This window comes from Vidua chalybeata, chromosome 6, assembly GCF_026979565.1.
Source record: "Vidua chalybeata isolate OUT-0048 chromosome 6, bVidCha1 merged haplotype, whole genome shotgun sequence".
NCBI classification, from domain to species: domain Eukaryota; kingdom Metazoa; phylum Chordata; class Aves; order Passeriformes; family Viduidae; genus Vidua; species Vidua chalybeata.
This window is the reverse complement of record NC_071535.1, coordinates 13,346,632-13,418,720: the sequence shown is the minus strand read 5'-3', so window position 1 is coordinate 13,418,720 and position 72,089 is coordinate 13,346,632.

Genomic DNA, 72,089 nt, shown 5'->3' with positions numbered 1-72,089 from the left:
ATTGCTGCTTCTGTTGACAAAAGCATTATGGACAGTCTAGGTTTTGAGGTGATACAGTTTGGCACATGTACTTTCTCTAGAATATGTGACTGCTTAAAATCTCAGCCAAGAAATTTCGGTGTTGAATACAAAAAAAGAATAAGTAAATATTCTGACAAAACTAAATGAAAACAACACACAAACAGACTTTGAAGTGGAGAAGTAAATCTTGTTATTTATATGAAACATTACCAGCCCTTCAAACTATTAATAAAATGGCATTCTGATGAGTCAGACACAGCTCAAAATAAACTGAGAAAAGTATTGTGTAATAATTCTTGAAAACGTTCCTTCTATTTCCTGGCCTTGGTTAAATTATCATTGACACAAACAACTGTATAACTTATGGGTGAAATTGTCTTCTTTTGTAGCTAGTGTGCTCAGGAAAAAATAATGTATTTAATCTTTAGCTTCACAGGTGGCTAATACTGGGACAATATTTCTGTGATGAGACTGCCTTTAATAGTGTGTTCCCTTGTTTGTATTATATACTTGTGATATTATTAGTGTAGGTTTTGTATCTGTGTATCGAATATGTCAGAGTATATGCACAGCAAAATCAATGTAGATGGTGTTAATGAAGTCAGGCACAAGGTGCTTGCATATGTGACATACTTCAACATTCAATATTTCAACACTCGTGTTCCAAATTAGTGGCTGAGGCAAGAAACTCGACACAAATTTTGTTTGTTCTTTATATCTACTCACACTAATGATGTGTGAGTAGATATACACACTAAATACTGCTGTTAATAACTTTATTAATTTTCTGCTTGTTTTTATTTATGTGAAGTGAGGTTTAAGATATACTTAACTTATCCATCAGACAGGAAATGTTCTTTTCTGATTCTGGGCACTTCTAAAATTGAGATAAAGTTGATAAAGTCCAGAACCTGTCTTGCCATTGTAATATAGTAAACTAGATGTAAGTAGAATAAATGGCTGACACAGAAATACAAACAGTTTCTGCTAATCACATGCCTTGATATCCCTCCTGTATCCTGTACGAAATGATATTCTGATGCCTAGACATTTTAGAGATCCTTCTCCAAGAAGCATGCTAACAAGTATGCAGCTCAGATTAAACAGGGCAGTACTCAGACCTGTGTTCTGGCACTATTTATTTTATGTAGAGAGAAGCAAACATTGTAAGCTGGGCTGGGTTTTCCCAGGCCCAGTGGAGAAGTAGTTTCAGAAAGACTAGGAAGACTGCATTTCTCATGGGTCCAGGATGATTAACTAAAGGGGATAGCTGTAGGATGGATAAAGCTACATTTCAAGGAATGTGTAACCTTCCTTCCCACTTGATACACACTGGAGGTCTTGATGGTTCCTTCTGGTCAGCCTGTGCTTCCAAGGGCTTAGGAACAAGGAGAGATAGTGATGTTTGCAAGTGAATCTGATATATTTTCATGTGAAAAAATTTCTCAATTTAAAATAGCCTTAGAAAGGTTGAATGGCCCAGTGGGAGACCACCAGAAGTCCATATGACAATATTTACAAGTTAAGCTATTTTGGGGGGCTTTTGTGCAGTTAGGAAAATTTACCAAGGTCACTATCTCTCTTGCATGATGGGCAGTACCAGTTTATTTCCAGGAAAGTATATGAAGTCTATAGATAACATTTTGCTGCTTTAATTTTTTTATTAGTTCTTATTGCATTTTGTTTGGGGGTGGCATTAGCAGATGACTCAGGAGTGTGCTAAAGCCATATGGTTTCATGTTTGTTTTTGAGGACAGGTATCAAGGGATCCCCTGTCCTTCTTCTACTGAGAAAGAAGAATGTGCACTGTGAGCACTTAAGTGTTCTGGTCAGCTACATCAGCTCTTGCAGCACCTGTGAAAATCTAGGAAAGTTTCTATACTTTCCTTACAAGGTGAAATATCACAGAAAGGACTTACCAGAGACCTTTCCACTTTCCATACCATTTTCCTAACACTGAAATTCACATATTTTGAAATACCATTATATTGCTTTATCCACAGGAAAAAAATACAACGTAGATTAATATGAGGTGAAAAGCATGTATAACTGAGAATAACAGTTGGCTGCAATTAAATCATGACTTATGAATAGTCACTTCAGAGAACACTGTGGGATAAATGGCAGAGGATGTCCAAGGACTAATCTCATCTTCTTCTAAAGGTGCGACCTCCCACATTAAAGAATCTTTAACACCATGCTATGATATTATTAACTCAGGTGAGTGTCAGTGAATAACAGCAGTTTAGAGGGCTTTTCTTTGGCTTTCTCTAATAAAACAGCAGACCAGACTTATTCAATTAAGGAACCTCTGGCAAGAGATGAGCCTTGGTTAGATGAACCTTGGAGGAAAGTATGTCACAGAAAAGAATATAAAATACCTCATGTAGACCATTGTTAGAAACTCTATTCTATTTTTATTTTGCATTTCGTCTTATATTTAGTTACCTACATGCTGGTGTGTCCAACACACAAGGATCATTTCAAATTGTCTTTTTCCTGTTCGCATCAAAACCACGTGAAAAAAAAAACCCAGAAAGCCACAGACCACCACCAAAAAACAAAACCCTGGTTTTGTTGAGCCTCTATTTTACCTCAGTTGCAGAAATGAAGGTGCTAGACCCATAGAAGAAAATCCTCCTCCCACTGCAGACTCAAATTTGAACAAATATGACGAGTCTTCCCTAATTCTGAGTAATTGTCAAATGAGACCTACGGAATGAAAGTACAGGAATGAACTGTAAGAGGTCTAGACTGCTTTCAATATGTATGGAGTTTTCAAGTCCACAGCTTTCAATTCTCTTTTCTATCTGCAATCCACATCAGGTTTTAGCAGCCTTCCAGGAGGAGACAGAAAAGGAAAAAAAGAGGGAGGCAGTTTTCTGTATGAGTGGTTTCTGTTAGCACCTGTTTGCATTGCTATTCACTGGAAATGGTGGAGGGCAAATGTGAATTGAAGCCTCATCTGGATTTCTGCAGAAGAACTGGAGGAAAAGGCTATGAAGAAGTTGCAGTAGTTGCAATGTCTGACATGTAGAACACCAGAAAAGAAAATGAAAAATATTTGCTCTGTAGTATGAAATCTAGCTGCTGTGTGCTACAGTGCATAATACAAGTTTGCAAATCTTATTAGAAACAAATGAAGTCTAAAATATATATGGAAATGAAATATAAAATATATATGGCTGAAGAAATTTGGGCATTTGGAGAAGCAAACAGTATTCTAGTTCTTGATTTAGGTCGTATTCAGATTTGTCTGCCTATTTTGTGCAGATTTTTCCTTTTATTTTTCCCCCCAAATTTTCTTCCAGGGCTTTTCCTTTGTTAAAGCTTAGTGAATATGGACAGTTTGTTCTTTTTCCTGCTTACTTACAGAATGGAGGAACTGCTCCAGCAAAAATCTTTTATCTTTCATGATCTTAAATTACTGAGCAAATCATTCTCCCTCAACACAGAAATTTTACTCCACCTTTCAGTTTCAAGACATCTGGAAATCCTGCCCTGCTGGCAAGTTAGGAAGGGCAAGCATAGATGACATAAAAGTTTCCAGTAGGAACATTTATTAAAATTGTGTTTAACTCCTCGCCTCATGTCTGACACCAATCTCAGATTCTTGAAAAAGGACTTAGCAAGGGACAAAAAATCACAGCCAAAGTGATTCTGTTTGAATGAATTTTAGTTGCCAAAGCTTTTTCTCCCATCCCAAGATCCTGATCAGTCCAAGTACTTGTCTATATTGAAAGTACACAAGTGCATTCACACACTTACACATATCAAATGTGTTACTGGATAAAATTACCAGCCAGCAGAGACCAGAGCTATAAAGAAGATCAGGGCTGAGAAGCAACCTGGGAATTCGTGTACCTCCCCTCTACAGACTGAGCAGGGAGACCAGATGTTTTCAGCCTCAGTGGCCGACCCCCTTCAGCAAGGGTGAGGTCTCTGCAATAGGGCAGTGAGAGTGAAAAGGAAGAAAATGGAATAGTTAACTATGGGGGAATGGGTGGAAGAAGCTGCTTAATGCAGGGACAAGCAGGCCAATGTTGTTGGAAGTCTTTCAGTGTGAGCCACTTGTCTATGCCTGTCAATGAATAAATAAACTGCAACTTTTTAAAGGATGACTAACCTAGACTGAATATCTAAAAGCTACTTAAAATTTTAACTTTAATGAGCACTTTAAAAATGTATCTTTATGATACTAAAACTAATATACATGTTTTTTAAGGGGAAAAAATTATAAGATGATGTTCTTTATATTTATGCTGTCACTCATGCTTTGACTCTGATCACTTATCTGGATAATTAAGCAGTATCACTGAGGAACCAGATACCAGAAATCTGATATTAATCCATCCCTCCTAATAGTAACGCAAAGCCACTGGGGTGGAAAGCAGCCTAGTCTTCCTAATCCCCTTTTACCAACATTTCGGCATCAGCATATCTCATTTATTTTCAAAAGTGGTTCAAGACACACTATCGCTGGCTTAAGTCTAATTTAGGCTTTAAATCAAAATATATTAAGAAATGCAAAAATAGTCAAGATTACCAAGATTTCTTGAGGGAATGATTCACAACCAGCTCATGTCCCTCTGACAGGAACTGGGGACAGCTAAATGATTGTTGCATGTCTGCATTGCTTTAAGGTACATCACTTTCCTTTGAATTAAAAGAAGGCAGGATTATGGTGGAGACCTTGAGATCCCAGTGCCATACTTATCAGGTATATGTTAATGATAGTCTGAGCAACTTCTACAGACATAATTCACCTGCCAGTAGTGAGGAGTCCAAGGCTATTCTCTCCCTTGTGTGCATGTGTGAGTGTTTATGTGAGCCTTGCTGTCCCCTTCAGAGTATTCTTGGCTCGTCAGAGTATTTTTGGGTTCAGTTTCAAGACTGTCCTAAAGCCCTCGTTAGTCACTGTTACTCCCATTATCCCCTTATGCATTTTGGGGTGGTTTGACTTGAACCCAGCATGAATACACTTTGACATGTACCACAGCAGTAAAGGTGGTGGGTAAGTGTCGGAATAGGAAAGGTGCACACCTCTCCCTTCCCTGCCTCCTCCATGCAAACCAACCTGAAACAGATGAACAACACACACCCAGACTGAATATCATCCTCAGGCTGTACTCGTGGTACAATAGCACAACCCTAGCTTGATGACATGAGTTTGGGCTCTGCTCCTGGCTTGTGGTGTGAGGCAGGTCCAGCTGTCTCACTTTCTATGGCAAACTCATCCATCAGCCCTAGTCTCAATTGACTGGAGCTGGTGCTGGGCAGTTGCTTCTAAAGGCTGACAATCTACAGATATTGATGTGTTTGAATCATGAAGGGCAACTTTGATTTTGATAGTTATCTGACTACAGGTTGTGTACTGTCAAATCATTTTATTAGCTACTGCTGACATCCCCCTGTGCATATTGAAGCTGTAATACTTTGAACTCACAGCAGAAAAACTAAATATATTATGACAAAAACAATAGAAACCAAGCTTAGCCATCTACTTTAGCCCCAAGGTGATACCTTCCAGTTCCTGAGGGTCTTAAGGAGGAACTGAGAAGACGTATGAGTCCATTAACCTTGCCTACTAACAAAGTTTTCAAAGACAGTGTAATGGGGATAGAGTCCATATATCATCATAGTGAAAGTATGAGGCACTTTCACCTTGTTTTTGTGGCTCTACCATCAGAGACAGACACACTTCAGTGCAGGAGCCTTCAGGAAACTGCTGGTTTCCCATGTATATTTTATTAAGTGTTAGTGCCACCAAACACTGTACAGATGGGGGAATCTATCACTTTATAAAATAATTAGTCTGCTATTTCCATGACAAGAAGAAACAGCAGCATGTAGGCAGCAAACTGTGGTGCTGCTTTTACCTTCCTCGTCATTTTTGTAGTTTTACCAAAACAGGAAAATATTTTTACAGGATAGGCCAATAGTGCCACTGGAATTGAATTAGAGCATCCTTAATTAATATGTCAGAATATGAGAAATGATGAAAATATGTATAATTAAATTCTTGCACTAAAAACAGAATTATAATATGTGACTAAAATAGATCAGGGCATTTTTGTGTGTGTGCTTTTTATTTTTCCCCTTATATTTTAATTTTAATTAAAAAAAGAAAGAGTTCTGCTATCTTTACACTGCATCTTGATTAGCTATTACGTGCCTGGCTAAGAGATGGGTCACCCCAAAAATTACACACTATCTGTGAAAATGAAAAGAATTTTCCCAGTTCTGTGAGTATAGCGTTATTTGCAGGCTAATATGCAGTAGTAATAGCTTGGCACTGTGGCAACCTACGTTGTTGATAATAAGAAGCTGTTTGAGACAGGTGCTTGAAAGAGCAAACTTCTTACATAAATTAAATACCTATTTTCAACTACATAGCTCCAATTTTCAAAGGCAGTGAGTGATTCTGAGTATTCTAGTTTTCCAGGGCTCAAAATCAGAATGTCTGATTTTCTAATTTTCAGTGTTTATGGAAGATCCCACTTCATTAAAATGTCTGAGTGCCTCTTTTCTTCCCCTGTCACTCAGGAGTTCAATCAAATAGGTCAGTTTCAATGCTAGGTCACACCTATGCAGTGAGTAACTTCACAGACTATTTTACATGAGACATTTTTACTCTGTTAATCTCTTCTTGTTGTGCATGTGTTGTACTTTTTTTAGTTTAAGGGAAATATTTTAAACTGAAAATCTCTTTTTATCTCTACTTTATGGAAGATTTATAAACACTTATGTGAAAATTAATTGTAGACTAAAACTGATGTAAAAATATGTGGAAAAATATGCAACTGTGTAAAAATATGCAACTGATCTGTATGAAACAAACAAGACACCTTCCTTTAAAAATCCCATCTGGTACCAATAAAGCATTATTTATTCAATTATTAGATATATCAGTCATATAAATCTCCCACTTCTTTCGCATTTTGTTTTAGCAAAAGTTGCCATTTTACATCCCATTCAGATCCTCACAAGATTTCAAAACCCTGAACCCAGCCTGGATACCAGCATTATAAGGGGAAATGTCCAGATGCATCCAGTGGTAACAGAAAACCATAAAGTACATATAATGAAGAAGTAATTGCAGGAAATTGAGTTTTCTGTTCTTGTTCATTCTTAGCATTCAGCTCTTCAAAGAGATAGCAAATATTCTATTGGTTAACATTTAACCCAAACTAATAGGTCCAATCTCACACACTCAAATAAATAATAATGTCTTTTCAATTAGTTTGCGCTTTTGCTCGCTGCTGTCCTGAATAATTAGGAAAACAATTCACATTTCACTAGGAGATAATATGAAGTGTTATTCCTGTGATAATTACTAAGCTGCAGTTCAGTTTCCCTGACTCCCACCAGGTCACCAGGGCGCAAAAGAGGACACCATGAGAGCATTAATGAGCTCTCATTGAAGATGTTAAAAAGCTTGTATTGATCTGTTTGTCCAAGAAGGAGATATTTAAGCCTTTCTGCTGAGGGCAGGAGAGACAGAGATTCATATCACAAAGCCTTTTATCCAACCCCTTCTGTTTCTAGCTTCAATATTGCCCAGTCTCAGCATGTCTGGTTCTGGAGGTCATACTTTTAAACTTTCACTTTTTTTTTCTTTTTCTCTTTCTTCTTTTTTTTTTTTTTTTTTTTTTTTTTTTTTTTTTTTTTTGTTAAAAAAAAAGAAAGGAAAGAGAGATAATATACAGTGTACACTTAACCTTTACTACAGGGATCCCTTTACACAGCTAGCTATTTCTGAGAACAAGCTGCAGTGTAGTAAAATCTCCCTTCTCACTATATACCACTAACACACATCTCAATTAAGTTAAGGACACTCCAGACAATGCGAAGTCTGACTCAGTGCAAAATTTTGTGCATATTTTGAAAGTGGATCAAATCAAATCACTTTTGGTGGAGGTCAATCAGACTTTTTTCTCCAACATCACTATCTTTTTGTGAACTTCTGCACTTGCTATTTCTGGCTGGAAGCAGAAGTGGAAGGACTGTAAGGCTACAAAATCACCAGTTCTTGTGGTATCTTCAGAGGAGATTCCTTTCTGCAGGCAGGGGAGGCAAATCTTGTCCTGCTTTCAACTCTCAGCATTGTTATGATATATTGCAGCTGTAAACTAGTTCTGGGTACACTTTACTACTCATCAATTTTGTCTGCTTTCTTTTAAATGCCACAATGAGCTGTCAGTGAGCATTTGCAGCCTGTCTGGCATAGAGTATAGGAAAAAAGGTTAATGTAACTGTAAAAGCTGTATTTTCTTTGTTTATATTTGTCACCTGAACCAGCTGATGAGGTTATATCTCTCTTTTCACTACATCTGATTCACATTCATCTTGGTATGAGCAACTCAGTGAGATCACTTGTGTGGGTCTGTTGTAAATGATTACCGAAGAGACACATTGGGATCTTTCATGGACATTGTTAAGGAGGTGTTCAGTATGTGCTTCTTAACATACAGCTAAGGCCATTATAGCTGAAAATACCTCAGTGTTAGTTTTAAGCATCTAGATTAATGCAATGATAGGAGTCTGACAGAAGGACTGGTAAGAAATAACTTCCCAGGATATTAGACAAGGCCATGCCATCTTAAGGCTGTAATTAGGGTATAAGATCAGAGCTCCATCCTTCCCAACTTGCTATCCTCCTCAGTCTTAAGTAACTTGAATATTACGGCCTTATACTTATACTAAGACACTTATACTAGTATACTTATCTTATACTAAGATGTATTTTTTCTGAGAATAGATTTCATAGCCTACTACTTCAGAATGAATGAATATACAAATCACACTCCCAGTGGCATGATGCAGTAATTACCACTTCAGGGATGGAGCTGGCAAGAGACCCTGTGCAACTCTGCCACATGTGGTAACCACTTAATAAAGATATGAGGGAAAGATTCAGGAACAAATAAAATTGGACATGGATAGGAAGTAATGACCCTTGAGTGACAACTGAGGTGATGTGGATGAATATTAAATGTGAAGGATCTGAATTATTCATTGAAGGTTCAAGGTAAAAGGGTTAACCTGATAACATCCTCTTACTGACACCTCACTCAGGTAGAAATCCCAATTCTGTGATGCTTTTCAAACTTGGAGTCCCTCTGTGCACAGGGAGAGTTAAGCTGGTGGTCTTGATCCCTCCTAGTGTTGGTAATTCATAGTGGACAAAGGTCATCTTGTGAGTGCTGGTAAATTTGCCACAAGCTGTACAGCTGCAGTAATATTCAGCCTCTGGGCTGTCATGGAGGGAGGCTGGGGGCAGGTTGGAAAATGTATCAGCAGGATCAGGCAAAAGTTTGTGTCTTTGTACTCGGCACTGGTGAGGCCACACCTTGAATACTGCGTCCATTTTTGGGTCAATTGCTTGAAGAAAGGCATTGAGGTGCTGGAGTGTGTCTAGGGAATGGCAATGGAGCTGGTGAAGGATCTAGAGAGTGTCATATAAGGAGAATCTGAGGGAGTTGTGGGTGTTAAGCCTAGAGAAAAGGAGGCTCAGGGGGAACATTATCACTCTATACAACTGCCTGAAATGAAGCAAGGTGGGGATGGGTCTCTTCTCCCAGTCAGCCAGTGACAGGACAAGATGACATAGCCACAAGCTGCACTGAGGAGGTTCAGGTTGGACATTGGGATGAGCTTCTTCATGGAAAAGGTTGTTAAATATTGGAATTTACTGCCCAGGGAGATGACGGAGTCACCACCCCCAGAGACGTTCAAGTGATGAGTAGGCTTGGCACTTAGAGCCATGGTCTAGCTGACAAGGTGGTAATCAGTTGAAGGTTGGGCTTAATTTTAGGTGCCTTTTCCAGCCTCAATGAGTCTGTGATTTTGTGGAGCTAGTAGAGCCCTCCAGCTGTTATGACACATGTCCACATTGCCTGACACTATGCATGTCATGTGCTCACCTGCCTGGCATGGCAATCCCTAATTGTCCATCCTACTCCATTTACGATTACATGGCATCTGAAGGAGATGAAATAATTTCCAGCTCTTTCTGCCCTGTCTATGCTGCTTCTGGGCGGACTTCCTGCGCGGTAGGATAAATACCATGAAGTCCTGTATGGTCAGTTAACCTGATGTCCCCTGAAAACAAGCCAGGTAGGCATAAGGGTGAGGGAGTATTCAGGAGGATATCTGATCTGGGAAACAAACACAGAAATGCCAAGACTAGAACATTATGAATAAAAAGGTGCTCTGCAATGGTTTCACTGACAGCACTTAATCAAAAACCAGAGATTGCAAGGAATACAGATGTCATATAAGACTAGAGTTTGAGAGGTTACTAGAAAGTTCCTCCTCACCTTTCTGCTCCTGTTTTTTTTTTATAGTATTTCTTTCAAATAGGTATGGGCAAAGGAACTCAAGGAGAATGGTTTGGAAGGTCAGTTTCTGGCCATTTGGCCAGATATTGAACAAAGACTCTAATCACAGACACTTCACAGCTGAGTGAAACATAGAAATGGAGGTCATTTAGGCATGGGATTGCTAAAATCACACCTCTCACTTTTGCCTAATATTCGTTTTGGCTGCATCAAACAAAAAACTTCCGTCTGCATTCAGAGCATGGCTCCTGAACCTCATTGATCCCATTGTGCGTGAGCTGGAGTGAGTAAACCTTATTGCCAGTAAGCAAAAGTAATTGCAGTATTCAGTAATACATTCTGGACGTATAAAAAAAAATCAGACTGAAGCAGGAACCCACTTCTTATCATTATGTTAGAGTGTTAAGGTAAATATACCTTGACCAGGAAGTGCACACGGGAAAAAGAAAGAGTAGAGAAGAGGAGCAGAGGAGAACTGGAAGGAGTAGAAGGCAGAACAGGGAGGTAGCCAGCAGAAAAGGTTTAGTAGTACATATCACCTTCACAGAAAAGAAAGTTTAAGCCACTAAAAAGGCTGTTCCTCTAGAAAAATCTTTCCTTCAACACAAAAAAAAAATAAATATCAACATAGAAAAATGTCTTTTTTTGTAGTTTGCATCACCATCAGCACAAATGAGAGATCAGTTTCAGCATGAGCAAAGTTACTCTGTGAAGGTGAATAAATCCAGAGTGAACTAGATGTCCAGATTTTACACTGTCAAATTATTGTGATATGATTTAATGAGGTATAATTCTCCTCATTCCCTGATATTTTCTGTTTCTTCAAGAATATCTAGACAGCTGGTGCCTTGCTGCAAGGGCCTTTGGGTAAGGTACCATAGCTTCAGGATGAAGCTGAGGCAAACAGAGACTGCATCTGAATAAAATCATCCACACAGGAGTCTGGCACATATAACTAATGTGCTCCTTAAGCCTTTTAGAGATTTACTTTAACTTTCTTGGCAATCTCTTAACATGAAGGGAGTAGGATCCTCACCAACATGGAGAAGAATTTATGTGTACTTCTCCAGTTCTAGCTGCTGCAAACATTAAATTTAATCAGTTGTTTTTTAAATATAAACCTTTTTCTTTCACTGGCAGGTTCAGTTTCAATAACTCCTTTATTGCCTTTCCTCAAAAAATGCTCACCTTCATCATCACAGTTTTAAATTTCTGACTGAAACAAGGACGACTGATCAAAGGTACATTCCTGTTAAGTGGGGAAGGTCAGACCTCTCTGTTGGTTCAGTGGACATAGTAAGTGACTCTTACTAAGTTACTGCACTGAGATATTTCCTACAGCCTCCTATAGGCATCTTGAAGAGTAGTAATCTCAGAGCTATTAAGAGCTGGGAGAAAAGAAATCATGGAGATGGAAAAATAAATGTAAAATAAAAGAAATATGATCTGTGCTGGTTGAAGATAGCGAAAATATGCTTAGTTTCTGCATAATGAATGTGCTATACACTGGTATGTGCACAGAGAAGCACTGACCTTAGAGACCTGTACAGATAAACATGTACTGTGGGAAAGTTAATCAAATTAACTGATCTTTAACCCAGAAATGTCAAAGTTTTCTTCTGACTTCAGTTTTCAGCCTCCTGTTAACAGTTATTTATATATATATTAAAAAAAAAAAAAAAAAAAAAAGGAAAGGGTAAAGTCAACTGTGGAAAGAATTGCAGCAGTGGCAGAAAACCCTTAGTCCCCTCAGTTTTAATGTCTGTCTACCAGACTGGTTTTCACATGACACCTCTCTATAAATGAATCCTTCTGTACACTTAGATCATCAAACAGACCAAGAAGACTGCAAGGTGCCTGACACGCTTTTCTCAGGATTCAAATTAAAACACTGACTTGAGATTTTATTTTAAATAGTGCCCTACTTGCTTATTTTGCTGAAATCAGATGGTTGGGAATTTGCAATCTATACACACTCTTGCTTAATGCAAATTGTACGTTTTTGTCATAAAGGTTAACAGAGAGGCAGGCATTTCTGATTCTAAGTTCTCATTTAAGTTTGAAATTAAAAGACTACCCATTCTCGTCCACTTTGCAGGAACTACACACAGCGCCACCTCTACTCCTCAAGCTGAAAAATTAGTACATCAGGGAATTGGGCTCTCTGCCTGACACTAATCAGTGAGTGTTTGGGCTCAACCATCCTTTCAAAGGATGATTCTTGCAGTTGTAGCAGCCTAGGTTGTACTTGACAGCTCTCCTTCTGTAAAACAGCAGCAGACAAATCCACAAGCACTGTTTAGTATCCCTTATTAGTTGAATAAGAACAATTCTCTGTTTTGGCACAAGGAGCAAAAATATTAGTTTAAACCTGATTATGGTTTGCCTAGTGGAAGGTTGTTTGGGGCACTCCAAATAAGGTCTGTCCCATTACATGCTGCCTGCCAAAGCTGTAATTAGCCACTGTATATAGAAAAAAAAAGGAAAAAAAACCCAAAACCAGACTTTTTTTCCCCCTTTCTTTCAGTAACTTTCTTCCTATAAAAAAAGTACTATCTTTCCTAGTTATCAACTACAGGAAACTTCCTGCAATGGCAAAAAGCTTGGAGCTGCGTAAGTCAGAGGGACTGGGAAGAGAAAAAAAAAAACTATGGTGAATTCTTATCCAAATACCTATTATCACATTTCTATAATCAGTTACTAAAATCACAGCATGCAACATTTAACTTGCTCCTAACATTTGAAAATGTGAGAAAATGAGGAGAAGAAATATAAGAGCTCTGGGTATCCTGTTATTCTAAAGCTACCAACTCATATGCCTTGACCAAAACTAGCTCCTGCTAATCTCCCATTCACTGTAATCTGGAAAATAAGGCCATAAAGACATAATAATGAAAAGCATTAGGCCATGTCTTACTTGTATTGGAAATAGGAAAATGTTCAAATAAAAGCAGAAATTAATTAATTGAGACAAAATACAGTCAGAATCACAAAGTTGAACACCGATCATGGGTTACCTTAAATTTTCACATGTTCCTGTTCAGTGACTTTTAACAAAAAACAAAAGTGATGAGAACTATTTTAAAATACATGTATCTGGGCTTTAAATTCCTTCATCTCAGGATTCAACCAATTAACCTTTTTTTTTCTGTGACTTTGCATGATTTGCAGTGATTATCCTTCAACTGTTGAGTAAGAATGGTGCAATGGTGTTTGGAGGGGAATTTTAATCTTTTCAGCCTTTGAAAGTGGAGCTGGTAAGGATTTCTTCAATATTTTCCTCTCTGCTATCTTCCAAAATACTGGCTAGCCAAAAAAAGATTTATCCCCTCTGGGACACAATTTTTGTGAAGAAGGTTTCAGAGATTTGCCCTGCAATAATCTGTAACTTGGTGGTCATTCACTGAAGTGGAAGAGACACAGATTAAAATCAGAACACCATATCAGGTGCTAAGAAGATCTGAATGTGAATCTTCAATATCCCAAGTGAGTTCTGTAATAGAAGAATACGCTGGACTGTGGGGAGCATGTAAAGGAATGTGGTAGTCATAGTGTGCTCTTATTCCTCCTTTCTTTTGATGAACAATATCTTGAAGTTTTGGCTCAATCTGATGGAGATATTTTTCACAGATATTTTTTTCATAATTAAAATTCTTTCTACTCTTCCCTATCTTCCCTTGGCAGTTTGGGTGAGGTTTTCTGAGATTATTTATATTTGGCACACACATTTCATTTTATCCAGAAAAGTGTAAAGGGAAAAAGAAAGACCTTTGCTTCATCAGAGCCCAAGAGTCCCAAGTGCTAACATATTCACTAAAACAATAAACACTCCACTAAAATAATTGTGGCATAATGGAGATCAGAGGCCAGTCCTCTATATGCAAAAAAAAAGGAATAACATTGACTGTTCCAGGGTGTGTGGGGAACACAATTCCATGTGCAATTGTAAGGTTATCAGGAGATCCTCAATCAAAATATGTTGTAATGCATAAGTGAAAAATACACAAAGTCTTTCCACGGAACTGAACAGAACATGTTTAGATACTTGACGGCATGTTTTTCACCATAAAGGACCTAATTTGTGCATATGTTACTTTAAGACTACATTTCCTCTCTTATTAGGGCCAGTGATCTCAGGAATACCATTTCCTCTGTGCCACATGGTGCACAGATATTGCAGCTTCTAGTATTTGCTGTAATCTAGGTGTCTGATTCAATTGTTTGGCTATCTTTGGAGAGTGAATGTGATAAAGAGTGAGACCATAACCCAATCTTAAAAGCAATGGGAAATAAAGAACAGGCCCTGTTATAATACATTTTTGGACAGCTTTGGATGACTATTTCATAGAAAACTATCCTCCTAACCTCCATTCCTCCTCTATCAGAGCAGATGTGCTATGGGTGACACTTGGGGTGCCTGTGTCTACTGAGGTGTAAAAGAGCACAAGAACAAATGTAGAAACACTAACCCACCTCATCCTCTCCCATGGCTGTCTGCAGCCCAGCTCTACCTCTGAGTCAAACCATCTTGTCCCTACTGAGAAGAAACTCATGTCTAGCCAGGTTTCCTGACCTCATGGGTGAAATGTTATTGCCATCTGGATGCTGAGTGCTCCCCTTCCATATCAGTGTGTGACCTGTCTTGTGGATACCTCTGGTCTTAAGCACAGATTTCACCCAACACTCAGCAAGCAATGGCTGAGTCCAAGCTGTGAAGCAAGGAGAGATTCCCTGACATCCCCAGTGCACTCACTGATGTGCACCTGAACTGCTCGTGGCTGGAGGGTAGGGAACACAGTGAAGGGAAAGCTTGGGTGTATGCTGTATTGCATTTCTTTCTTGGAAATGTATGCATAATGATCATGATATACACTTGAGACCAACTATTATATATGCTGCAGAGAGAGTTTATATGCTGTGAGAGACTGAAATATTAATGATTAATCACTCAAAACAATCTCCCATTTCTGGAATTGGCAGGGTGCTTTGCTGAGACCAGGTTTGCACCCCCTGAAGGAGAAGAGGTGAATTTTTGTGTGTGTAGTGGTGAAGCCTCTTGTCTGCCTAAAACAGAGGGGGTGAACGCCTAACACCAAAAGCTACAAGAAGGGCTTTGAGCCAGATAAGAGGCAGATCTTGAGGTGTCAGTGCTTTGTATCAAGCCACTTGTCCTCCCTTATACCCATTCACCATCCCCAGGAAGGTCATATTCACATGGGACATTCACATTTACACCTAGGCCTGAAAGTATTCATCCCTTCTGATGGGGCATCAGTGTCATTTCACTCTAACCCACCCCAGATGATATTTTAACTAGAACCTGGGTTACCCTCACCTTCAGGGCCAGTTCCTAACACATGGACCCACTATGTTTAATGCGTCAAGAACATGATGCATTGAACACAGACCATCTGCACCATGCTTATGTTCAGCAGCCATCAGCAGGGAGTTTTCAAGGAGGAAAAAGAAAGACACCTAGCAAAAAAAGGACATTACATAGCCTAATGATGAACATTTCCTTGGTTACAAAACATAGCAGCATCACATTCCCTCTTTCTCCAGCATGGTCTTGGTAACCACTGATCAGTTTTCCTCTTTTTAAAGAGTAAAAAAAACACCAAGTAAGATATGGTAAATACCAAGGGACAATCTTCTGATACTATCCATGTAAAAGACAGACAAATAAAGCCATTTTTTGCTATCCTCAGTTAAAAATGGGAAGAAAGAGAGGTGACAGGCATGTTCCCGATGAGATATAAAAGGAGGCTTTAGGGCCAGTCAGAGGCTGGGTTCACACAATACTGTCAAGGTCCCAGATTTATTCTTGACAGCATTAGTGCCAAGACCACTATTTATGTTTCTTTAATCAGTCACACTTTTAAAATCACCTATGCTCAGCATTTATATCAATGAGGTGATAATATTGCTGTCAGGCACCAATATCGATAGTTGTGTCATAATCTAAACTCTTTTAATCTTCTCCTATGCTTGCATTAATGAATCTGCAAGCCAACAACTACTACTGCAACAACAACAAAAAATAAGGATGGTTCTGATTATGACAAGTGACCACGGAGGAGAAAAAAAAAAATCCAGCCTTTTTTTTTGCTCTTTGCAAACTATTTTAATTTGCCTTTAGCCTTCTCTTTTTCTGTCTGACTTTGAAGGCATTGTCAGCACATCCTACTGATTTTCTCACAGGCTACTTACATCTCTGAAAATATTTTTAGGGTCTATGAAAGTGTAAGGCAGGTAACCTCTCCCCTAAGTGGTTGGGGAGAGGGAGATAGGGAGGAAGAGAGAGGAAAAAAAGAAACCTTGGTCTAATTCTGGTATGGGGAGGCATCATTGTGCTTTTCCTTTGTCCTTTTTTCTTTTTTTTTCCTGAGCCCACACTTATAGCTGTCAGCCTCAGTTCTTTTTCTATTGTAAATAAAGTCTTTCTTGGGTTATAGCTTTAAGCAAATTTTTTAATTAAAATTCAATTCAAATATGAAAGTCAAAGAAACTTTCAAAGAAAAATCTACAAACTGATTCACTCAAAGGGTCTGTTTTCATTGCCATAGCTACAGATTACTATAAAGAAACTCGAAACAGACCTTTGACACCCAGGAAGGTCAAAAGTCCTTTCTGCCTATGCTAGGACCCTTTTGACAACTTCCTGTATAATTTGACTGTTATTTGCGTGTCTGGTCACCGTCTGACCCTGAAGTCTGGAAAAAATTGAGAGGCAGCATATATCTCTCTTTCGTGTGGACCTCAAAAAGGGCATTTTTAATTACATTTTGGTGAGAAACCTATTCATACAGGCTGACTCAGGCAGCAGCTGGTGAAGGCCCTGGACTTGTAGGTTAAGGATCGGCTTGCTTCATGCTACCATAGTTCAGTGCATATGAGCTGCTCTGTGCTGTTATCTCCACAGCAAAAATGGATGTGTTTCACAGGTTACACAGATTTCAAACTTTACAGCACTTGCCCCAGTGCTACAAGCTAAAATTGGAATTACACTGCTTTGCCTTGAAATCTGTGCATTTCATATGCTTCCAATTTAAAGCCCGTTGTGCTTATGGGTCCTTAGTGGGCCTGAGACATTTTAAAGTTCCAATCCTAGCTCTTCGTTGTAACTATCCATGATCTCACCCTGCAGAAAAACTAAACTGATAGACCAAAGGGATCCATGGCAATCTTGCCATGTTTCCACACTGGATATTTGGGGTTTGGGGCATGTTGCAAGGGAACACAGCTTAAAAGCAGACAGCAGTTTAATGCAGCAAGATCAGGTACTGTCAGGTTGTTCCTCCTTCCTCTTCTGCCCAGCACTGAGCACACCTGGTGAAAAAAATGCAAGACTCCAACACCTCAATCACAACATCCTGTAGCTTTTCCCAAAAGGGTGATGCCTGTCCTACACTCTGCATCCTGAGATGGGACTTGTCAAAAGGAATCCAACAGTGGTCTGTCATGCTCGACATGGTGTTTCCAAGGGCTGCTTGCTGCCTTGGAAGTTACAGTTACCTAAGCAGTGGAAGTTTATGGGCTGCTTCTTTGCATGGGCAGGCAGTGCTGTGTGAGCAGGAAGGAGAACTAGGTATCCAGAGACATGTGAGTGCTCTGAGGGTAACTATCCAAACAGCACAGACAACATGAGATGATACTTGCAGGGATGTGAAAAGTTCGGCAAAAATAACAACAGGTAAACACTCAAAATAGCTCCAAGTTTGGGAACGTGTTTATACCGCTTTGAGAAAAGTGATTTATTCTCTCATCCCGTGAAGACACAGTGCTGACCCTTGTCTTTTTACCTCGAGAGGGCTGTTTATCACTGTATTTGAAGTTTTGGATCCTAAAGCTGTGAAAGACAACATAACAGACAAACACATTTTCATGAATAATGGCCTTTCCCATGCAATCCTTTGACCCCTTCACTTTCCATAGGGAGAGCCACTTTTTGTGTCAGAAAGCTATGCAAATTGGATGCTGAGACTAGCTGTGCCAAGCCCCTAATGTGTCTCCTTATGGACAATATACGTATCCATAGAGAAGGGTGTTTAAATATGCAGCTACTGGACAAAAGGAACAGACTCATCTTCTGTTGCAGGCACTTACACATCAAGCACCCCTGAAAATGTTGTGAGGGGCATGATAGATCAGTGGTTTGATTTCTTGTGTCAAGTCCCATCTCAGGATGCAGAGTGAAGAGAGGCAACATAGTCAGCCTTCTGCTCAAAAAATTGCTAGGGATAGAAAAGATATGTATACATAAATTAAAGAGGGAGGGAAGTGGAGAAAAATTCCAAAATAGTGCTTCTGTTCACTAGTATTAACTACAAACCACTGTGTTTAAAACTGGCAAAATTAACCAGGAAAGCAGAAAAAAAAAAGAAAAAAAAACAACTGTGCTTTTATGTGTTATTTTTTCAACCAGTTAATGATGCACTTCAGTTCACTCAGAAATAGACATGCTTGAATCAATAAAAAAGAACTAACTGAACACAATCTATCTAAAAGGCACTGTGTGTGCATCAATCCTGATGCATGATGGCACAGAGAGCTCTACTTCTCAATGCTGCGCTGAGGAGTCTAGGACATTGCTGCTCTTTATTGATACCTGATCTCTCTGGATCAATGGGGCTGTAGGGGTTTTGCAAGGTGAGCTGCAGGAGCCAAGCCTTCAATTCCTCACAGCAGGGGTATGGCTGGACAAAACAGTGCCAGGGTGGGCATCAGGCCCTCCACTTTGTGGATTAACACCATGGCATAATATGGGGGACAAGGTGTTACAGCAGCTCCCAAAATCTGGATATGCTGTGAAGGGTGACATCAAGACAAGACAAAGAGGGGAGGACAAGACCTATATTGAGATACTACCTCTTGTCAGGTGGGCTGAGATCATGGGGGTGAGCTTGCTTTGGCAAAAGGTAGTGACATGTCTTTTGTGAAAGGTGAAAATGTTTTTTTGTTTGTTTGGGGTTTTTGTTTCTTTGTTTTGTTTTGTCTTTTTTTAACTTTTAATGGAATAAAACTATCAGAGCAATTTTTGAGTGCAACCCAGAGGGAGTGCCCCTCTATCCAGACAATGTATTAGTGGGGACATGAAGGTGTTTGTAGCTCTAATTCCCTGCCTGACCATTCCTTTGGGTGCAACTGGCCTCGAGCAAGAAGAAAAAGGAGAAAAATTAGAGAAATGTAAATAAGGAAGGTAACTTGCCATTTGTCACTTGAAAGTCCTTATTTCATGGCCTGTTCCCTGTACTCCTGGAATTTTGTGTCATTATCTCCTGTTAAAAGGATTCAAATGACATTATTTGCATGGAAACTTGCATACAAATGATGTCGTCTGTGCCACAAAGTTGCATTACAATGAAGGGAATGATGACTGTGTCACATGTACGTGACATTCTTTGTGTCATTAAATTTAAAGTCAATGCTGGCAGTTATAAACCACTCACGTCTCAAGCAAATACATCACTTCTGATCTGAAATGAATATTTTAAAATGCCAACTCCAACTGCATCAAACAGCAATAACCTGCAATGTCATCTTAAAAAAAAAGGAGGCAAAGACTCTAAACAAAGGTGGACTTATGGGATTGTATGATACACGACAAAGGAAAATATTTTAATAAGCTATAATAATTTCCAGGCAAACAATCCTTTGCTTGATGGTTAGGCACTAGAAATGTTTTTAAAGTCCATTCAATATCATGTGTGTTTTTAGGAACATTTATGCTCCTAGAAAGCTTCAGGAGTGTTAATTTTCAGTCAGGCTAGATGAATTGTGGAGCATGTTCCACAGCACAGTCCTCTCTGTATGTTGTTACCTTCCATTTCCTTGCCACAGTCTGACACTGACAACAGGCCAAGCCTTTGAAAGATCTCCAAACTCTTCCAAAGAGTCAAGGGCAAATGATGACAGGGAAGGCTCAAGCAGTTATCACTGTCAAAATGAATGAGAAAAGAGGAGGGACAGTAGGTGGATTAGGAAAGGTTTCATACTACTGCGATGATCAGAGGCACGCAGCAATGAGAGCCAGACAAGTAAGTACATAGACGGATCTGCTCTCTGATTGATGCATTGTTTGTGCAGGTCAGTGCAAGGTAAGGGATGGTCACCGTGTTTTCGCAGGAGCAGTGGTAATTGTGCCCGCAGTCACCTGCACTGACCCTGCTGGTTCAGAGCCAGCTACTACTATTTTTCACTGATACAAAGAAGGGCTGTGTAGCACTTCCTTTAGAAAGTTTTTGTTTTAACAATAAAACATGCTGTGCAGTGCTCAAAAGGTTTAAAAAACTCAGTTAAATAGAGAAGATCAGTCATCTAAATACCTCAGGGGTGCTCAGTGCCTGGCTAAGCTGCTATGCAGTTTAACCTCTCCCTGCTTGCCCCCCAGCCCCATGCACACTCACACATACATAGACCCTTCTGAAAGAAAAAAGTTTCTCTGAAGAGTGTGTCTACATAGGCCCAGCAAGGGAACAGGCAGAGAGGAAAATCTCTGTGCATGGGTCACTTTTTTTCTCATATTGATACCATTTCAAATCTAATTGAAACATTCCTTGGAGAAAGCTGTGCTATCCACCCCTTCAGCTTTGATATGGCCTTTTAATCAGAGAACGTTGTTATTTCATAATGAACATGGAAAGCATTTAAAACATTTTCTAAATGGAGTGCATTACTTCTGACCACAGCCAAAAGACCACATTAAAAGGAGTTCAGTGGAATTCACTCTTCACAATCTTCTTGGTTTGAAACATTGGTGCACATGTGGAATCTGCTAAGACGGGCCTACTGGTTGCAAGGGTTTAAGCAATGAGCTGATTTAAAAACAGAACAAGTCCAGCTGCACTCACTGGTGAATCCCTGTCATGCTCCAGGGAGGTTTGATGCCACTGCTAGGCCTGCCCCACAGGTGACAATGTGAGTGCTGCCGTCCCATCAGATTGAGATTGGGCAGAGCTCGCACAGCTCTCATGGAAGCCAGACCAGAGTGAACACAGCAATCTGATCACAGCAGGGAGCTAAAATGTGGCAACCAGATTAATGCTTCCTTGCCTGTCTCTTGGTTTAGGACCAGAGCAGTGGCTGGAAGGATGGGGGGGGGGGGGTGGACTCAGAGCTCTTCCACTCCCTGCCCTTTCCCTGTTCCTCCAAGGCAGTGACTGATTTCACTCCCCACTGCCATCCTGCAAGCTGTCATGGTGCAAGTAAACCACACACGGGAAGAAGAACAAGTATGCTTTTTTGTTGGTTGTGCACTGGGGATTGTAAATAAGCCCTTAATGTCTACCTCATTTTATATTTTAGGATGTATTTCTTTCTTGTAAGAGCACAGAATAAAAGATTAAAAGCAGGATGTGACTGAAATGATGCACTGGGTCAAAGTCCTTTCATCCTTTTGCCCTAGTCTGTCTAACATTTTCTTAAATCCTATTCTACCCCAGTACATTCAATTACAAAAGTGACCAGAAATAAATCATACTAAATTACTTATATATATATATATATATATATATATATATATATATATATATGAGTATATATACTTTTATACATTTTGTGTGTGTGTGTGTATGTGTGTGTGTGCATATATATATATATATATATATATATATATATATATAAAGAAAAACAGTAACATAAACCACAGAATTTATTAGATTAAGATGATTGGATCTAAGACAGCCTGAAGCCTAAAGTAGGTGTAACAGCGTTTTAGAGGAGTTCAATGCAATCTTAATTGCTTACTTTATAACAAGCAGACATTGGTGAGATACAGTGCCTGTGAAGTGACAGAAGAAATGTTTTGGCTGCTCTTTGATGTAGAGTTCAGCTGTTCTGGTTTGTAAATATAACAGAACCAAAGGATATTGTACTCAACCCACTTCAATCAAGCAAGACACTGTGGCGTCTAAACTGCCGTTCTTCCATTGCTGAGGCTGCTGCTCAGAACAAAGGCATAAAGAAAGTGAGAGAGACAGAGGGAGAAAGGGTTGTAGAGAGAAAGACGGTTCTGCATCTTTAATAATTAGCAAAGAACTGCAGTGTTTAGCCTGGAAATTATGGTACATATGCTGTCCACTTGTTCGGGACCCCTGTATCCTGAGAACACGAAAACATTCATCATCCACAGATGTCCGCCAGGCCCAGGTGACTGAAAATTCAATGCACAGGCTTCTCACAATGGGTTCGAATGCTAATTGGGTGGCTTGGGGAGATTAGAGTAGCCCTGGAGCTATTCTCTATCTGCAAAAGTCTCACAGACAATAGGGAAGTCAACATTGTCTTTCTAAAGCTCTGCTTAACTGATGCTTATCAGAAAAATTAGGACAAGTAAATACATTAAGAAAATACTGCCAGTTCCTCTCTGTTTTCCTTTCCCAGTTGTGAGCTAGCTGGTTACTGCCCTTCCCTTTCCCTTCCTGCATGACTACCTATAAATAGGAAATAGATAAAGGGAGGGGAGATTTGAGAGCAGGTGGGAGAAGAGAAATTGTACATGAACTATATCAGGAAATGAGAATGGGTGCTGAGAAGCATATTTAGCCTAGTGAATGCTTCAGAAATGGAAGTAGGTTTTCTCAGTGCACTGTCTAAAAAAAAAAAAAAAGGTGTTTATTTAAAGTTAAATGAGAATCAGGGCAGTTTCAGAGATGGGCTTGAAATCCATGAAAGTGGATTTTGCTCCTGTGTTTGCTTTTGTCTTCTGGGACCTTAGAAAATCTTTGTTTCTGCAAGTGTGAAACGGGTCAGACTTTCCCAATCCAAGCTCTGCAGTGGTCCCTGAGCTCTATGGATGTATTTTTCCTTCCAAAGAACAATGAGCTGCATCACTGGAGATCTGCTGCTCTGTGGTGGGGTGCCACAGACTTGGATTATTTCAAAAGATTGGTTAATTCTGACACATCTTCTCAAGTTTATTTCTTAATGTTCAATGCTTGACTTATAAAACTGCACTTGCCAGAGTTGTGCAGACATGGTCAGCATGTGGGACATAACATACACCTCAGCTAAGTCCTCTTTCTTTGACAGGGATTTGATAGGCAGAATCTACATTTCCATAAGTGGACTACCACGATGGTGAATCGGGCTTGATGAACTTAATATTAATTTCACTGTGAGGGTACTGGTGTGTAATTATGAGATGAGTAAGGGTGTGCTGACTTTAGCCTTTTTTCATTCATCTTCAGCATGTGGTTAGGGAGGTCTGTGTGTGCTAAGTGAGGCTGTGAAATACTACCTTGCTATCTTGTGTTTATGAGGAAACTTTCAGCACAATTGAATGTAGGGTAGCTTGTTCTACTTACAAAGAGAAGCATAAAGCACTTTTGCTCAAGCACCTTTGTCTTTCAGTGTAGAGCATACTAAAGAGTGAAATATATAGTGTGTCTACTCAGTCATGTAGGTTTTTTTCTTTAGGGAGACAAACTCTACACTTGTATGGGTTTCACCTCAGTATCACCCAAGCTGAAACTTTGAATCTTAGCAAAGATCTCTTGAAACACTGATGAGGTTAGCTGAAAAGTCTGCCAGCATCAGCTAATCTTTTGTGGAATCTGGACCAGTTTCTAGCAAGAAAAACAGAAAAAAACCCAAATGGGGTGAATTCCCCTTGCCTTCAGGCTTCATTATGAAAGAGCTGCAGAGCTTGAGGAACTATGTATTTTATTATTCTCTCAAATCTGCCCTTTCCAAATCACCTTATTCTGATTTAACTGCAAAAAGCATTACTATTTTGGGTTCTTCCTATGTTAAAACTGAAGCAGTAAGCTAGGGACTTTCATAAGAGACCGTTCTGAAATGTCAACAGATGGCTTGCTAATCATGTTAAAAAATACCCATTCCTTTTCTAAAATGGCATTTTTTTTTCAGTAAGTAAATCAGAAAGGAATGTTTATGATATAAAACATATTACTCACAACGTCTTTTAATTATCATACTTAATCATCAAGGTCAGGATGATAATTGTTTCTAAAAATTAACACCTCATTTTTCTGAGATGCTTACCAAAATATACGGTCAGAAATATGAATTACTAGTCTGGAACTCAGTTAGGAAAATGCATCTTCTGTTCACTAAACCAAATGTATACTTAAATACCATGAAGCTCTTTAAAACTAAATACCTATTTAAGGCACAGTCTAATTAGTCCACTCGCTGCCTAGTAAAAGCATACAGTACCATATGCCCTAGAATAGGGTGCCATGTGGGTGTTCAGCAATGACACATATTTGCAAGTACTTTATTATGAGATAACGCAGTGCCATTAATATATCTTAAACATGAATGTTTTTTTGTAACCTATTGGAGACAACTATGGTTGGCAGTTAACACAAACTACCATGATATCTTGGCAGCAACTGCACTCCATTTGTAGAGGGATGAGCAATTCATACAGACCACCACCTTATATCATTCATGCTACTCCACAGCAGCATTTTAAACATGTTCAGACTGTTCAAGCCATATCTTCTGCCTAGAGACATGTTCTTGCTTGCTTGCTTTCCTTTTTCTTCTTGGTCCCAGACCAGTCCTGTTCTGGAGGTTGCTTTGAAGTGATAACAGCCTATATTATAAATACCAGGGTTCAGTACAATTATTTATTTTCCTTAATGAAATCCTTTATTATTATCTCCAAACAGCAAATAACACACAGGCAAAGGCTCTGAGATCCATTGTTTTTAAATCCAGGAGGAAAATTATGACCATCTTGCTCTCTGGTCACCCAAATGTGGTTCTTTGGTCCTCTTAGTCAAATGCTTTAGTGTTAGTCAGTCCTGCAGGGAGCAGGGAGTTCAACTCCAAGAAAAGTTTATTCTCATTGATTTGTGAATCATTATTAACTTGTCTTAATTTTTTTTTTTCAGATGCTTGCAGCCCGTTCTGTGTGTTCTGATTAAGTTTTGAAAGTTCTGCTCCCACCTGTTCTCTAGACAACGTGCAACCTTACTGCAGATTCATTTGTGCACTGAGCCCACACTGAAAAGCAGTGTTCTATCATTTTTTTCCCACCATTTATAATATTTTCCAGTAGAGGCTATTCAATTAAAAAGATTCACTATCAGAAATAAAACCAAGCCAGCATACACATTTTTAGAGATAATCACACTGCACAGTATAAAGTGAAACAACACAAAAAAAAAGTCTTTATATGAAGCAGCTGCTTACAGGAAACACTATGTGTAATCTTTGGCCATATCAGAATTTCAGCTCAAGTTTGATTCACTCAAGGAGTAAGCGTGTGGGAGAGAGAGATGACAGAGAGACACCCTATACTTCCAGTTCTCATTTATCACAGAAATGAATGTCATGTAAAACCTTCTACAGTTCCAGAAAATATTAATGAAGAAGAGTAAGAACAGGGTTTTAAGGCCTGGTGCACATATTGTTTTCAATAGAAGAGAAATATTCTAGAAAAAAACACTAGAACCCACAAATGTACTAAAATACCATGTTTTTTTTTTTGGTGAATAAATAATGTTTTATTGGTGAAAAGTCTGATCCTACACAGGCAGTGGAGTAAGAACTGCTGTGGAGAATACTGATGTCAGTGGAAGCATTTGCATGTATTCCTATGGTTTTGTAATCCAGGTAAAATCACAGAGATATCACAGATTTAATCTTAATTCAGATTTCACATTTACTACTCTGACTATGGACTTCAGTGAAGTGATTGTATTTTTATATGCATGTATGTGGGAGCAATATATATGTATGCTGGAGCAATCACAATGGGGCAAATGTTTCCAGCTGAGGAAGATGGACGTCTCCAGGAGCAGCAAGTTTGCCAGTTTCTTGCCAGCTGGTCCTATTGCCAAAAATAACAGTGCAGACCAAACTCTCATTGTGACATTTGCTTCTAGATTTTTTCCTGCACCTCTTGGAAGAATGTCACTGAAGATGCAAACCTGTGGGGCTTGCTTCTAAAATGGAAACAGCAAGACTGGGTGATGGAAATACCTTACTGCTTTTAGTCATGGTAGCTTTTATCCTGTTGGGTATTGTACAGGCACTAGTATTTAGCATATACAAAAATAAACACCCAGTGACAGTGGCTTACTTGATAAGGCAGCTAGAATACTGGATTTTATTCCAAGCTCTATTGTCAACACACTGTGTGGACAAACCACTTATATTTATTCGACCCCAATAACAGTCTATAAGATAAGATATCCCATAATAAAGTTCTATCTTTCACAAAATACGAGGCTAGCACCTCTCACACCAGAGTTGTGATTTCAGTCATGGTCTCTGTGTGCTCTGCTGACTGAAAACTAATTAATAGTATTGAGCTTGATATTTTCACATAGTTTAAAGGTTAGAAACTTTTTACCCTACATACGCAGTTGAGCATTTTGGTGTCGTTTTTTAAAACAAGTTCAGCAGTGATCCTCAAGCTTTTCTCTTCCTATCTCTTAAAAAAAGATTTAAAAACTTATGTAGAAAATTATAACTTGATCTTAAATATATTCCATTGTGACAGGAGGACAGATATCAGTGTCTTTTTGTTATGTGAGTTATTGAAGTTTGACATCCTTTGAGGAATATTTTTCATAACCCACTGTTTGCTACCCTGTCTATCCAATTATTTAGAACAAGCAATCTGTCATTTTATTGTTTCCTTCCAATTATATAACTTTGGTGACAGTCATGGCAGAGTATCCTCTGCAAGTAAAATCAAATCTCACTGTGGATTCCAATTCCAAGGGCTGCAGAGTGTTTGTACGTGAGTACATGTGCGTGCATTGTGTGGAAATGGAGTGGAGGTGGAAATATTAAGACAACAGTTGGTGAGTGTCGTTTAAAAAATAACTGCTTGTACACACTGAAGAAGGTCCAAAAGGGAAACAAAATGTATTTTTCTCATTCTCAGTTCTCAAAAACAAAATAGTTATAAGGCAGTAGAGTTAGTGGATGCTCTACTGCAAACAGTGATGACCACACTCTCTCTCACAGAATTATACAGCAGTTCATGTATTTGGCCTAAAAAATACTATGAAAAGAAAATATTTATCTCTCAGGGTAACCATGCTGTCTATCTGTCCATCTGGGATATTAGTCTGTCAGTAAAGCCATAAAAAAGGCCAGTCCTTTGGAGCTTGTATCGGATCAGGCATTTTAAAAAAGTGAGGGACAAACAGGTTCCTCAGCTGCAGCATGTCGCTCCCTTCAACTTCAAAAGCAGTTGCACAAGGTGCCAGGGATGAAGCTCACTCTATCATTTTCATTTAGTCACTGATAGCGTCAGACTGGAAATTTTCAGATTTATCTACTAAATCTGAAACTAGAAGCAAGTCGCTAGGTTGTGCTGCCTTTGTTGGCGGCAGAGGGAAGGCAAAAGCATTCAAGTGGCAGTTGGGTCCAACACCAGTTAGCTAGTCAGAAAGTAGAGAACAGCAGTGAAGCTGAGAAGAAACAGCATGCAAACAGCTGCAGTGTGAGATAGAATAAGTGAGTGTCAGTGGTGTTAGATGGTAGAGCTGTATGAACACTTTCACACTCAAAGCAAAATTGTCAAGTTATCGTGTCCAATTGGGCATGTATTTCTTATTATATCACTGTGGTGCCACAAGCTGTACTGGTTGCAGAGTCACAGAACCATTAATTTAAAGAAAAAGGGGAGAAAAAAGGAAATTAATAAAATTGTTGGTTTTATTTGTAATGTTTGAAGAAAAATTGCACTCTGCTTTAAACCTATTTTGAACAAAATTATGTAAGCATATGCTTATGCCATAGTGAAGTCACACTATAGTGCTTTGTTGATTTTGGGCTTGTTTCAACCATTTAAGCTGAAGTTGCTTTCCTATACTACTTTTATTTCTTTTTTTTTTTCTTCTGTCTGAACATTCAATGTGTTTCAGAGTCAGCACTGGCCAAGCCAGTTCTTCTGTGTATCTTACTTACACTTATAATTTGTGAAGATGTTGAGGCTTTTGAGGGCACTTCAGCAGGAGCTGATAGAGTGATCAGAGAAAGTTTTAATGATTACAGGCCCTCTGAGGGAGCTGACCTTTTTCAACTTCACAGGGATTTTTCAGACCATTATGCAAACTTTATTAAGAATCAAAACCTTTTATTGATGATTTGGAGCTGATTTCCCTAATCTGAGAGTATAATGTACCAATATTCCTGCTAGATGTTGCTTTTGCCTGGCCTGTGTACATCACTTTTTAACAGAGTGAAAAAACTTATAAACTGTTTACAATTTCATTTTTATCATATTTCAAGAAGATTTTGATGTAGCTTTAAAAGTGGTCGAATTCTCCAGTGTAAGTATTTCAACATATTCAGTCTCCTCCTCCCTGCCCTGTTTTTTCTTGCAGCTATTTGAGGTGTCCAGCTGGGGTCTCAAAATTAGAATGCTGTTGTCCTGATATGTAGATGAGAGGTCTTTATATATGAAAAAATGTAGTGTTCAATTAACATGGACAACTAGGTCAACATGCCCACAACTTGTTAGATATTTATGTCATTTTCCAAAATAATTGAAGCTAGAAAATAAATCATAGCTGTCAAATCAAATAGAACCCAGGAGACCCCTGAACCATGATGGTGCCCCAGACCACCAAACATTACTTTGAATGAGATGTGAGGAACAAAAAAAATAGAAAGTTTTGGGAATATAACATTTAAAGAAACACCAAGGAGGGATTGTTAGTTGCAGTAACCTGTCAGAGGTACCAGCACAGTGGGTATTAGTATGCAAATGATCCTGTCATGAAGTCCAGTGGTTTCCCAAATTTCCAGGCATTCTGCTATTGCTCCTCCTTTCTCTTCCAGATTTTTATGCTGAAATAGAGCCCTGCATCACTAATTCTAAATAATAAAATGAGCTGAGATTATTTCTAAACCCAATCTATGTGCCTTGAAGCCTATGTAGTTATGACTTTTGGTGGCTATTTCTTTGTTTTTTGGGGAGACTGATCCTCCTTCTGAACATGGTAGTAGATATGAAAACAAATTTATAACCATGTGATAATGGCACTAATTTCTAACTAAGCCAACCTATAAGTAAGACCTGTTACAGAAAACCTTAACACTGGCTACATTGAATTTGGGCCAGGGATCACTAGGAACCAGGACATTTCTCAGATCTCCTATATACCCAAATCAAAACAAAATGCAAGCCTCACTCTAGTTAAAAGAAAGAACTCTGACTGGAAATTCTCCATACAGCATGGATTTGCATGCTGAATGTAAATTTTCTAGGTTGTTTTTCCAGAAATCTGCATTTAGATAGAAGTATTTTACAATATCTAAGCCCTAAGATTTTATATGTATTTTGATATTTATTTTCCATTTTCATTTGTCTGTGTGTGCTGCAAATACATAAAAATAAAAAAGGTGGGGTTTAGTTGACTGTTTTGGATACAATGAATCCAGAACAAATTCCAATATACTAAAAAAAAGTGGGAAAAAAATATCCTTCTTTAAATCCTGGGCCCATATGAACAAAATATTTGCGATCCTTCAGCCAAATAATTGACAGGGCTTCTTGAGGGCCTTCACTAACCTTAATTCACTAAACCTTAAACAATCTAAACTTGGCTTTTTCTTTCATCCACAAGAGAAATAAAACCAAAAACAATCTCAAAACAGAATAGCTTGGGAAATGCTTAGTTAATGCACTTGTCTTTTATATTCAAACTCCTACTATTTGTTTCTTACACTTTTACACACATTTGGAAAGCTACCTACCCCTCTGTAGCAACACATTTTTTAATGCAGCAACACATTTTTTAATTCAGAAAAAAAAAATTAACCTTGGCAGATTTTTTAAGGTACTAACTCTATTCCCTTGCAATTAGGTTTTCCATGATATTATAAATATTTATCTTGCATTTTTATTCCAGGCCATTCTTCTTCTCCAGACACTGTATGTCTCTTTAGCCTGCTCCACACAAATTTCCTGGTGCCAGAGAAGCCTCAGAATTTATTTTTAATTCTGGAACTCCTTCTGTCCTCTTCCATCTTTAGCTATCAGTCTTTGGAGGTGCTGTGTGGTTTATGATATGACAATGATTTTAAACCCATTGAGTGGCACAACTGATTCACATCACAGCTTGTATCTCTGCACAGTGCAATCAATAGGAGTGCATCAACTGTGGGGGCAGACACAGGCCTCCTCTCTAGTGCCACAAACAAGGAACAAAATTCATCATGCCTTTTGCAGAGAGAAAAGCCATGGGCTTTTCTATAGAACCAGTAGGTTACGTCTAGACTAGCAACCATGTTCCCTGACCTCTGCACAAAGGCAACATTCCCAGAGACTTGTACCACTTTCTTGCAAAGTAAAAGAAGTCTTTCATAAGGGAAGCAGATATAATATAGGTTCCCTCAGGGAAAACAAATCAACCTATTGAGTGATTTTGTAGGTAAAGAAAATATGGACTTTTTCTTTCAAAATTATTTGTATATTTCTTCTTGGAAATAAATATTCCCCTCTTGTCTTCTTATATTCATGACTTCATAGAACAGTCCATGGATATCTCTTAGCATATCACTAACTATCTGACCACTCAAACAACACTGTTTACATGCTAAAGGTGAGGGCTCAGAGTGGGAAGTTGAGTATAGAGATCTGTTCTCTTTTGCCATAATCTCTATCTCCAACCTCAGTCACTGACAGCAGTTTTGCCATGCAAGCTGAACAAGGTAATTTATTCATTATGAAGCACTGTAAATCTGTCCTGAATATATTCCTGGAAAGTCTAAGGCTAGTTAAAGCACACATATTCCTCTGTGTGTGGCAAGTGAAAACATTTTTAATAGCATTAGGTGCTCTAACCTGGAAGGTGCTAAGTAATTTTAGCAATGTGTTTTGAGCCCTTCAATCTGAGGATGATTGACAGTGCTTAGGATCAGGCCCTCATTTTTCACCTAATAAATGAAATAATACAACAGTTTAATTTGAAGTGACTTCGCCATAAACTTATTTCTCTTTCATTATTGGTTGGATATCAGTAGGATTAAATGTTCCCACTATAGAAAGAAATTCCCCCAAATGTAAGCTTTTAAATACCCCTTCAAACAATGATCAGATGTGGAAAGTTGAGATCTGTTTTCAGTGTGTGGCAGACTGGCAGCAACTGGACCTGGGCTTAGAATTTCTGCCTGCACTAACAGAATTTTGTTAGTAAGTCTGCCAAAACCAGGAAATTGCTGGCAGCTTTGGTGGAAAGTGGAGAATTCAGTGGGTTTTTGTCATCCCAAAAGGTTTGCACTTATGAAGCAGTCTCTTGTATAATAAAGCCCATTTGTCTGATGTAAGAGATTTCAACAGCTTGTCAGTGTTCCACAAGAAGCATGAGAAATTTTTCAGTTGTTGCTGTACGTAGAGGTGATAAAGATGTTGAAATGCCATGCTTTGTGTTCCCTTGTTTGTTTAGTGTATCAAGGATATGTAAGCAGAGTGAGAATGTAATTTAACTTGAGGTCAGCCACAGATGTTATATGAGGCCTCATAGAATGAACAAATGAGTAATAAACAAAATTAAAACTATCTATGATTATCTTTATAGTCTGCTTGTTTGTTTGGCATGGTGTATTGTGGAAAGTGCTATAAATTACAGTTTGATAGGTCAGGTTCTTTGCATGTCTTTTTGTTTATTGATTCTGTTTATTGGTAGTAGGGAGACAAGAGATGAACCAAAGGATAAGAAGGTTTAGAATTAGTATCAGAAAGTTGTTTTTTCTTGGCAGAAAAGTCTGTTCATCTCCCAAAGGAGGAGACAGAAATTTGGTTGTTTGACGTAAGTAAAACTAGAAGTGGACAAAGCATTCTAATATATAGATAGAACTTGGACATTCTGTGCTCTTGAATCTTTTCCAGCTCTACTTGCCATAGGTTATCATTTATGAGTCCTTACCACTCATGTTTGGGAGGGTAGAATTTAACCTGACAGTTGTATGCAAACATTCAAAAAAAAACCACATTGAATTATTTTACCAAGAATGAGACTGGTGTGTCCTAGAAAAAGAGAAACCTATCAAAGAATCCAGGTTATAAGACATTATTTATTTTTTTCATTTGGAACTAGTGTCAAATGGCTCACTAAAGTTTCTGAAGAGTTCTGTGGGCTGCTGTGCCTCCTGTACATAAATATTATCAGACAAAGCTCATGTGTATAAACATTCCCAGACTTGGACTCATTGCCAATTCAAATCCTTTTATATTGCTCTTTTCCTTTTGTAGATCTAATATTCCCAGTGCATTTCAGCAAAACAGCAATTTCTATTTATAGTTTCTCTAGTCTATATTTGTTATAATGAATATGGATAATATATGCTCACAGAAGTTATTAATACTACTGCTATTACATGCATAGCAATTGCATGGTCCTGTTCTCTCAGGCATTCAGATGGAAAGAATAGGAGAAAAATGTTTATGTTTCTCTACTTCATGAAAATATAACAACAGCAGGACACCCAAAGTGATGATGTCTGGATTGCTGTGAATTGTATGTAGAAAATATTTTTTTTTTCCACTGGAACACACTGTGTATCACTAGTGCTCCCAACATGTATCAGGGGCTTCTTGAACATTTCATGCTACACCTATGAATGAATATTGACTAACAGCACTATATCAACATTGTCAAACTCCAATCCAAATATTTGACAACATCAAAGGGAGATAGAATGCATTTGCTCTGATGGAGCTTGGACATGAGAGATGATGTGTAGAAAGGAGGAGTGGAAGAAAAGAAGCCCTTGATAGCAAAAGGCTAACATTCAATGTTCTTAAAATATCCAACATGCACTATTAGTGAAGTTGATTTAAGCAAAGCTGAAATGTTCAACATAACTAGCGCATTCCTAATGTGTCTGCTTAACTGAGCCAGTTTGTGTTATTGTTGGGCTACTGTATGCAAAGAACAAATAGGGCTATTTGTTTTGGGGTTTTTTCCCTTCTTCTTTTTTTTTTTTTTTTTTTTATTCCCCTGAAAGAGTTGCAGAAAGCTGGGCTGGATGGTCTTTCTTAATGTAAGTCACTGATTAATAAAATGTGTGTATAATAGGTGTGACATGCACTTTAAGACTTTCAAAGCTATGTAGTCTCCCATTAATTCAAGTGCAAATTGGAATATGGTTACATTCTGTTGAAATAAAGTGACTGAGACTTCAAGGGTCCCATTTCACTTACATTTATGAAGTTTGTGATAATTCACCACAGCAGCTAAAACTGGCAAGAACAGAGAGATTCAATTTGGTCTCTCTCTCTCTCTCTCAACCATTTCCTAATGCTTAATAAATTTTCCAAAAGAGAGATACACGTACTATCCTCTCAGGACTGTTAGTTTAAGAAATGTACTGTTTGCTTTTTTCTTTTATAAATTAATTACGGTTGAACTTTCTCTTAAATCCAGAGAAAATATTTCTGTTTGTAAAAAGGTTTTTCATATATTATGGCCTAATCCCATATGATTTAACTGTGGTCATGATCTTTTTCTCACACTATGGAAAAGACGATTTCACTACAAAACCTTTTTTTCCCCTCTGATATACAGTGTCTTTCCAGAATGATAAAAGTTGTTTTTCTTGGAAAGATAATGCTTGTGTGGGGAGAATAATGAGGAAGACTCCAGCTTAGTCCTATTCAACCTAGGAACCTTTTAATCCACCCATTCTAGGTAATGGGTTTGTGCCACTTGTTGGTTTTTTGTCTGTAGTTGTACACGTTTACTTAATACTTTTCTAAATGCAATCCAATCAATGTCTAATTTCTGGAACTGGCCCACTGAGAAGATTTATTTCATTATGTCTGTCCTGCAAACAATATTCATTCAGAAGTTTCAGGAAAGGTTATCAACATACCTCAGAAAAAAAAAATGAGCAAGAGAAGGGAAGAGGTTTCCTTGAGCACTCATTTGAATATGCATGTTAAGAACATCTTGAGGTCCTGGGACAGGCTGAGATTTCAAAGAGCAGAGGAGTGTTTACTGAGAGTGCTCATGAGATAGCTGCTATTTATGGAGTGGTTGTTTCACAAACAAGAAAGAAAAATACTTAGGTGGAGAAATGGGCACAAATCAATGACCAGCTGTGGCTGTCATGTATTTACTTGAAATCAGAAAGCAAGGTAAATCCATCCATATTTTAGAGGTAATATTTGTGCCTAAACTGAGTGAAAGTGTTAAAAATTGTGCAAGATGGACCTTCCTTAATCTTCTACATTTAATTTAATATGTTGATCTCATTACACTGCACCTGTCATACCTGGTATCTGTAGATCAGAGAAGTAAAGAATGGTCAAGGTATCCAATAAAAACAGCCTTAATGGTCTATTTTGCTTGTTATTAATGCCCTTGCTAAAAGTACTTGCTTAACACATTCCAGGGGGGAATCTCAGACACTGCACAGATTCCCAGAATGCTGGTGAAATAGCAAGTGATACTTTGCCCATCTCTTCCTTGAGAAAGCAAAGGAAGTTGCATGTTTTTTTTGACAACAGAAAGCTTGTGAAATGAACCTTGGAGAATGCCATTGCAAACGACTTACCTTACAATTTTGGTCGAAGTTCGGGATATTTAAAAAGTCCTCAGATTTTTAGAAATCAAAATATTTTAACCTATTACAATTGATAAAATTAATGGACAAACTGTGAGTCTGGGAGTAGCACTCCTGGCTCCTGCTTTCTTTCTCCAAAAGATCTGTAATCCTGCCTTTATATCAAATGTATGAGTGAAATGAGGAGAGTAAGGTGATCCTGCTGGGCTATATCATACTGCTTTGCAGCGTGTATGGAAGGCACAACAGAGGCAGAGGTTTTGCCACTGTTAGAGAAATCTGTTTTCAAAAAGGGCTATGTTTCATAATGAGACAGTAAATTGGAACAGAGAAATATGTCCATGCCTCCTTCATTTAGCAGGAAATACTTTGAACAGCCTGCAAGCAATTATTTTATTTGGTGAGTTAATATGTAATCGCACTATATAGTTTTTAAGTATGAAGGCGAAATAGCCCCACATGAAAAGGAAAAAGTCCTTTTTAGTGGTTATGAAAATAAACTGTAAATCACCCAGCAGTGAAAGGGTCAAAATGGTTGTATTAACTGAACTCTCCTGAGGACATATGTTGTTTACAGTATATGTTTAAAATAATATTCCTGGCTAGTCAGGCTTTCCCCCAGGATAATGCAATTACAACAGTAACAGAGGATTAATTAAAGACTCTCCCATAGGTGTTGCTAGAGATCTTGAATCGACCAAAGGGGGATACATTACCAACTCAGCACAGAGGTGAACAGACCAGAGCTGTTCAAAATAATTAGTTAGGCACAAGGGCAGGGTTGAGCTTTTTGCCTCATTTATCTGATTTTGATTAATACTGTAATTTCTTTTTTTTATGCAGAAGAGGCATATTGGTTCCCATTTGTGTATGAGAAATGAGTAAGGAAGATCAAGCTTCTGAATAAGGAAATCAATAGCAAATGAATTTATTCTGGTCCAGTGTCAAGTAGGATATAATTTTCTTTTCTTTTTTTCTTTGACACCTGGTTTAAATGCTTGGCACCAAGGGGTAATTTTTCTGCCATGAAGGGAACAACAGTCCTGTTCATGCACAGTGCAGGGAGTGATGCAGTTGCATGACAAGCAACAACAATGACATGAGAGAGTGTTAGAGCTGGAGACTCACTTCCCCTTTTTTTTTTTTTTTTTTACCTTCATAATCATCCATGCATGTACTTGCAAAGTACACGAAGATAGAAGCTGAATTATAGTACTTAATCTGGCAAGGACACTAATTTGGAATTATGCAGTAAAGTTGGAAAAAGTGAAGATAGTCCCTCTCTCCAAAGACCTTTTAAGACAGAAAAAAAATTACAGCAATCCACCATGTGTTATTTTTGAATAAATGATTATTTTTCATTCATTTCTGTCTTGAAGTTCCTGTATGAACATTCAACAGAAAAGATAGAGATCAAAGTTTAGATGAAGTGTACAGAAATCTGCATTAGAAACGAATGAACACCTCTCTCCAAGGACTGGGGAGATCTGGTCTAGATCCTTCATGAGTCATAATTTGTCAGCAGACCTACTTTAGGCTGTAAAGCTAATATTAAAATTCCTTGGGCTGTTCAGGACATATATATGCCCAGAGGTATGTCAAGCTATTCTCCCATTCTGATGTTACATATTTGTCACATTTTTTCCATACATAATCTGTACAACAATCTAAAAAGAGAATATTTAAATAAATCATTAATTTATTTAGAACCTACATGAAAAAAAAAATCTCATTAAGAAAGTGATGAGTTCTTTATAGTGAATGTTTTATTCTCAAATCTAGAGGTCAGATTCTCATATGGGGCATATTATGCCTATCTAAGAATCTGATCCATTTTAAATATGTGGGAAATCTTTTTTGTCTGGCTAGGCTCATTTTGTTATAAGCGAGTACTTTGTCTGAAAGGAGGTTGAGTAAGATGAAATGGAAATTCATTTATGCAATGTAAGTACTTGCTGTTTACCAAGTTTTCTTTCAGATAATGTCAATATGAAGATTAGAATAATATAATAGATTTCACTTATTTAGCCATAAATGTGGAGGAAACGATGTTCCAATTTTTCTTAATGGGTAGGGACACTGAGCCTTTTAGCTTCTGAAGTAACATGAGAGAACGAACAGGATTCTAAAATGGTATAAGGATATTTTTCAAATTTAACTCAAAATGGCGGAAGAATTGTAATCTAGAGGAGAAGTCAGGTTTATTTGTGAAGGAAATCTGAGGAAACTGTTGCCTAATTCACTGCATCATAAACATCCTCTTTATTGATACTAAGGCAGGTTTAGTAAAGAGTATTCAAGAGAATACTCCAAGGAGAAAATAAAGGAATTACCATGAAAAATATTATCTACTCTACCCATAATTTTCAAAGGCAACAATTAGCAACACAACCCTGGTGGATTTTTATGTGCCATCATGTGCAATTCCCCCTCGATAAAAGAGATACATTTCACTGAGAATCCAGAATCATGTGTGTTCAGATAATCACACTTTTTTAGTGATCTAAGAAAGTACAGTATCCTATAAGAACACAGTTGTGTCCCACAGATGGAGTAGGGTCTTGTTCACATTTCTGTAAGTGTGTGAATGGGAGATTTGCTTGCTTATGGCATCCATGCCTCAGAGGTTTTCTCCTGTCTCTCTTTCAGATCTTGTCTTTGTACTGCACATTTTCCCACACCTACCAGTGCCTCCAGGACTGATTGCACTGCTCAATCTGCAAGCAGTGTGTGTGGCAAGTTTGACCTGCCTGCTAATATTGGAAGCTGTGTGTTTGTGGAGAGGTTTGTAGATCACGTATGATCACAACCTTATGTCTCCAGAAGATGTACATGAAGCTGTGTATGTGGAACTTGTTTTGATAAAGGTAGGACAGTGCAGGCAGATTAAATGTTTTCTTTTTTGCAATCTTTTGCATTTCTGTTTGTTTCACAGGCACGTGGGTTCTCATGTTCTTGGCTACTGGAGGTCCCTTTGGCAGCTGTCACTAGATGGTGCTAGCTGTATAAAAGAGGTGTCCCCCTCTTTTCCTTCTCCAGTTCATACCTTGCTCTCTCAAGGACTCTGAGTGCTTTGGCTACAGAGCCAAAGAGATGTATTTCCACTGAGCCCTGGGAATCCAGAGTAGCTGCTTTCTCCCTAACAGCTAATAGGTCAATAGGGATTAATTAGGGAATTGCCAGAGATTTGGATTTACCTTCCATGTAGGTTTCTTATGAACACAAAGGAGATTTGTTGTTCTGCCAGCATTTTCAAAGGAGCTTAAGATAAGTAGAGGACCACTAGTTTTATTTTGGCATTGTCTCATCTTTGCCCAGAATGAGATTTGTCTTTTATCAAGTCTGCTAGAAACTAATTGTCTTTCTCAGAAAAATACAGGGATCTCCTGTAATTCAAAAACCAGCCTGGCAGAAAACTGGGAGGGCCTGAGAGTGACTGGCTTTTGGAGAGGTGGAAAGGGGAGCACTGCATCTCAGAGAAATGAGCTTTGCCCATATATTTTGCAGGGTATTAGAGGCTACATGAACAGTCCCTTTGAATCCTAGCAAATATAGAAGCAGACCTTAAAAAATTATCTTTTACTCAGAAAGTAAGTTTGGAGTAGGCCCTGGATTAAGCATGGTGGAAAGTGTATGGAGGATGGAAGTGGAAGGACTAGACAGACAACAGTGCAAATTGAGTTTTCCCTCCTATAGGTTTTTCTCACTGTTTTAATGGTATCTGGCTGAAAGACAAAACCTTCCTAAGACCAAACCTTCATGTCCTTGGCCTCAGGAAGAGCTTAGCTAAAGAAGGCACCAGTCAAAGACATCAGCTTTTTCACCCTTGGCAATAAAAGCCTTTTCCTTCTTGTAAAAGCAGGGCACATTGCTCTCAAATGGGGAGAGATGCTAAGTGCAGTGACAATTGTTTCCCGGGGAGAATGTTTCGGCAGGAAGCCAGTATTTAATCACATAGCCACATCACATCATTACAGAGCGTCACTCAGTGCAACCACTTGATGCAGTGCACCGCACCTCCACAGCATAATGCTGGCTCCCTGCCAACAATTTAGAGAAAACAGCTATCAGCTTTTATAATTGCTTTCCTTGATGAAACAACCTGGTGAAATGGCAGTGCTAGAATGGGGACGAAAGGGACTGTTATGAGACCACAAAGTTCCCAGACTTCCAAGTGGCACCTGTTAGCCACCAGTTAATTTACTGGCTAACTTCAAAAGTCCACCACAACTGGTACTAATTGTCAACCTTGCTGGCAGTCTCCTCACAGAAACCAAGGAGTAAACCTACGTAAAGATAGAGCAGCTTGCTTTACCTCAAAAATTATGCTGGTATTGGGCAATATTTGACCATTCTACATGCATCCTGTAGCTGAACTGGCTGCCTAGCATAGTACACCATATATACATGTTTGCATTATCATTGCAAAACATTATTGGCCTTAAATGGAAAGTAAAAACCCACTAGAATTATTATGACAATGTGTGCTCTATTACATGCTATCTACATCATTTTACACATGAACCAGCAATGTCACCTCTCTCCAAAGCAGGCTACAGGTATCCTGCACTGCATTAGACAAAATATTTCCAAAGAAGGGTGAACCTTCTCCTCTACTCATCACTGGTGAGGCCACTCCTGGAGCACTGTGTCCAGTGCTCAGCAAAAGAGAGACATGGAGGTTGGAGAAAGTCCAGTAAGTGGCATGAAGATGGTGAAGGGACTGGAGCATTTCTCATAAGGAAACACTGAGAGAGCTGGGACTGTTCAGCCTGGAGAAGAGAAGCTTCAAGGGGATCTTATCAATGTGTACTGATATCTGAAGAGAGTGTGTAAAGAAGATGGAGTCAGGCTCTTATCAGTGGTTTCCAGTGACAGGAGCAGAGACAGTGGGCAAACTGAAAGACAGGAGTTTCTGTCTGAACATCAGGATATGGGGTTTTTGCATGGTGAGAGTGACCAATCACTGACACAAGTTGTACAGAGAACTTGTGGAGTTTCCACCCTTGGAGATAGTGGAAAGCTGTCTGGACATAGTCCTGGGCAACTGGCTCTAGCTGGCTCTGTTTCAGCAGAAAAGGTGACCTCCAGAGGTCCTTCCCAACCTCAACTGTTCTGTTATACTGTAATTCTGTGACACTTGTTACAATAATCACAGGTGTGAAAAAAAATTACTGAGACCATGACTGAAATAGGCAAGTAATCCACTTTTTAAGGCCACAATACCCTTTCTTGGTATTCTGGCCAAATCTTGAGCACATGCAGTTAACTCTATAAGAACACCTATTGATTCAGGCTGAAGTCTGTTAGGACTACTCTTCTGTCTATATCTCTTCACTCTCATGACCAGTAACACAACTTGAGGAAATAACGTGGAGTAGGGGAGGTCTAGTTTACACATCAGGTAGTTTTTCATCCAGAGAGTGGCTGAGCACTGGAACAGATTCCCCAAGGAAGTGACCACAGCATCAAGCCTGTGTGAGTTCAAGAAGCATCTCTACAACACTCTCAGGCACACTGTGTGATTCTTGGGGTGTCCTGTGCAGAGTGAGGAGCTGGCCTCAAGGGTCCTCATGGGTCCTTTCCAACTCAGCACATTCTATGATTCAGTAACAGTGGTGAGTAGATACATACGAAGTGAAAAAGGACAGGGTTTATACAAAGGGATACTCCCAAGGTATTCCTGCACAGCTTCTCACTGACATAATCTGAGGAATTTAGTGAGCCTGGACTTGCATCTATCCCACTGGGCTTAATAGACACCAATGGTCCTATCATCCATAAATTTATCTAATCCATTCTTAACTGTCTTTTTACTTTTAGCTATCTTTACTTGACATGACAATGAGTTTCACAATTTAATTTTTTTGCTGTATGGAAACAAACTTTTTTTTTTTTTTTTTTGTGCATTTTAAGCCTGCAGGCTTAGCATTTCCTCTGTTCATTGTAGCATTTTCATTCAAACCAAGAGGAAGGAAAATGACTCAGCGCCACATGGTTTTGGATCTTTCTGTGTTTTAATTACCTGCATATAGTGTCACTGTCGTTAGCCTTGGTGTTAGCAAGAGATAACACTGTACTAGACACCCAGTGGGCCTAACACTGTACCCCACGGTCCGTATCCTAAGCAATGTGCACACATGGATCAGATTCTCTAACCCCACCTCTTCCCCCAAAGCTTGCAGTCCAAATATAAGACGCAGTAAAAGGGACTGATAGGAGAAAGTGTGGAAAAAAACAGCCCAGTGTGAGTCAGCATGACTGACAGTATGCCCACCTATTTTTCCTGGATGTTGCTGGTTGTTTCAGGACAAGCCCAGAACCATGAATGCAAATCCTCTGTGGTAAAATCATTTCCTCCCACCTTTCAATATTCCTCTCTAGAGAAAAAAATGAAAAAAATTCACCTTGCATTCCTGAAGTATTGCCTCTGGGCACTTCTCTGTTGCCAGATTTGGAAGGAATCGGCAGTTCCACTGCTGTTGTGGCCAAAAAGGAATAATAGTATAATCCTAAGGAATCCTGATTAAGATTCAAGCAAGCATCCACACGACCAAGAAGATGTGCCCCACTGCCTTCTGCTCTCTAAAGGCTGACATATTAGTTTGAAAAGTGGATACGTGCACAACAGAGTTTGAGCCAGACACAAAATAGATCATCTCCTTTGCCAATGCAATAAAATGACCTCTCTCAAGTCTGGACACTCACAACCACATCCTGTTTTAGATTACATAAGCAATTTGTATAAATAGGCACAAGTATCTAGAACTAAGATTTTTCCAGACTTCTGTTTATTGGCATATATTAATTGGGTTTTGGTTCAGTCCTGCTTTTACATATGATAACTTCTAGTTTTGGAGCACAGTGAATTGCACATACTGAATATGTCTAAAAGAATAATATAGGCAAAAAACTTTAGACAGCCCAATATCTTTTTTGTTCCTTTTCTTCCAAGTGTAAAAATGCAATTGCCTGCAGACAGCAGTCTTGACAAAAGAATGTATATGTCCTAATGTTAGTCTTGATTAAAACAAAGCTTGCAATATTGTTTTATGACTGTATTTGTATAACATATGACTTTGCATAGGAGACAACCCTAACCATTACCTGTTTATCTATTTAAAGCAGGGTAGTCTGTTATTCATTGCACTCAAACAATACATGAATACATGGGCATATTTATTGTTAAGGTCAATACGATGATAGGATTTGATCCCCTTTTCTTTGTTGCTTAGGAAAGAAAATAAAATTCTTATGAAGTCTGTGCTGTTTTTTCTTTGCACCTGACTCTAGTAGGCTATGCATTAAGTACATATTCTCTAGTGGGCAAGGCCATCAAATACATACATTACATTAGGGCAAGGAAGACAGTATCAAGGTCTGAATCCATACAGATCTCTACATGAGTCTCAATTTGTAAGGCTAATCAGCCACTTTTCTTAGATATCTTTACTACAGAAATGCTTGTCTAACCAGCAGCTTTCAAATGTAATTAGCCAATGTGCCCTTTCAGCTACCATTCAGGTATAACCTGTGAGATGGTTTTGGTGTCTTTAGAAATGTTTATATAATATAGACATTCTGTTCCAGGCTTATAGGCTATTTCCTAGGAAAACACCTGAGAATCATTCTAAAGTGAATGTTTTAATTTATGTAAATGTTTAGTTTTTAACATCAATGTGGATAATTGTAAGCTGATGTGTATGTGCTTTCCTGATACAGTCTGATGCTTTCATGTTTTGTATGACCTTTTTGAAGCAATGTATGCTGAGGACCCTATGCTACCACTTAAAACAAAAATTATATGTCCATTGGATAAATGTAATACTATAAATTATCAGGAAAGTCCAGCTGGTTTGATTCTCTTTTCTAATGGTTTGAAAAGATCATCTCTTGATTTGATCAGCCTCTGAAAGACCCTGCTAGACTACATCTCAGTCCAAGCCTCAGTAGTCCTTCTCTCCTACATTATGAGAATGTACAACTTCCCCCTAACATCAATGGAAATCTGGGCATTTGCCACCTGGCAGTGAGTGCAAACCACCACTATTGAATTAGATGGGATTAAAATATGTACCAGCCCTTATATTTCTGGAAAATTCTGACATGGTGCGCTGCTTCCACAGTTAGTGATGATGGGATGAGGGAAGAGAATGAGCTCACAAGAAGTAATTGCCTGTAGGAATCCTTTAGTAGCTTCTTGCGCAGATGTACATGGAACAACCTTATTGCCGTCAGGATGAAGAATTTGTGCCAATATACTTAGGGAGGCCGGAGTTACAGATTTTTCGGGGAAATCTGAAGTAATTTGATTCAATAAAATGTATTTGGCTGACCCAAACAGACTTTATGCATATTCTTTATTGCCTGCCATAAATATATGTCTTCCATTTTGCCCCAGGGGAGCTGTGAGTTAGCAGGAAACTGAAGCTTTCTGTCTGAAAAGGCTGTGTCTCTTACCAGCAGGTGCTGTTATGTGCTAAGCAGAGATAACAAACCTGGGAATGTAATGAAATCCCATCCCAGTGCCTTCTGCCTCTATCACAGTCTCCCCCATCTTCCATATTTTCTGTTATCATCAAGAAGGACAATTATATAAATCTCGAGAAGAAAGTCTTACATACCCGCCCTATAGTTACTTGGGATTTGGCCCAGCACACAGAAGGCACACATGAGGCCATGAGTCCGGTTCAACTTCATTTGAGTTTCTCTGTTCTCATGATTAGTCTTTGTAATTATTGTTAGTTTCTCTTAATGTCTTCCATCTGTATTCCTTTAGCACTTGCTTCTAAATTATTGCATTGTACTTACCACTAATAGATATCAGGTGGACCTTCATCCTTTGCATCGCTTCATATACTCGCTTCTGTATCTGAGACTTGGCTCTTTGTTGAGCTGCACTGATGTCAATTTAAAATCTGACTTTAAATTAATTTGTTTAAGTTAGTACAGAAAGTTCGGTGTGGACCCTCATATTTTGGGTTATTTGTAAGTCACTTAAAATAGGCTTAAACTAAACCAACTAAAACAGAAGGATGTCCAAATGGAGGTTGGCACCAGTTTAATTAAACTGCAGTAACTATGTATATAAACAAGGCTTAAATCTACAGACTGTAAATTACTTTTGACTGTAACATTACTCATTTTATTTTACAGCATCACAGAAAAAGTTCAGTTGCTCTTGTATTCAGCCAAAATGTGGATCAGTCACTCCATGCTAGATTTTGATGAGCCCCATATGGATGTACAGAGAACCTACCCTAAACAGAGGAAATACCAGAGCACTGTCATTAAATAACCTTGAATATGTGACAATACAGTTTCTTATGCAAAGCACTGGTGAAAATTCAATGCTTCTAGCCACTCAAGTACACTATTTTGTAGAATGAGTATGTACTGAATCTATCCTGTCATCTTTAATGTCAATTGATTATTCATGAAAACTTAGTGTTATTAAAAATATTGTAAATATGTTTTGGTAACCATATTTCATACTCTTCTGAATAAATATTTGTTTTATCTCTTGAATATGTGACTATTATATAAACTCATTTCCAGTTAAATATTCCCTGTAGCACTGGTCAGATATCATATGAAAGTTAAGAAAAAAAAGCCATAATTTTTATTCTTAACTTTAGTAATATGATATTCTATTAATTAAAGACACTGTGGCTTTGCCATGTGAGATTAATGACAGCCTGGTGTGCCAGGCAAACCTGAATTTCAATATTTTTCTTTCTTACAGTGCATCACAAATTGAAGTTTTGGAAATGAGCTGTCTTATTCAGCAGAGTGTATTGAATTTAATAGAAACACATATGCAGTGAAAGTTAAACAAGCGCTTAAGTTTTTCACTGAAGCAGTGCTTCTCGACTGGGGAACAGACTAATTTTCTTTCATTCTTTCTCCCTTCTCCTTTTCTTTCCTCCCTTTCTTTCATAACTTTTCCATGATGCTTGTCATGCAAATTTTAAGATCAGAAGTAGCAGTATTGATCCAATCTTCTCCACTACATGAAGCATAGAAATAAATTTGTGGAAAATAGAGCATATTGTTTAATTCAGATTTCAGTCACAGCCCTAAGCTCTAATGCCCTGGATTTTGTTTGGTACTGCTCTATACCACTTAACTGATAGAACTGGTACTTATTACCTGTTTTTATTAAGCTTGACCTTACCGTGCGTATTCAAAGAGGTGCCTTATACAAATTCTATCCTTCATGCATGGAAGCATTAGTGCACCTAAAAGTTCCCCTAAAAGGGGAAAGTAATTTAGCTCCGTAAGATTTTACCCATGATATTTCACTAAAGATTCCCAATTCCTTTAATTCTGTTTCACAAGAAAAATAATCTGAAGGATGAAAGAGGCCTGTAGTATTACTACTGCACCTTGACCACAGAATAATTTGATTTAGTTTCAAAGGAAAAGTATTCTTAATGAAAATTCATAGAATGAAAAAATCATAGAATATCGTGAATTGAAAGGAATCTTAAAGATTGTCTACTTCCAACCCCTCCAATGTGGGCAGGGTTGTCTTTTGCTGGACCAGTTTGCTCAAGCTCCATTCAACGTGGCCAGCTTTAAAGCTATGTATTAAAAACTAGTACATATTTTTCTGTTTGTTTCCTTGTTCTTCTTCTTTTCCCTGCTGATTGTTACTTGTTAATTTAGCATGATATTTAATAATTTAGCATTATATTTAGTTGGTGAGAACATTTGTTCAAGTACCTGCTGACGTAGTTGGTTCCAGCGGGGTTTGATCACCTTAGTCCCTTGTAGGGAAGCCAGGCACTTTATTAGGCAAAGTTAAAAATTAAAAAATTAGGGCTTCTGTAGTGGACAGCCCTCCTGTAAAATCTGTTGCTGGAAAATTATTAGGCTTCTTTGCATGCTTTTTTTTTTTTTTTTTTTTTTTTTTTTTCCCTGGGAATACCAATTTTATCAAGGATGTGTTGATTTGCTTCTTCTGGCACAATACTTAATTTTATATCTATATCTATATATACTTCTCTACTGGAATCCTACATCATTTTTTGCTAATGTTCTGCCCCTTAAGAAGGCCTCACCATAAGGTCATAAAACACTCTGGCAAACATTTGGCATGTGCTGCTCTTTCCTAAAAATATCTTGACATATTATAAATCCTGGAAAATGAACGCTGTCAGAAGAAAACTTAAGTCATTCCCTAAAGAAGGTTCATCTCTGTCTTGGATGGGGGGGACTCAGATTTGCTATATGCCTTCAAAACTGGATGGAACCTCAAAAACTCACAGAACTCCAGGAGAGGAAATAAAGTGCTCTGGAAGAGAAGGCAATGTAATATGTCATATGCCAGGTTATGTCTTGTTGAAGGAAGACTACTTGGTTCCTACTGACTCAGACACTTATTTAGAAATTTATCTGTACTTCATCAAAAGCAATAAACTACTTCTCATTGATCGCAGGGCGCCTGGCTGAATTCTTGGGCAGGGGCAGTTGTAGGTTACAGCTAGTCTTGGAGTCATCCTGTGGTTATGGAACTTGACCAGAATTCAGAAATTCTGGGCTCAGCTCCCAACAATGCCACAGCCTCCCTAGAGGTAAGCAACTAAAGGTCTTTGTCCAGAATTCTCACTCCATAATTAGCCTTTGACCTTGGAAGTTAGTACTTTCTTTCCTAAGTAATGGTGACCTGAAATTCTTTTCACAGGTCTCTCTAGTATTATGTTCCTGCATGAAGCTTTCAGTTTCTTCCCCACTACCATTTATAAAGGAAATTTTAGCTGAGGAAGAGACACCCAGAAACAGGTATCTGAACAACGTTACACTGCAACTGATGCATATAGAACTGTTTGAGTGAATAGTGTACTGCATGTTTGGAGTCAGTCCTGCATGTCTGTTTGGGACTGAGCCCAACCAGTAGAGAGTTCTTCAGTGGCCCCAGACAAGCACTTGATCTATTTCATTTTCACCATTTGCAAAATGGGGCTACTAATGCATTTAAGAGAGAAATGTTTACAGGATTAATTAGCTGGGGTCAATTATGGTGTTAACTCATAGTCCAGGTAACTGGGAACTGAAGAGAGATGAGGAAGGAAGAGAAGTGGTAGAGTAGTAGGATCTCCTGCAGCCTTGGTGTTTGCAGCAGGCAGGATGCACCAATGCTTTCCAAGGTCACAGCTGCCATGCCACCATTGCAAATAGCATTGTGTTTGTGCCAGCTCTGCTGAGCAGGGCCCACTCCTACTTCCAGAACGGGCTAGCATGGGCAGTCAGTCCAAAACAGCAGGTTGTCATGTCTATCAAACTGGTCTGTCTGGTCCTCATCTGTGCTTACAAGGTGAAAAGTACCTATGTTATCCCCTTGACCTACTATCTTTCAGACCGGCCTCTGCTCTTTAGAAAAGCAATGAAGAGGGAAAAGTTGTCATCACTGGCTTTATGTATTTTGTAGTTAGTGGTAGGAAGGAGAGTTGATCTCTGAGTTCTCTTCAACTTTGTTTATTTAGATTGGGTACAAGAGAAACCATTCTGCTCCTGTCAGGATGTTATTTTTCTCTATGGGGGCCATGCAGCCCTGCTTTGATAAGTCGCTTACATAATAACAGGTGATGAACTGGCAATGCAATGACGTTCACTAACCAAAGCTCTCTCATTTCAGTACTCCAAGGGGTAGCCAATTCTGGGGACAGCCCTGCCTGTCAAACATCAATTCCCTGCAATAGCTGTTTTTTTAAAAAACATTTGCCCTGAGTGAACAAAGTTAAATACAAACATATTGCAGGGGGTCCAATTTTGCTGTGGGAACACATCCTTGTTATAGCCTTATTTACATAGAATTTTCCATGCTAGCTACACATACTCCGGTGCAGCACTAAAAAACAAGGGGTTTTTAGTCATCCTAAAAAAGAGAAAAGCTTACACATTAAATAAACAGACTACAGTACTTTCATCTGGTTTGTAAAAATATTCTTCTATGGGCTGTTCATAAATCTCACTTGAGGATGCAGCATTTATCTATCAAACATGTATTTAATAAGCAGGGAATATAGATAATACTTATCCCTATTCCAATCTACACAACTACATTTTATTTGTGGCCTTGTCTGTCCTTTGATGCAAAAATATCTGATTACCTACATAAGAACTGTTTGAGCATTTTTTGAAAATATGTCCTTTATGTCTGAGTAGTCAATTACACATACTACACCTCAACACAACTACAAAATATAAGTGGATTCCCTTCTTTAAGGTAGTTTAATAATAAACCACACTATTTTTTTTTTATTTTGCTGCTCTCTGAGGTAATCATTTTCACAATTTTCTTGGCTATGTAAACATATATTACTATTACTACTACTACTACTACTATCAATAATATTAAATTTAAAAATTCCAGGTTTCCCTAGCATCAGAGATTTCTTCTGTGAGATTTCTGGTAGGCTTTTTTATTATATTGTGCGTGTGACACTACTGAATTTTAGGAGATTTGCTATGATACCTACTGTCATCAGCAATGAGCAGAATTCTCAGTGAACACATTTGTGTATGAATTGTATTGTACTCCATTAAGTTTCCTCTAGAAGTGTGATCCAGAGCCAATTACAGTTAATGGGAAGATTTCATCTTTCAACTATGACAGATTTAGGCATCCAATGGAAAAAAAAAAAAAAAGAATAGAACGTGACCAATCACACCCCAAAATTACTCAGTACAAAAAGTAATTATAGAACATCTTTTCCTAGTACAGTGGGAAGATAAGTTCATTCAAGATACTAGAAAAAACACACTGAGTAAATATCTCACTAGCAAAAATTAGGCATGTTTAGCGAGCAGTTGCAAAAGGTCTGTTTTATCAAAACTTTTAATTAATAATGCTACACAATATTTTTTGCTATGCTCTCACAGGAAATGTAGCTGTCTTTAATCAAGGGGAAGAAAATCCTACCTGTTAAACATTGAATGAATAAAGCAAAACAAAGCATAAATCATTTAGTAATTTTTAATTATTTAATAATAATACAACTACTCTGTGTCCCTTCAAAAGAATATTGATCTCCCTCTGCCATGTCATACTGACCTCAATAAATGTATTCATTCTTTGTGCTTGTAATTACTTTCAGGCCTGCTTAACTCCTTGAAGAATGAGAAGTTGTATTGAAGACAATCCACTGAGTGGACAAATCATACCCATCAAGTCAAGCATTAATCTAAGCTGTTCCAGGTTCAGAGTCTAAAACTGTGCTTAGTTCTGATCTGGCATTGGAAGAATGTGAGTGCAGAGACTATAATGCTGTCAGCTTTATTTAATTAAAAACAAAGACTACATGCTGACTGAATTATGAAAAAAAAGAAGCAGACCAGCAGTATTTACATGTTTGCTTTCCTTCTCAAAGCCTAATATATCTGGATACTTTAAAAGTGCAAGTGCATGATTTGTATTAACTCTTTCTTTAAAAGGAAAGACCAAATTTATTAAATTCTTGTTTTGCCCTTCATACACCAAGAATACAACTATAGAAAACCACCTCGAAATTCTAGTCCTGATTGTTAATTATAATAAGACATTTTATTCAACTCCTCTGGTACATAAAGAGATTTCTAGTGGATTTGAATGCATTTTTACCCTCTAAATACTATAATATTGATTTTCTGAAAGTAAGGCTTGAGAACATTTATTTTCATTTGGTCTCATTGGTACATTTTAACTGATGAACTTTCCTCACTTTGAACAAATTCTGTCCTCTGCATGTGGTCCAATTTACATTTTTCTTGGCTAGCTTACAAAGTGGTGGATTTATGACCTAGTGAAAATAATGAATGAAAAAAAGAATTTAAGTGGCCAGTATGAGCTGTATTCCTCTGCTGTCTGCTTCAGTAACCAAAGTATTTCAGCCTACAGATTTTAACACTAACTTTAATAATGAGATAACTCTAAAACCTGGAGATATATACTTCTGACATACAATTGATTTATAAATCAGGCACTATCACTGAAAGTTTTTGTTTGGGTTCTGATCCTTAATTTTGGTTATAATTTTCATTTTAATTCTCTATCTTGAAGGCATATTAAAACCTTTCCCAGGCTTGGGAGATTATTTTGAAATCAATTGGAAGAGTTACTTCCAATTTTCATATATGAAACTTTGATATATGAAACTACTGCGAACTCTAGGTGTTTTCTTTGCAAAAAGAAACTTTGAAAAATGGGCCCAGATCCACCCTACATAGAAGAGCCCAAAAGCACCAATTCAGACTTCATTTTCTTAGGGACAGGGAATACAGCATGGGGTTTGATCTGCATATGCTGTCTAATATATGAGAAATCTTGGAGTCCTGATAGCCTTAGTCCCTGCCACAGAAGTGTATAAAATTTCACAGCTAAGCTGCCAGAAAAGCCAAGACCACACCAGGAAAGCCGTCTGCTTACAAGAAGATACCTGCCAGGTCTTGTCTGCCAAAGCCTGGACTAATGAATGAATACACAATATCCCAATCAATCAAACTGGATTTGTCTTTGCCCCAGGTCTAGGTGAGGTCTGGTATGAGGTGACCATATCTGTCAAGCATGCAGTAGCTGTGGCCAAGAAACTGTCTGTACATTTATGCATTTTTCAAGGCAGATATGAATAGAAGTCTTTATTTTTTAACTAAATGTAGTATATACACACACTGGCTGCACATGTCTCAATGTATAGTCATACAAAGGGAGAAAAAAGTCATATCTGCAAACATACACTGCCCAATTTAGGCATGTCTGTATGCAGATACCTATACATACATAGTAATTTTATTTTCCTGATTATCTTTGTTCAAAAATATTTCAGTCTTGTATATATTTTTCAGCACAAACACTAGGAGTGTGATTACTTGAAACACTGAAAAATTCCAAACCATAGATTATGTAGTCCTTACAGCCATGTTAGAGACTGTAGGGACTATTTTAATGTGTAGAAGTTCAGACTGACAATGGTAGCAGACTTTGTGGTTGCTCTCCTGCACAGGTCTAAACCAGGCACTATGGGCATTTCACCCAAGGGTGTGAACAATGCCTTTGAACCTTGGTGTGCTGGAACTGATGACTAGTCCCCACTTCCTGGGAATGTGCTCCTAGGTACAGAACAGGGCAGGGTGAGTCAGAGTGGGGCCTGATAAAAGACGATACGGTCATAGAATAATCACAGATAAGTCATTGCCCAAGGCATGGGAAGATACTTAAATGAAGTGATAGCCAAATATGCTGGTGAGGTATAGAGAAGGTCTGACAGTAGAGTAACTTCCCATTCTGTCATCCTTCACTAATTCAGATCTATTCTCGTGCCTGTCCTAACTCCAAGGTGGTCTAATGACACAACACACAGGTTCACTGCCAGCATAGCTGTTTGCAGAAGAGATCTGTAGCATAAGGCCTTGAGGACTTTTTGACTCATTCTCATGATGACTTAAAAGTGCCTTGGTTGATGCATGCCTAGATAGAGCCCTCCTCTAGTCTCTTGGTTGGACATATCGTCCATATTTTCTTTCAAAATTCAGAGCAACTTTGATTGCTTTTATTGCACATACACAGTAAAATGTAACAGCATAAGCATTTTAGAAATTTAAGTTTCACATTTCCACTGTGAAGCAATGCTGCTAAGAACCTGAATTCATCACCCCACTCTTGCCTGGAGTTTGGCTCCCTGGACCCAAGACCAACCTAGATATGATGCAGGTGGTGGGAATCAGCCTGACTGGGACACAGGGTCAGCCAGACTTCGCCTCTAACAAACCAAGCCTTAGCATCAAGTCCTGGGAAACATTCATCTAAGTCAGGGCAAGCCTGAGATCTCCTCCAAAGAGCCTTTGGAGTAGCTATGTTAATTAGTCCAAGTCCTACTCCCCTATTGGTTACTTGTGTTTCATATATGGTATTGTTTCTAGAATGTTCCACCCCCAAGACTATATATTGTTACCTCTCCATTGTTTCTGGTCTTTGGATCTTGTCCATGTACTGCGTTTGGGGCATTGTCCCTATTGTTATTTCTCATTAAAAGTAATTTCCTTTTCAGCCACTCCATTGTTCCCACTCTTTTTTTTCTATTTTGTGCCACATCCACCCCAAAGTCAGGGGACCCAAAGATTTGTTGCAGCCACCCTCACTGCAACACAGATGTCTGACCTGCAGTTGTAGTGGAGGCCTGTTCCTCCTTGATTAAGAGCTGCCTTTAAGTTCATGTCATCACTTTTGGCCTCCTCCTGAGCTACACTGACTTGACTTTCTGGCTTGACTTTGGACCTGCCCCGCCTCTATGGACTCAAGGATGATCACTGGACATTGGTTGTAGCAGTAACCATCACTGGATCTGCTCTGTTCTTCTTGCTTGCATGTGGTGGGACTGCCTATCCCACACTGTCCCATTTGCCTTGCCCCAACTTCCCTGGTCCTTGGCAGTCATAGAAGGATCTGCCCAGTGGTTTCAGAAAGAGGCTTTAGGTAGATGTTGAGAATTTTTATAATCTTTAATTAAAAGAATCCAAACCATTGTGTCATGGTATCCATATAGAGAATGATGATAATTGTACATGTGCCAAGCAGTGCCTCTGCAGCGATGTTTTACTGTTACACAGAGAATATGCTGCTCTCAAAGAAAAAACCTGCTAAGCAGGTTATTTTCATGAAAACACTACATTTTCAAAGATATGAAGGCTTCCAGGGACCTAGAGTCATTGTCAAGAAAAGAAAGCACTACGGTGGCTAGAGCAGTTGGACGGACCCTTGAAAACCAAGGTTGAGGACCTCATGCAGCTACATAAGTATTTTAGGACCACAAAGTGATTGTAGACACCTCATGTAATATAAGTCAGCTGAGTGTATCCTTCCTGTGCAGCCAGCAGGGCGAAATTTGTACCCCTAGAGGCTGAATCATCTTGTCTCAACACAACTCAAATCTATTACCTTCTTTAGGTGGCTTATGGTCCCTAAAAAGAGTCTAGAAAAGTAGATTAAACTGATCTTTAGACTATGAAAGTTAGATGAGGTGGTTTCTTGTCTGTATAATGAGGATAATTTCCTAAGCATATTACATAAGAGGAAGGGATGAATAAAGAATATGACAGTTTTGGCTTAGATGGCCTCCATTGTAAAATATACCATAGATGTTTTTGGAGGAGGTTTGGAAGAAGGTAGCATTTTCTGTCCAACGTATTTTGGTCAATATGGATTGTGCACTATGTTCAGTTGATTTCACTTGCTGTTCACCTATTGATTTGTCATAACTGCATTGACATTGTTTGGGATTCCAAAGCTCCTGTGGAATCTCCTCCTACTATCATATTAAACAGAGGGTCTGTTCTCCCCTAACTATTCAGAAGTAACTTCTATTAACATTAATGAGAGTTATACATATGCATCAAAGAGAGAATAGACCCTGAGGGCATCGTATGGATGGTCCTTCAATATTCTGTGTCTCTCAGTGGGACTTTGTACAGTATGCCACGAAATGTAATGGGTCCATTGACTTTGTATCACTCTAGGTCACTAGCCTTTATACAATGTTAATAGAAAGCTTCTCATTAAGATCCTAATTATGTGTGTGGTAACAAGACACGCACTATATCTTTCATATTACTGCTTCCAAACCACTACAGTGCCTTCTCTCGTAGGAACAATATAGGAGTGACCATATGAGGTGACCTCTGCCACATGTGAGCAGCACTCATAAATCCTCATCTGTCAAATTCAATCTCTTTTGGCAGCAGAAGGCCATTTTAAATCTAGATGCTTCAATCCTGAATCTGAGAAAGAAGAGTATTAAAGTAGTGCTGATACAGCCATCAGATCAAATACATTTTCCATGATTCTGCCTGGGATGGATTAAAATGTAGGTCCCTGTGATCAAAGGGCAGTGAATGAAAGCACAAGACTTGTCTCTGTCCTCCAGTTGCATAAACTCAATGTGTTTGTTTCTTTTTTGTTCAGTCTGCAGTGTCTAACGCACTACATTTGGGGCTGCAGGTGATGTTTCCCAAACTACCTGTATTATGTAAATGAACTGCTAAAACAACTGAAGCGTCTGATCATTATCAGTCTGAAAGTGGAACAATCAAAACTATAGAAGCAGAGAAGCAGAGCAGTTCCCTGCAATTATCTGTTTTGAAGGAATACATTGATTTGACATTCCTAAGAAGTCAGAGATGTCTGATTTCATAATAAAATTTGTAGAAGTAAAAAAGGCAAGTTAAACATTTGCCTACACATTTCATGTTTACATGTGTTCAAAGAACTTCCCCAAAACTTTGCAGTCTCACCCAGCAGTATTATTTTTTGAGAGTTGTTCACTGTCGCAATTTGTTTGCAAACAAATTCAGAAATATGTTCCAACTCAGCTTCCTTGGCTTTTGGGGCTCTCTTCATATTTCAGTGCTTCTGCGTGTTTGTGTGTCTTTAATGAATATACAGATGCCAAAAAAGTACAAAAAAATAGTTATTCTCCCATAGGACACATGAATATAGCATTAAGCAAAGCTGTTCTGCCATGTAGCCTCAAAGCTAAAAGAAGGTGAAATAGATGTAATATGGATTTCTGCAGTGTATCAATTCATTCTGTTGTGAGCTGAGCAAATAATTTGAAATGCATAAAACATCCAATGAATGTATCATTTTTTCCCTGTTCATGAAAAATCCAGAAGCAAAACTTACTTGCAACAAAGGGTTCTGACATTAACAATATATTAAACTGGGAGTCTTTTCAAAAATTATCCCATGTGCTTTCTATTCTCTTGTGTGATTTTTTCCACATTTCTTAGGACCAGCACTGTTATGTGAACGGATCACAACACTCCACTTCCAGACCACTGTCCTCTCCCTACCTGTATGGTTTTTTTACACCCAAATTTCTTTTCATCTATCAATTGAGAGGTGATCTCCATTGACAGAAGGAGTAAAGTATCTCAGTTATTCCTCACGCTGCGCTTTCCTACCATGTTCTGCTATATATTTGCATCGTTATACATATGCCTGAGTACCTTGCTGAATGAGGGCCACAAGGAAGAATGCAAATATTTTAAAACCTTTCTGGGTTAATCATGAACAGCTGTCTCCAAATATTCCATATACAGTATTCAAGATGTGTAACTGAGTTATGAGTGCTTCCCTAAGTCAGGTGGCACGGTTTCACTCTTTGGTCCATGAGCAATCTCCTTTGTGACTACTCATGCATGTGAATGCCTACAAGTGACTTTGAAATTCACTGGCCATGAATTTCAAGAGAATTAAGCTCCACTGTGTAAGTACTTACTGAATTTGGAAATGAAAGTAAGAGTGAATGTGGTCCAAGAGGTTGTGCTGATGAGTGCCAAGGAGCCTCAGCAAGAGGCTTTTTAGTAAATCCTCGGTCTGTGTTTCCCCCAGCCCTGGTGGAGCTGGCCACATGTCAGGGCCTCATCTTCCAGAGCAAAAATGTCTCATTGGTACAAGCTGTTGTTTCAAAAATGCAACTAGACCAGAGTGAGAGTTTTGAGAGAACACTTTTATTTGCCAGTAAAACAACTTCAGATCTATTGAGTACTGAAGAGTGAGTGCCTCAGAGGATTTAGTCATCATTTAGTTTATCTATAGAAATCAGCCTGCGTGTAAGCTACATAGGTAAAAAACTTATATGGTAGATGTGTTTTTTGAGACAGGAAAAGAATTCTTCTCAGATAATTATTCTTAAGGATAATTTATTTCAATAACCCGATAGGGACATTTGAGTGATGGGTAGGGGGGCAGTGAAATATTCCTCCCACACTTGAGAAGTGAGAAGTGTCTACACGTTCAGAAATATTTATGTTTTTCCAAACTGATTCAGCTTTTCTCTTCTTCCAATGTCCTGGGGAACATGCTGGGAAAAGAGCACAACTGAAAATGAAATAGAGAACTGCTGCAATTAAATGTAATTTTAAGTGGCATGAAATTAAGCAAACCAAGAGTAAGAAAATAAACAGAGCAGGCCCAGATTTTCCTTAGTGTAAATTCTTTGACTTCAGTAGAGTTACATGAAAAATACAATTTTACTCCCTCTCTCTCTCTCTCTTTCTCTCTTTCTGTGCCTGAATTCTTGATGTCAGCTTAAAAAGAAGAGTGAGAGGGAGAGAGAAAAAGAGAGAGAAGAGCGTATGGAAATTAACATTTAAGCTTACAGAAATGTACATTTAATGAAAAGTTTGGAAATAACCAACCTTTCATGGCCCAAAGAATTACTGAAAAAGATCTTCTGTGTTTGCAACCTTGTTGGCAGTCAGGCTGTCTTGGGCAGCAGTAATTTTCAGTCAGCGGATTGCCATAAAAGCCTGAAAACCCACAGAGCTAATAGAAAACAGGCAGAGAAAGTGAAGTCTAACCCAGGAATTCATAGGCTGAGGCTTCCAAGCTCAGCTGTGTGAGGTCTGGCTGAGTCACGCACTGCCACAGATTGAACTGGTACATCTAGAATAGCACCAGACTGAAGAGCTTGGCGTGTAAAGTCTGGGGTTAGGCTCCAAACACTTTCCTGGTGAGATTTCATCCAAGGCAGCATTTTAGCCAGGAGTCTCCCTGCCTGCTAGGGAGCATCCCTGTTTTTAATTCTCTGCCCTTCTATGTTTAAGTTCCCATAAATATCATGGGAATTAATTTGTGCCGGTCCCTGCTTTAAACTGAGGCAGTACTATGCATGATGCATCTTTATGCTTTCAGAGACTTTCTGGTGTGTAAATCAGTCACTGTGGACTGATACAGGCAAACCTTTGGGGAGTGCTGCAAGAAGAGTAGTGAAAGAATGCATGCTAGGAAATCAGGGGAAGGACATATGTATGATTATATTAACATATAAACACAGACTGAGAACGATATCAGTATGAGTCATTTAATAGAAGAAAACAACTTTGGACATTTGCTTCTAGACTTGTTTTCTTTGTAAGCTGTTGAGAAATATTTTAAATTAAGCACAATTCCCCAACTGGTAAGAAAGGAACAAAGAAAACTAAAAATTCTTAATGTAATTTAGTAAAGGATCCGACAACATTTTTTTATTAAATTGTTGGCTCCTACAGAACACTATATTTTATTTTTTTAAAAATGTTTTCTCACTTTTCTGAGGAAATGGGCAGAATCTGTTATGATGGTACACATGATGTAATAACCTTACTTTTAGCCACCAAGTACATCATGGCCTTAAATCTACACTTCTTTCTCTAGCCACTCTTGCACTGATGCAAGTGGCAGAGAGGCTTGGATTGGCTGTGTTTACTTTTCCTCTGCAGCTCCTGACAGTGTTGCACATCTCTTAAGTCTGTTTGCATGGTTTAGGACTCTGAGATCGCTAAAAGCAAATAAAAGCAAGAAGAAATGGGCAAACATATAGAAAACCCACAAAAATGTAAACATAGGCGTATGTGAGATTAATAAAGGAAGGCTAAAGCTAATCATTCAACAAGATTGTTGGAAAGATTACAAAACAAAGACTATTATTGTTTTGAAAATAGAAATGAAGTAGAAGAGAACACAAAAAAAAAAATAAATCAATACAAGCTCTACCTGGAGACACCTGCAGATGCTGACAATGAGAGCAGTGTGATGGGCTGGGTGCTGCCTGAGGAATGGAATCACAAATGGGAAAGGGTGATGGCTGGGAAGAGAGACTTCAGGACACAGCTGCTCCCCCAAAGCAGACAGCATTCAGATCTGATGTATTTATCTGGCTCCTACATCTACTGCACTGGGGCAAACCTCAAACCCATACCAGCTACAAAGTTGAGAAAGTTCTGATCCCCATTTGCCTCCCAGCTTCAAATCATCTTCAGTAGCAGACACTACAAGGAAAACTTTTAGTGCATTCCAGCTATGAGAAAGAGAGTTACTTGTGTAACAATTTTCAGAGCTTCAGAAAATGGAAATGAATATTAAACATTTGGGTGGGGATTGGGGGTTATTGATAAATGGGCAGAACTAGAAGCACATAAAAAAACATTGAAAGATGAGCCTCTAAAACTGGGGAAGTTTTAAATATTCACGTTGGGTAAGGCTCAGAAAATTCTGCTGGTGTGAAAGGAGGCTCCAAAGTGTCTGTATCACCTCAGGATGGCAGATACTTGCAGGAAAGGACTTTTTTAGGACTTTAGAACAGCAGCAAAGTTAGATGAGCTTTTTATGCCTGAATGATACTTTACATGGACAACTTAGAGAGTGTTTATCTCCACTCTCTCAAAGGTTTTGGATTTGGTTTGGTGTTTGGATTAGCTCTTATTTTATCTGGCTGCCCTTAAGAAGAGTACATTTACATTTTGTTCCCTGCAATATAGAACTATGTGGCTTCCCTAGGGAGCCTGGTAGCCTGAAAGTCTGTTTCTGGGCACACTTACTAGTTTGAACTGTTCAGGACAGTTAGCAATTGAGGGAATTTTTCATGGACAGCAAAATCCTGAAATCAGCAGCTAGCTTTTTTATCAAAACCAGATTACCTTTTCAGGACAGTGCCCTCTTCCACTATATGTTGTCCTGTCCTTTGTTTGGCAGGTTTATGCTCTACTTTGCAGTGCCAAAGATGCTAGTGTTTGAGCTAGGGTGGTTGTCACCCCAGTAAGACTTTGAATTAACATCTGTGGAGTCTTTGCTGTTGGTGATTCTTGCTTTAACTATGTGGTAGGAGAGCCACCTTGGTATGATTTGGGGTTGTTCCAATGTGTGTGGGTCACTTCAGTTGAAAAGCATTTCATAAATATAAAGTGTAATGTAAGATACAGCTCTGAACACAGAAAATTAATGCTGTGTTTACCTGTCCTGTTAACTCCCTCTGGGTTTTTGTCAGCTTTTACCATCCGCTCATGACAGTGTGGTATGTGTCATTATTTGCAACTTGCTAATAAAAAGGTGGGAAGGTTAAATTTGTTCTTCCATAATTTTCTTCCTCTACTTTTCCTTCTTGTAGTGATTATAAAGGTTCTCATAGAGCCCTATAAAGTTTAGTAACTACAGGACCAGAGCCTGAATCTCTACTGAAGCCTGGGCAAAGATAGTGGGGAAGTGCAGAACAGTCCCTGCTCACCTTCCACTCCCTGCACACACAGGACGGACTCAAACTTGAGCTACATTTTTACCTACTATGTCCATTATGAAGGCAAATGCCTGGAATGGCTTATTCTGTTCAGCTTAAAAAGAGCAATGCTATATCAGCTGGGTTATGAATTTTTCTCTGTTTGGGAAGTCCCATGTTTAAAAATAAGAAAATGAAAAACTACTTAGTCTCTCAAACTTGAAAGTCAAGATATTCCCACATGGCATAGGCCAAATCCTGAAGGGCTTTATGATACATTTCTCTTGTGCGGGGACGCCAAACACAGGAGGAATCTCCACTCATGCACAGCAGAGAAAATCTCTGTGGCAGCTGTTCACGTTTCCTTGTGGAGGGAAGGGGGAGGAAGTAGGTATTTGGGGGACCAAATCAGTAGCTTTGGACAGCACACAAAGGCTTCAGAGTCAGTGTCAGAGTGGGGAGCAATAAGCAGTGTCCACTAGTCCGCAGCCAACACCCAGCAGCTGCCCAGCTGTGAGCCAGGTCTGTGGTTTGGAGGCCCCTGAGCTCTTGGGACTGAGGATTCCTTTTACTCAGGTTGGCAGCGCTTCAGGCATCAGACTTTTTCTAAAAGTCTCTACCCCATTTCTCAAGATTTGATTATGAGCTAATTAGAAGGCAACTTTCTTTAAGACAGCATCTTTTGATTACATTGAGAAAGCACACTGCAGTGTTGTTTTTTTTCCTCCTTTATGAACAATTTTATCTTCCAATGTATGAAATATTTTTAAGGGTTTTTCTTGGACTTTCATTTCAGTGGCATGACAGTAAATCTGCTTGCAGAAGTCCAGTAACTTTCTTACACTTTGCAGCCTAAGTGGAAGCCTCAGTTGGGCAAGTTTAAAATGAAAAGTTCTGGTGCTCGTTACAATAGCAAAACCTTTTAATAGCACCAGAGAGGCAGGGGAACTTCACCAGATAACTAAATCCATTGATCTCTAATCCTTTGGGCCATACTTACTGTGGAAGACTTGCATGCATGGCTTCAATCCAGAACCGCATGCTGCCAAAAAACGCTTAGTACGTTAGCAGCCAACAAAAATGTAAGAGGTCTGCTCTGCATGTGGGAAACAACATAAAAAGAAGTGGTTTTTTAGCTTAGTCTGACAAACGTTAGCATATAACACTGATATTAAAATGAAATGGCAGAAAGTCTCAATCATATCTTGGATGTTGGGGGACTTATATGTGCTAATTAAAAGGGACTGGGTGGCACTTTAGGCTGCTCTGTTGTAAGTTTCTTCTCAAGTACTCCAGTTCAAAACCTTCCTCAGGGAAGAAGCTGCTATTAATGTGCATTTCTTGCAGGCTCAAACATTAAAAAGAGACATCTACTAAAGACAGATGCATTTCCTCCTCTATTTAGACACAAATACAGATGTTATTCATATCAAATATATATCATTCTCTGTCTCTGGTGACTGATCTTAAGGAACTATAAAATCTAGCTAAATATATTTATAGCTTTATAGTATTGCCTATACCCAGATAACTCTTAATGCACTTCTTTATAAATATCAATTAATAATGCACATAAGAGGCAGGTCTGTATTAAATAAAAGTTCATGCTATGCCTTCCAGGTACCATTGACAGCCTCAGAGACTCTGTAAATGCATAAATAGTTGCATTTTTTTAGATAATATCACTAAGTCATACTGACCCTTGAGGTTTTCACTGTGTACTTGATACTTTCCACATTTCACCTTACCAATATTTTACTTGTGTGTGTGTACACACACATGCACACATCCCATATGAACACATCCCATATAAACTCTGTATAAATCGTCTTTAAGAGTGCTTTTAAAAAAAAATTATTTGTGTATGTCAAAGGACCTAGACATGGAATTCTTTTCAAGCAGAAAATGGCAGGTACTGTATCAATGGACAAACACCCCAGACAGGACAACCATTGATTTTTATTTGTATCAGAGTGACATAAAAACCCTATGGATTTCTCTGACTGAAACCTACATTTCTCTGACTACAGCATTCAGAGATATTTCTTACAGGAAAGTTCCAGCTTCCTGAGGGCTTGTGCAACTCTTGTGCCTGTTTGGACTTTCTTCAAATAATGGGAACATCAAGTGAGGATGGCCACAGTTGAGGTGAGGTCATGGACACACCTGATACCTTCCAGAAATACCCCTTAATTTGGAACTTGTTCCCATTTGTACAAAGGTGACCTAGCAAAATCAGACACATTCTTCAGTAAGTATCTCTTAAAAGTCTAGGGCAAACACCATAATACCCAGGATTTGTGAAAGATTTGGTCTGGAATTTGTACATCTAGTAACACTGGTGTATTTGTAGGTGCAAACTGGACATGTCTAAAACAAATTCTAAGCAAATATTATTCACTTAAATTCCAGTCTGTGTTCTCAGTCACCTTCTGTCCCATGGACAAAAGCCTTTGAGTAGGAGTAAGTTTGAGTTACACAGGAGTGAGCATGGCCTGAGCAACTCCCTGGCATATGCCCAAAGCACATGACAGCCCACTCCATGGATGGGCAGGGCATGCTCACAAAACATGCAAAACCCGTGGTTCATGTCCCCTATCTCAGCTCTGGTACCCTTCCAGAAATGGCTTGGAGGTTGCACATTGCAAGACATGCGGAATGTATGGCTGACCTGAGCTTGGATCACCCTACAACAGAGTGACTGTTCCATGCTATGATCAAGTGTCCGGTGTCCACCAACAGGAATGCACAGACCTGAGCCAGGGAAAATACCAGACTCACCAGACTTCACCCTGATGCCAAAGCCAGGTTCTCAGGATGTTTTGCAAGGCCTGCTTCAGATGCCTCACTTCACAAATCCAACACAACACGCCAGCTCTGTGGAGCCAACAAGATCAGGGAGAGGTAAATCATTTAGATACTCCCAGGAGACAATCAGCAACTCACAAGCTAGGCTTTTTAGACAGACTTTTGGTAATGTATCCATAAGTTAGAATGGAGCCACTATGCATCATTGACAAACATGTCATCTGCCTCAATATACTTGGAATTAAAAACATTTCACAGAGCAAAAGTAAGCTATTAATACCCTGTGTTCATAATACTACATTTCTTGGCTTTTTTTTTTTTTTTGTACATCTGAAAACCCTACAATAATCTCCAGTTCTAATTCTACCAGATCCCTTTTTTCTAGTTCACAATAATGAGATATTACAATATCCTCTGGAAGACAGAGGCACTGACAGAATGCACTCCAGCACTGCATGTTCTACCACACCACAGCACAATGGGATGCCATTACTGGGAACCAAGTCTGCTCAATCTTGTTATGTCCTTCCAGAGCCAAATCCTGCTTGACTTACTCATGCAAAAATCCTATTGAATTCAGTGGGCATTTTGCCTGAGAGGGGAGCAGTGAAGAGCCCTCCCTCTTATTCTTCAGGCTTTTCCCTGATGAGGGGCCTGAGTATTCAAGATGTTGAGCTGCTGCTGGGTGGCCCAGGACCATGTATCTTCTCAGGAGAGCTGCAATAAACCTAAGACAAATTAATCAGGTAATTAAGAAACTGATTTCTGATGAGCTTTGTCTTTTCAGTTTTGTTTTGTTAATCCACTAAAGCAAACCTTCAGTCAAATGCTTTTATTTTTAAACTCATTTGAAATCACAAGTTTTTATTTACTTGAGATAAAAAATACTGGCTGCTTGTGAAAGCAGATCATACAAAACCAGGAGAAAAACATTTCCTCTGTTCACCCAAAAGTTGTAATGTGCTAGGAGGAATTTCTTGACACAGCAGCATGTTTGTGCTATAGCCCCTCCCCAGATTATACTGAGTTTTTTGTCCAAACAGAGAAAGATTTAACTTAGACTGGGGGGGAAAACCCCCCAAACAAATGCAACAGAACCTTCCTCCCCTTCCTCTACCCTCCTCCCCAATCCCCCCATTCAAAAGGCATTAATATCTTCTAACCGACCTATAGAAAGTTCAGGGTATTTTCATTTTTAATGTTTATTTTATCTAAAAAGTTCACATTGCTATCCTGATAAAATACAAATGAACCTGTTACTGTGCCTAGATAATGATCCATCAGCCCTTCCTTTTTGAACCCCAGGATCTAGGCTGTTGAACATGCATTGATCTTTTATGAGATAATAATTCATTAGATTTCTGACAGAGCCCCACACACGACAGAGCCCCACCTCCAGATTAGACTATGAACTTGACATACCTGAGAGAACAACTGAAGACTGCCTCTCAAGAACATTTGGATATTTTCCACATGTGGATTCCAGTAGAATTGGTCATAAGATCAAATCTCTGATTCTTTCTCTCACCAAACTTAACCTAAAGACTAAAATTGTGGATTTGTCACTTAACAACATGTTCTGCAGCTTCTTTCTTTTGTGATTGCACAATGATTTCCAAACATTTGGTGCCTATTGCTCACCCAAGAACCTTAACATAGCAGCCAACTATAAATCTGTTTCTATTCCCAACAACCATAAGAGTTTAAAATCCAAAAATCCTCCTTCACAGATTTTAAGGACTCTTTCAGAAGGTCAAGTCACCGTCTGTAGACATATTATTGTTGATGCATTTTCCAGTTCATGTTATCTAAGAAACAGTGAGCAGTTATCGCCATTTGAGTACATCCTCCTGCACCAACCCCCTCAATAAAGCAGGATAAATATATATTGGTTTTGAAGGACAATTTTAGTCAGAATTTCCTGTAACAGATCAGTTCCTTAGTATGTGAGTCCACCTTTTCCTTTCACTAAATATGCCCCAGCTGGTTCTGTGGAGAATTGTGATGCATGTATAGAGTCAACAGGAGTTCCCTTCTTGGAAGGTTAATGCAGAAATTATATTCCTCCTCGCTATTCATCTCTTCTGATGTTTGAGTGAATGGTTGCAGCAGTAATAATTAAGTAACATGAACTTATATAAAGGAGGTATGGATCATACCATTACACTTGCACACATATAAACACCCCCTTTTTCATGGGAAATGAGGTATTATTGCCAAAGATACTCACAAACAGGGAAAATAAGAGGAGGATGTTCTCCTCACCCAGATTCCTCATGTCACTCAAACTCTACAAGCAACAGAAAAGCAACTCACTATGACTTCTTTTATGTTGCTTTGGATCCCATTTTATGTAAGTAACTATATGAGGGGGAGATATTTACATTAGAATTAGTAAGAAGGATTTCAGAGGATTTCAGGAACACACAAATTTTTAGCATCCCATTTATTTAAGCTGTATCTTCATTTTCTTCCTGAATTGAAGGCAGTATCTTTCATCACACTATTGAGAAGAACTAAATTTCTTATGGACTACTAGAAGTCATGGAAAATTTCTGGTCGTAGATTGGATGGGCTTTTGAGTGATCTCAGGCATTGATCAGCGTTGCTATCCGATGAATAACTTTCGCTTGTTAGAAGATCAGCTCCAGAATGCATTTAGACTGACTAAAATACACTTGGCTTGCATAGCTAAACAGGAATTAAGCTGCTGAAGTACTCAAGAATACTCTTCCAACACAAAATGTAGGTGTCACCATATTCACATAATTTTGTTTACATTAGTTAGCTGGGACAGCGAGGTGTGATGATACATGCCTTGACCCTGGCTGTATTGTCCTGTGCTTGCAAGCCTAACTTCAGTGTTGTTGCTGGATGGAAAAAGGTCAGGTATGCTGGGAAACACACCTTTATTTTGTTGGGTAGGCACTCCCTCAAAAGCTTTGTAGTGGGAATACTATCTGCACCAAGCCATTTCCAGAACCATTTCTACAGCTCTCTTTGATGAAGTTCTTGGTTCTAACTGGCATAAACTATTCACAGAAATGATGGGGCAAAAGTAACTTTGCCTTCATTTTTTCTAAAGCATTAACTGTAGCAATATTTTGTACTTGTGGAGCTCTTGGATATGTTTTAATTTAATGCCACAGCATCAGCTGTATGTACATCTTTCCTGTTAAACAGTAAAAATCTAACCCCAGGTCAGTACTCTTAATTTCCACCAGGGAGTAAAAGTTCTTTTAGGTTTTTTTTTTTTGTGGTTTTTTTGGGGTTTTTTTGTTTTGTTTTGTTTTGTTTTGTTTTGTTTTTTTTCCTTAAACTGGGGAACCATGACAGAATTATTTTGCAACTAACAAGTCTGCAAATTATTCTCATTTCCTCTTTGGCATTACTCCTCACTGAGCTGATATAACTAGTGTTTTGTAAAAAACACTTTAGCAAGGTAAGGTTTGTATATTCACAAAATTATAGAAATGCGCAAAAGTAATTTCTGGAATTGGTTAAACACCTCTACAACTAACTTTGTGAAAGTAGGATTGTTGACTTGAACTATTAGTGAAGTGTAGAGCAAGAAAAGCCAACGTCTTTCGTGTGATAATTGAAATAATTTCAATTCATTTCCTTCTTGGTTGGACAGAAACATGTTTTCAATAGAAAAGAAATCTTGAAGGAATCCATTGACCTAACCAGTCTTATAATGCAAGAAGTTAATGGACAAAAATTATATTCATCTTCAGTTTATAATAGCATTTTCTTTTCACAGAAACAAAACCATACAAAGTATATTGTAAGAGAAACTGCTACTCTGGTAGATACATGACCTTTGTTTTATGTAACAATTACTGGGTTGGTGGAAAAATAAAATAAAAAAACCCAACAAATTTTTATGCTAAGATAATAAATTATAAATTATGAAAGTCTAAGGCACTAAGCAACTTGTAAGCAACAGTCCTGTCTCTTAGCAACGAGCCATGGAAAGCAGCTTGTTGATACGAATAGAGCAGACAGGATTGTTTTGCAATGATTACCACCAAGGAACTAAGAACAACATTTTAACACCTGCCTCAGGGCACTTCTGCACCTAGCTATCCATCTCTCCAGTGGCCCACAAAGCCTGGGCTGGATGCCAAGCAGCTTCTGAGTCCTGCCTCCTTCCCAGAGCTGGCCCACTGCAACAAAAAGGACCCAAGAGGAAAGATCAAAGAGGTAGAGTTCAGGTGTGTTGCACACTTGTGCCCACTTCTATTTCTTTAAATGCCTTTTTACAAAAAAAAATGTGTGATAATTAGTGTAAATGTTTTTTTTTTTCTTCTCTCTCTGCCCCTTTAGTGCTGTGTATCTAATCTATACTTAGCATTATGAATGAACACAGACAAGTTTTTGACATTAAGCCAATATTTTTTTACTGTAGTTTTATTCTTAAATACCCAGCATCAAGAGTTGGAGGAACAGTGCAATCAGCAGCACCTTGTTGTTCTTTTGCCATTGTGCTGGTTTCAAAAACATACAAAGAAAATATTTTCAGGAATGAAGTGTCTGCTAAGTCCCTGAACTAACATCAGTGGTGGCTCATTCACTCTCTCAGGTAGAACATTATGATAATGAAGGGAAGATGTAGAGGAGGGTAGTAAAAGTTAAGGGAAAAAAGGGTGATGTGAAGTCCAAGCAGATGAAGAAAAAATCTTAGGGGAGGAGAGAAAATGAAGGGAAAGGAAGGGAAGGGAAGGGAAGGGAAGGGAAGGGAAGGGAAGGGAAGGGAAGGGAAGGGAAGGGAAGGGAAGGGAAGGGAAGGGAAGGGAAGGGAAGGGAAGGGAAGGGAAGGGAAGGGAAGGGAAGGGAAGGGAAGGGAAGGGAAGGGAAGGGAAGGGAAGGGAAGGGAAGGGAAGGGAAGGGAAGGGAAGGGAAGGGAAGGGAAGGGAAGGGAAGGGAAGGGAAGGGAAGGGAAGGGAAGGGAAGGGAAGGGAAGGGAAGGGAAGGGAAGGGAAGGGAAGGGAAGGGAAGGGAAGGGAAGGGAAGGGAAGGGAAGGGAAGGGAATAAAAATTATGTGAAAGTGAGAAAAGTATGATAACAAAAGATAGAAATGGGACAGTGGAGAAACAGAAAAGAGAAAGAAATATCAGGAAGACACACACACTGCTTTGCTGTTGGCAGAAGTAAATTCCCTTGCAGAAAAGAGTGCAGGGAGAACAGCTAAAAGGAGAATTTAATTCTGATCTGCTGGAAATCCATCATTGACTCATGAGACCTGGCAATTCTTCCAGTCCACTTTAAGCCCTAAGTGAGTTGGAGCACTGATCAAAGCCTACAGGCCAGCTTAGCCTATAACCCCATCTATCTCCACATTATACCTGAATTTATTAAGCAATACAACTGTACTAAGCACATTTCTATCAACATAGCTTTTCCTGCTGCTGACTGGAATGCACATATGCCAATTTTTTTTTCTGTACCAAACTGCCCCATACTTGCTAAGGATACCTGGAGTTGAGTAGGAATATATTTGTTTCACATGAGGAATTTACCTGAAGGCCAGAGACACACTACAGGGTGTTGCAAAAATCAGGGTTTTGGTATTTTTTTTTTAAATTCCCTATCCAGAGTAGATTGATTTAAACTAAATTTGCTAAATGTAACTACTGCCATTGCTGCATAGGCACATTAAACAAATGCATGGGTTGATCCACCTCAAGAAACTATTTGTTTTCCCTGATGCAAAATCCTGGAGGATTTGGTCATTGTGTCTTATACACCGTTAAGGCTCACCAGGCAAAAGTAGGCTTTCTCCTTCACTTTTCTTTTGGGTGATTGAATATGAAGTCCAGCTCACTGCACATCCTTATGTGAGATAGTTTAACACGGTACCTCGAGGCTCTGTGGTCCCAGAATGCAGTGCAGCTCACTGGCAGTAGTTCAGCTGAAGACTAAACATTTGGCTCAGTGACAGCAGAGCTGCCAAGAGTTGGCAACAAGAGACTCACAGGGAAGCAGCAGGCTGCTAAACCCTTTCACATTTTTAATTAGATCCACACACCCATGTCTTTGAGCTATCATAAATATACAGATGACATAGAGAGCATTATTTGGGGTAAGGGAAAAAAAAAAGGAAGAAAAGAAAACTGTACTGTGGTATCTCTTACCTTATTAAAATAATTTACCTACAGCTAGTCTTTGGAACTAACAGGGGAAAGAAAGGGGTTGTGACATTTAACTCAGATAAAAGTCTCTCCCTGTCTACAGCTGAATTCACCCTGCACACTGAAGATGCAGGGTCCTGAGATGACTGACACATCGCCTTAGCTGCAATAGCATCGCCAGAAGAGGGCATTATTGGCAGCAACTCCAGTGTGTAATTCCCCAGAAGAGATATATGTTCAAGCTCTAAGTATTCTTAAGTGTGTATCTTGTGATGATGTTGTTGTTAAAATTATTTGTTTGGTTTTTTTTGTCATTTGCACTGTTGTTACTACTTTCTAAAAACATCTTGATATACTAAAATTTTTTTTTTCATTTATTTTTTCTTATTAATTTCTTTGCAAAGATATTTTACAAATTCAGTTCTTCCTAAACTTTCTTTCTTCCTGACTTTCCTGTTAAACTTCTTCCTTCAAAATAATTTAATTCCTTTATTTATTATTATTTATTTTTTATTTCCTTCAAAATTTTATTCCTTTATTTATTCCTTCCTTCAAAATAACTTAATTTAATTCCTTTTTTTTTATTAGTGATTACACAGAACAATTCCCCTGCCACTCATCACTTTTTTTGTCTGACACCATTGAGAGCAACAGCAATAAAGACATACATCAAATACATTTTATATTGGCAATTGATATCATCATATAGGACAATACAATGCATAGGGTTAAAAGATCTCTTCTGATGTCCAAGGACTGTGACACTCAAAGTATTGTCTCTTGTCTCTTTTGTTGTAAAGCCTTAACATTTTATTCAAAATAAAAACTGTGGCTGTGTCATCAACCTGCAGTGTAAAAACATGTACAAAGGATCTTTGTAACTGGCCTGGAAAGGCTAGGATTTTCTTCTTGTATTTCTCCTAATTTTAAAGAAAATCTAATAATGAAACAAAGTACTTGAATGGCTGTAGGGGGGGAAAAAGAATCACATGTTGTCCCGCCTGGAAGCACAAATTTTATAAATAGACACTATAGCAAACATCAAAGAAATTTCTGTGCAAAGAAACCAACAGATCATGTATATTTTACATTGCCCTTTTATTCCAAACTGTGTTAGCCACACATTGCCAGTTAACTCTGAATGTTCAAACCACAAGCAAGTCTCCTCATCCTGGATATCTGAAAATTGTTTGTGTCATCCTTGCTTTTTTCTCCTGTATTAGTTAAAATTAGCCATGTCTTCCCTTGATTTTTCTCCTATGTACTTTGCCACAAACTGAGAGGCACAGAGTGACCCAGTACTTTTGTCTCCTTGTGCACCCAGGGCAGGTCCTTGGCAAACATTTCAGCCAACAAGATCTGTGACCATTGCCAGGAAATCTGTCCTGAGTTTGTGTCCCCAGTAGCTTTATTCCTGCCTTAGTATGGAGTCTGCTCTGCACCAAAGAGCTGAATGCATAGGAAGCACCTCTTACAAGTGGACTGGGCCACTGCAAACCTTCACACCATAAGGTTGTGAAGTAAGACATGTCAAGGCTGTTAAATCATTGTGTGGGGCATCTTTTTAACATCTGTAGAATGATTAGCAAAAAAAGACTTCTCCATTGCCTTGGGCTATCAGCATCCAAGTAAGTGAATTAAAAAAAAAAAAAATACAGATAAACATCATTGATCCTCTTAACAGTTTACTGCTGCTAGTAATGAGATACCCTTCTTAGGGGCAGAGTCTAAAAGAAGTACTTATGTGAAGTGAAAAAAGAAATTAAAAAAAAAATATTACAAAAAGATGATTAAAGAATCAGCCTAGAATTTTAACCCCAGATTTTAACCAAACTTCCACATGATAGAAGCTCAAGAACATTTCACAGGTAGACATAGAAAAAAACATCTGCTAACAATAGCACTAATAATACTGTTTCTCATTACTAGCTACATTATAAAACAGATTTCTTTGCTAGCAAAAGCATATTGTTAATACCTTCTGTGTGAGTTATATCAGTATTAAATAAGCAAGTTTCAATCTAATTAATACAAGTGATCCTGTATCTCAGTTACATGTGTCTTATCTGGAAGAAGGCATTTTAACAGAGATGTATTCCTAAATGAAGTCTGGGCTTTAGTTTATCAGACATTCAAAAGAAGGAGTGGTGCCTCTTTTTTTCCCTCTCACTCTCTTTCTTCCTTATTTTCCTCTGGAAGGTACCTATCTTGATACTAACCAGCCCCAAGCATGTTTACTATAACTGTCCAACAGAGGTAAATATCTGTGCTGATTCATTAAAATTCTTGTTCAGATCTGATCAAAACCTGGATGTCAAATCTGCAGTCTGCCCATGCAAGCTTCCCCATGCCAGCCTTTTTCAGACCTGCCAAGTTACCAGGCCTCTGGCTATTAAGAATTTTATTCAGAGGTTTCAGAAAAAAAAATGGACAAGTGAGAAGCAAGAATGGAAAATCCTGTTTAAATCATCTACTCTATTTCCATGTCACTGCTGGAAACTTTGCTAAATTTACAGACTTTGCTGTCATCAGTGCTAAAAGAGGTTTCTGTGTACAGCTTTTGCTGCATCAGATCCATGCAGCAAGCTGTTAAAAAAGATGGGGTAGATGGGTGTGATTTTGACCTTTCCAGAACGAATGTGCCTCTCTGGATATAGAAAGACCTAAACCAGAGTTTGTGCTGAGCCCTGGGGCAGCCCTGAGGGGAAGAGAAACAAGAAAGATGGCTTGTGTTTGTCCCCATCACCAACCTCCCATACTTACATACCCTGAGTGAAGTATGGCTGTATAGACCTGGCCTTGGACTGTTCTTTGGTGGGCAGATGGGAGAGTTCACTCTGCTGATGTTTTGAACTGTCTGAGCACAAGATAGTCCCCAAAACTGAAACTGGATAATGTAGCACAATGGTGCCTCTCAGCACCTTTCCCTGCAGAGATCATTTGATTAAGCATGACATGTAAAACCTAAAGCACATTTGTTTCAGAGCTGGGTGTACCTATGACACTAGAAAAATTGGCAGGGTGCATGTCTGCCTGTAAGACATGGTCAGAAGTCTGCAAGTGAAATGTTACCTTCCAGTGCCCAAGCACAACTCAAAAAAAGCAAAAATGTGTCTTTGTGCCACTCTGAATCTGATTCAGAGATGCTCTCCTTTGGCTCAGCAAGCAATCAACCTTTCTTGGACTTCTTTACTTACAGAAATGGCTGAAGGACATGTTTGGCATCCTCCTTTTAGTCTAGCCCTCCCTCCTTACATCCCAGTCCGGAAGCAGCCTATATGCCAGACCCTGTGATGGCAGCACTCAGAAGGGAGTGCAGCACAGAGAACGTGCCTGAGAGCCCATCACCAGAGGGTAGTGCTTGGTCCAATTGCACTGGAGAGGTCCATTGACAAACTGTGCAATTGCAAGTGTAACTCTTACCTGCCCCTAAAATTTTCATTATTGGGCTCACGCACTGCAATACCATGCTAAATTTGTTGGAAAGATTTTTTTGGCTCTGAAAAACACATTTCAATCATGTTGATTTCCCTTTGCTGCTCTACCTAAAAAGGCATGTCCAGGAAGTATTTATTTTCAGGTGAAGAGGCGCTTTCATAGTCTCTTTCATCTTTTAATGAGACACAAAAAATATACTACTTTAAATCAACAGCACTGAATCCAATTAAAATATATGAAAAATGATATCTAGTTTCCTGTCAGACTTTGCAGATGTCTTGCATCTTACAGACAAAAAAAAAATCCTATACATTTGCTTGTCAAAGAAAAGTAATTTAAATATTAACTTTTTCCTAGTTTGTTATTTAAAAGAATCATGTTTTTTAATTGCTAGCATATATTCATATTGTCCTCATTTCTGTCAGCAAAATAGTTCTAAACAACCCCATTTTAGCAAGCAAATTTATTACAGTTATAAATAAAGTGATTATTTCAGCAGCTGTAAAATGTTCCAATATACACTACAACTACTCCTCCAGTAAAAGTTCTAAACACATAATTTCATGCATTCCATGCTATGAGCAGTAGTAGTCCAGGGTTAGGAAAGCTACTTTCCCCCAAACCAGCTTTAATGAACCCAAAAACTACACTTAGTCCCACAAAAGTCACAATAATAAAAGTCCATTCAGTACTACCTTTTAGCAAGAAATTCTTAAACAAATAAAATGGACACCAGAAATTTGCTTCTTGATGCAAGCAAGAAGCCCTGCCCCACAAAAAAATCTTCTCATCCCTAACACACTAAAATTTAGGAAAAAAATTCAGGGAC